The 61,373-nt window shown below is 41.5% G+C and overlaps 1 protein-coding gene across 1 annotated transcript; it reads left to right on the forward strand.

The window, feature by feature from the left end:
• The first annotated feature begins 24,169 nt into the window (after window positions 1-24,169).
• Window positions 24,170-52,728, forward strand: MMP2 (matrix metallopeptidase 2). Its single transcript, XM_063410753.1, has 13 exons — window positions 24,170-24,493; window positions 27,937-28,163; window positions 29,586-29,734; window positions 31,869-31,997; window positions 32,742-32,915; window positions 37,717-37,890; window positions 39,742-39,915; window positions 40,990-41,145; window positions 42,890-43,037; window positions 46,914-47,050; window positions 48,069-48,228; window positions 50,862-50,971; window positions 51,717-52,728. Exons 1-13 carry the CDS (start codon window positions 24,350-24,352, stop codon window positions 51,818-51,820), a joined length of 1,986 nt encoding a protein of 661 aa, XP_063266823.1. The 5' UTR covers window positions 24,170-24,349; the 3' UTR covers window positions 51,821-52,728.
• The last annotated feature ends 8,645 nt before the right edge of the window (window positions 52,729-61,373 follow it).

Below are 61,373 nucleotides of genomic sequence, written 5' to 3' on the forward strand. Positions count from 1 at the left end.
ATTGCAAATGTAATAGTAACACAATAGTTTTCAATAGTATTTTAAGACAATGCCAGTAGTACTCTCAAGACCTTCTTGTCTGCCAGCTGAGCTGGCACAAAATACTAATTTCAGCTCCACAACTATAGATATAAAGTTACTGACAATGGGTTAGGCAAAGTTGGCTTCACATGTGAGCCTGTCTTCCCATATGTGTACACAGTAAAACTGAAAATAGAGGCAGAAATTCTCTTTGTTTTGCTTACCCAGCAATGTCCGGTTAGTTTTGGGAAGTTAGTCCCTTACAGTTATGGACAAAAACACATTGCATTTATGCTTCCCAAAATTCTGAAGTGATTTATTATCTTTTCTCAACAGAAATCTGAGTCTGGAAAGACAAACTGGCTCATAAAGACACAACAGGCTGAAGACAGAGGAGTCTATATTAAGGCTTGAAGCAGTTAGAAAAATAAATTTTAAAAGCCCTTGATCATGGTATCTTTTTTATTGTCCACATAACCAGCCTAGCACAGATACTCTTCATAATTCAGCAACCCAAATAAACCACTTAGAGAAAATGAGGAATTGTTGCTAATCAAAACACATGGGCTGCTTTGACTAAAGTCTGAACTTCTTTATGTTGAGATTACATCAATCCCCACTACAAGATACCTTGCTTAAATGGGAACAAAATACTGGAGACATTGTATTTTATTAGGAAACATTCCATCCCACATATTTGTTTTCTTTTCTTCTCGAATGTTGAGAAGGCCAGATACACTGTCTGCAGTACCCCCAGGGTCTCCTGGCAAAACTACAATACCTAAGAATAATAATCAGCCCAGGCTCAATTATAAGTGCATTAAAAAAATGCCACGATCATGATTTATCCTTATCCAGACATACACACCTCAAAAGACTCAATTAACCTAATGAAAAAGACCTGCACATTTTCAAGTTGCCGTGTCAGAAGTTTAGCTTTATTTTCTGAAGTTGGTTTAAGGCCACTCAATTGTCAGATTAGTTTATCACCAAGACATCCCAAAAGTACATAGGCCCAGAATTGCATAGTTAATCCTCTCTTCTCTTCTATTTCAGCTTTATCTATGATAAAAAAATGGTACAAAACACACACAATCCCGACCCAGAAAATACTTGCTGCTTTTTGAGAGAAACAGAAAATTGCTATCAAGTTCCCTTGAGTTTGTTATTCAATAGCCTGAAAGTATTAACTGTATTATTGGACTATAAAACTTATCACATCCAATTTAATGAAAGATCTCTAGTTACCTAATTTCTGTGCTTCCTACACATTAGTTAAAACTTTTAAGTAATATAAACTGGTACAGGGCTTTTGATTTCAATGAAGATATGTTAGGGAGCTTCATTTTCAAAACAGTATTCATTAAGTGATACGGACAAGAATTATTCCCAAATATAAACAAACCTTTATTCAATAAGCAACTAAACAGGCATAACTAGATATTAAAAGCAGAAAATGAGAATATTTCTATTTAAAATTAAATTTTATACTAATTGTAAGAGTGTTTTGTTTGTGCTGACTGGTGGATGCAGGAAAGGCTGTGGATGTTGTCTATTTGGACTTCAGCAAGGCCTTTGACCCTGTCTCCCTCAGCACACTCCTGGAAAAGCTGGCACGGCTTGGACAGGAGCACACTTTGCTGGGTCAGGAACTGCTGCATGGCTTGGTCAAAATAATGGAGGTGAACATTGCTGCATCCAGCTGGGGGCCAGTGACCAGTGGTGTTCCTCAGGGGTCTGTGCTGCGGCCAGTTTTGTTCAGTACTTTTAGGGATGACATGGATGAGGATATTGAATCTTTCATCAGTAACTCTGCAGAATTCCTAAGCTGGGAGTGTGTGTTGATCTGTTGGAAGGTGGGAGGGCTCTGCAGGGAGACCTGGAATGTTTGAATGGATGGGCAGACTCCAATAGGATTATGTTTAATAAGTCCAAGTGCCCAGTCCTGCATTTTGGCCACAATAACCCCCTGCAATGCTACAGGCTGGGGATGGTGTGGCTGGACAGTGCCCAGGCAGAAAGGGACCTGGGGGTACTTGTGATGGCAGCTGAACATGAGCCAGCAGGGTTCCCTGGTGGCCAAGGAGCCCAAGGAGCTGGGGTTGTTTAGCCTGGAGAAAAGGAGGCTCAAGGATGACCTCATCACTCTCTACAACTTCTGAAAGGTGGCTGTGGTCAGGTGGGGTTGGTCTCTTTCTCCAGGCAGCAGCTGACAGAATGAGAGGACAGACCTTCAAGCTGCACCAAGGGAAATATGGGCTGGATATTAGGATAAAGCTTTTTACAGAAGGTGTAATAAAGTGCTGGAATGGTCTGCCTGGGGAGGTGGTGGAGTCACCATCCCTGGATGTGTTTAAGAAAAGACTGGATGTGGTATTTGGTGCCCTTGGTTTAGTTGAGGTTAGGGTTGGCTTCCAGATGATCCTGGAGGTCTCTTCCAACCTAGTGATTCTGTGATTCTGTTTTCTAGTGGAAGAAAGTAAAGAGAGTAAAGTCCCTCTGAAAAATTCTACATCACTCATATACTCCTTGAAACACACGGGAAAACACCTATTATTGAGTAGAACTTACTTTGTAGCTGACAATGCCTTAAACAAAGATGCAGATGCACTCAAGCACTCATAAAGACTAATTTCTAAGTGAAAGCAACCTTCAGGGAGTGAGGGAAAAGAAACCTTTGATCCCTTTGAAATACACATTACCACTTAGATTTTCAGCTGCTGCAAATCTAGGTGGCACAAGTGATTTCAATTCCCACTGACTTTAAAGAGTTCATTTGAATGACACCAGCTGAAGACATTCCTGTAGATATATTTACTTATGGAGACCTCATGCAGCAATTAATTTAGGGAACGATGGGCCTGCCTGAGAGACTGCACAGCTGAAAGTCAGAAGCCTCTCAGGCACCATAGGGAAGGCCAGGAACTGGAGTAATTCGTGCAGTTCAGTTCCTGGTCACATTTGCTTTGCACATGCCTTGCTTGCTTCAAATCAGTGCTTTGGTGCATTGTAAAAGAATTGTTCCATTTCTCCTGAGAACTACATGAAGCAAAAGAAGGCATGGAAATTTTAAGTACGTCTCAGCCCCCACACTGAAGGCCAAGGGTGCATTGCAGACACCACAACAGAATGTTCTAGGAGATAGGAAGCCTCTGCATTTCCTCTGGGAGGTTGCCTGGTCCGGTTTCATGCACTTTGCCAAAATTCATTGCTAGGAATGCAGCTGCTCTAGGCTTTCTATGACAGAAGTGACTCCAAAAGTGTTTGGTTTGCTCCATCAGATAGCCCTGCTATCCCTTACTCTGAAAATAATTTTCTTGTTTTCTTAACTGACTTCAGTGAAGCTCAAAACACCTCGATGGTTTTAATGCTTATATGAAACCGTACAAATCAAACTAACACAAAAGATGCTTTGTTACAGTTCAATAAACAAGACATCTGAGGCTGAGTGATCCCTTCTGCCTGCAATTAACCTGATTTAAATGAAGGAGCTGGGGTATTTGTATGACACGACTAAACGTTAGCCTTGATCTGATCAGAGGTAACTGAAAACAGAATTTGGCCTACAGCTACAAAGTGTTCCAGTTTAAAACCCTAGCTTTATCCTCCCAGGCAGTCTGCACTGCACAAATGCAGTAACATGTACATTTGGCAAACTGTGTACTGCTGGAGAGGGAAACGTCCCAGAGCAGCCTGCAATAACAAATTGTCACTGTTCAGGCTAATAAGAACGAGCACTTAACAAAGTTGACATGGAGAACTAGACTGATCTTTACATGGTAGCAGGTGACAGCAGCGACAGAGACATTTATGGAATTTGGAACAGAACATGGAACAAGGGGACCGCTGTTCCTCCCTCTGTGAGAGTGCCTTAGGCTGTACACAGAAGCATCAGGCTTTAATCTCCTCCACATTGCTCAGAACCGAGACCATAATCAGTATTAGATGAAGAGGTATTTTCATATTTATTTATATTCTGGATGGCAGAGAAAAACATGCCATCATCTGAAGCCTAAGAAATCAGATGTACTGGGGGTTTTGTGCATGTGTCACCAAGCATTAAAGAAAAATATCTCTCACTAATTTGCTAAAAGCTATGCTAGGCAGTTATAAAACAACTTTATAATCACCTGTTTGTGGTGACTGCTCCTTTTCTCTTTGATGCTGCATCCCTGACAGCACCTAGTGGGATGATCCTTCTGCTGTGTACCAGAGTTCATCTGCTTGTTTTTCTCTCACAAAGCAGCAAGCCAAGCCTTTGTTTTGCTCGTTTCTTACCCACGTTATCCCTTAATTTCACTATCTTTATAGAATAGAAGAGCAGAATAGAGGAGTCAGAACCTTTATTACTGCAGAAGACCTGAAAAAACCATCACTCCTTAATGTCTGAATGAGAAGTAGAAAAAGGATAAGGATGAGAATGAGGAATGGGGGAGGAATGTTTTGTTCATGGTTAAACAAGCACAAATGGAATGGCTAGAGGTTATAAATGTTTGCATTTCTTAACAGGGTGTTTAAAGGCATTTTGAAGATAAATGCAGACATAAAACACTTGCTTTGAGGAGATCAAAATCCAAATATTCTATTTTGGACAACTGTTCAGGATGATGCTGGACCGGTCTTTGCATTTCCCTAGAATAAAAAGATCTCTCTTACCAATTGTCCAGAGTGTCTGTATGTCCAGAAACTCAGAGTTGATCTCTCGTGCTGCCCCCCTGACCCGGGGCAGTGAATGCAGCAGAGCTGGATACAGGTGGTGTACAAGGCTCTCCGTCAGCGTGTCTGAGGAAGGCACACAGGCAGGAAATCTCAGAGTGCCCTCTGAAGGGCTGACCCTGTGAGCCAGCCTGAAGGGGCCTGAAGTGCAGAACGCTTCTCTTGCACCAGTATGGTATGGGATACCTGTCCCTTCAGGTCTGCTTCCAATTTACTGATTCCTACAACTGCAAATGATCTGGATCTAAAAAGACCGGTGTGGTGGCTTCTGCGAAGTCTGAGGAACTGAATCTCTCTCGAGTGGTGTCACTCCCAATCACATTCTCTGGGACACACAAAAAGTTCCTAAATTTATGGCAACAGGCATTTCTTGTTTCTCAACCCTGGTATTCACATTTCTCCTTGGACCAAAAGTGAAGTGTAGAGGGTGCCTTTAGCTTAAAAACATAAGAAAAGCCATAATAAATCAAAGAAAATGCCTCTGTTGGGGCTGTCCCTGTGGGTCAGGAATGCATGTCTAGAGAAGAACATGAGGCAATAAGCCCATATTATGTCTTTACTATGTATAAATTGTACAAGCTTCTAAGAGTCAGTGGTTCAGGGGCCATCAGAGCTGGAGGATGCCTTTAGACCACTTTGATAGAAATGGATTGATCTCTGAACACAGTAAGTGTAGCATGAACAGGCTCAGTACCAGAGTTAGAAAGAGATCTGGCATCATTCACTGTGACTGTATGCATATTAATTGACATTAACACTTTCTACCTAATCTGTGGGCTGCAAACACCAACTGCAGAGGTTGCATTTCATTGCTTAGTGCAAGTGAACAACAGATGGTTACAAAGCCCACCTTGACATTGTTATCTGGAGGTTGTTCATAATCTTTCTTTCTCAAGAGTTCACAGTTCTGTAGCAGAAGAGTTTAATCACCACATGCTCTTGGCCAGCAACTCCAGCACCTGAGGAAACAGAGCCAACTTGGCAGTTCTAGAGAGCCCTGACTCAGATCTTCTCGTGGTTCAGTGACGTGGTATAGAGCACACTCGGAGGAGGCACAGCACCAGCACAGCCCTTGGGTCACGAGAGAGCCTCCAAAACTGAGGGACAGCACTAGCTGCCCTCCAGATGTGTTTCCTTCGCTGTGTACAGCATCTGTATGGATTCCCATAAGTACTTCTGCTGTCAGTTTGAGGGGTGTAAAGGTCATGTTTGCCTCGGATTAATTTGAAGCATGGAACAAGGAGAACAAATCACAATCTCCTCCTTTCACGCTATTTCCCTCTGTCACGATCCCATGCACTCTTACCAAGTCTGACCACACTTAGCATGGTTCCTCTCTCCCAACACCTCAGCAAGGGAACTTTTCAGAGAAAGCCTGGCACAGGTACCTCGGGAGGGGAAGCATTCCTGCTGTTCACTCACACACTGTCCAGGTGGTGTCTTCTGCACCAGTGCCTGAAAGTCACTCACAGCCGGCTGTAGCAACCTTTGATAGCTCTCAGAGCTCTTCAGACATTTGTGCTGCCTTCATTAGCACTCACTGCCCATAGAACAAAAACTGCTTGGCACTGGTTGATACAGAAGACCAAAACAGATGACAGTGCCAAATCTTTAAAATGTCTCTATATCTGTTGTTAGTTTAGATGATCTCTGAGTAAATACAAGCCTGGAAAATGTATATTAACTGTAACTTCATCAAATTCTGTTGTCAGATAACAGAGATAACCCTCTTTATTTGCTAACTTCACACATGTATTGAAAGTATTTAGATGAATTTAACATTCTTGAATTATTTGGGCTCCTCTTTCTTACAAATATTTATACTCAGCATGAATCCAAGAGAGTGTCTCCATCTAAAAATAGCATTCTGATTTGTGGCTTTGCTAATATGAGATGGGAAGTCAGCATCACAAACTAAATACAGCAATTGTGTGTAATTATCCTCATTAAAACACTTTGAGTGGAAATTTTTCATTACTCTGGGATTTAAGAGAAAGCAGGACAGACATCCCCTGGATCCTGGTTGCAAGACTCTTTTATGAAGCCCATGTAATACCATATTTGTAGTAATTTGCTCAGACTTTCGGGGACCTGCTTCCAGCCCTGAAGCTACAGCCTGTCCGTGCAGAGCTGAGGCAGATGCATGGCCACTTCCTGAGCAAATCCCTGGAAAATTACCCCAAAGGTTTCTTGGAGGCTAGTGGGGAAACTCTGGTCTGGACTTCCAAGTGTCAGAGTTGGAATTTGAAAAATCCTGTGCTAAAGCTCTAAGCAAGATAGTTAAAGCTCTGGTGTTTTCCTACTTCATTGTTTTAAAAGTAATTAGCTTGATTACAAACTGAATATATATTGCTTCCACTCAATGGATTCTGCCTACAAGTGGGATCTGGAAGCAGATATATAAATGAAAACATCGCTATCCCATAATTGCAATCTGTCTGTTCGTAGCTGCCTTCAGGAGAATGGACATTTTACTCTCATTCTCCCACCATCCAGTTCAGTTTTAAAGCACAAATCCTCAGCACATATTTTCTCTCCTACCCATTTAGGCTCTTTCCTTTTCCCCTCCAAACACTTTCCCAATGCCTCCCAGTGAACCCAGGATGTTTCTGCCCTACTGAATGAGGGACCACAGTCCTTCACCCCTGCTCTGAATGAAAGCACAGCAGCAAGAACTCCTCTGGTAATGTTTATGTAGCTGTGAGAGTCTTCTAGCAGGAGCAGCAGAACTGAGTCATTTCATCACTATACCGAAAGAATGTGTCCCCTGCTACCAGAATAGAGCTGATCCTGCAATGCAAAAAACTCCAAACTCATGCTCGTTTGAAGAATGCAAAATAAAATACAGATTAAAAAAAAAAATAGAAGTTGTGCATCATATCTTGTAGTGGTGCATGTTTTGTTTAGTTGCCTTTTATGTATGTTTATTGTTCAAATGGTTTATTCTGTGTACCCCCTGCCTCACTCCCTTGGCGGTTTGCTCCTATAAACCCCCTAGGTCACAGTTAGCTGTCAATCCTTTCCCCTCCTTCTCTGAGGCCTGTCTGTCACCTCGGGGCCCCGCCTCAGCACTGGAAAGTTCTGTGAGGGGCGGCGAGTGATAGGCTGGGCCCAGAGGAGGCTCCTCCCTCCCTCCTGTGATTGGTTCCTGCAAGTGTCAGTCACCTGTCTAACCCCTCCCAGGCTGAACCCGATTGGTTGATCCCTTCTCACCACCCACTGTACCACCCCCTTATAAAAGAATATAAAAGAATATATAAAAGAACACCCCTTATAAAAAAAAATTGGCTCTGAGAGCCAATTTCAGCTCAGCCAGAGCAGTCCTTGGATAGTGAGGAGGCTTCTCTTGGTTCTCCAATAAACTTCATGGATTTTCTCTGCTGACTCCTCCCTTCATTCCTCTGCTGCTGTCTGCACCTGTCATTCCTGCCTTCAGCAACATCTTGTAGGAGCCCAGACCCACAGGGTCGGCTTGGCCTGCGTGTCTCGCCAGCCGTACCTACAGCTTGCTGCGGTGTCTGAGCTAGCCCGGGCAGGCTTGAGACTTTGTCCTGAGAGACACCGACAAATTCTTCTTACTAGGCATTGAATGCTTTGTTAAGCTTCTGATTCTTGTCCTTTTCCAATCCATGTTGAATGGAAATGTACTCAGTTTGTCTTTCCTCTTGATAAGGTGACTGTGCAATGGACACTCTGGAGTACAGATACTTAAGGAATTACTCAGGATAATTAAGTAACTGCAATTTAACAGCTTTAATCCTCTAATACACTTCCTCTCAAAGTACTCACTTACAAACCTAATTTTCTTGGTAAACTACTCCCTTCAATTTTCAGGAAGTCAGAGCAGAGTTTAACAGTTGTACTCATTCCATTGGCACGTACGTGTATCCACAGGAAGCAAGGCACACACAGCGGAGCAATCACAATCCTGCACGTGTTTACTGCAGCGCTTCTGCTGCACCTCAGCTCCTTGGCCTGGAGCAGAGGCAGAGATAAAAGATGGCAGATAAGGAATCCAACCCACCATGCCAACCACAATGCCCCTTGCCTAACATTTTCTCATGTCCTCACCCACTCTCCACACATGCATGACAGTAATGCAAAGGAGGGAGCACTCACTGACTGCTCAGCCTTTGAAAGTGCTACTGCTCCTATTACTGGATTGCTAAAACTGCAGTGGAACACTTTTTAACAACCCGTACATTAAATCTTTTTAGTTAATTTCATGTTGGTGTGAAAGTATAAAGTTTAAATTATCTTTTTTTTTTTTAAATTTGAATCTTCATAATAAGAAACATCACTCCATTTTGCATTTGCTGAACCAATTCAAGCTCCAAATGGCTAAAATCTTACAGAGAAAAAAAAATAATTTTTTCCCTTCTGGGCTTCCTCACTGTAGCTGAAACTGAAAACAGAAAGGCCAGAATACCACAATAAAGGGTGCTCTTACTGTATTTTTGAACTGACTAGAAGAGACAGGAAGATGAAGAAATCCTGTGAGAGATAATAAAAAACAGGCCCTTGAAAACTGAATTGTGATGTGGCCACCAGAAATACCACTCTGAGAAACAAAAATACTTGCAAGTGTGTCCTTAGAGAATGGGCTGCCAAGCCTTGGCTCAGCAGCTCTGCTGGATTTTTTAAGACAGATTATGCAAGAATCTTCTGTGAGAACACGGAAGGGAAAAGCAGCAGTGGATTTCGTCAAGCATCAAGCTATCATGAAAATCTAAGAATTCCCATCTCAGATTAGGCTATGCCTCCTATCAAATTCCTCTTAGCAGTCATTAGCCCCAGATGCTCCAGAGGAAACTGAGACAGTCGTAATATATCACTTTCCCCAGGAGACCTTCCAGCCCTGTTTCTCATAGTCAGTGTTTAGATAAAGCACAGAAGTACCAGAGAAGGAGTGCCCCTGTGTGCTCCAAAGAGGAGGAGTGCCCCTGTGTGCTCCAAAGAGAAGGAGTGCCCCGTGTGCTCCAAAGAGAAGGAGTGCCCCTGTGTGCTCCAAAGAGAAGGAGTGCCCCTGTGTGCTCCAAAGAGAAGGAGTGCCCCTGTGTGCTCCAAAGAGAAGGAGTGCCCCTGTGTGCTCCAAAGAGAAGGAGTGCCCCTTTCTGCTCCAGAGAGGGAGTGTCCGTGTGTGCTCCAAAGAGAAGGAGTGCCCCTGTGTGCTCCAAAGAGGAGTGCCCCTGTGTGCTCCAAAGAGAAAAAGTGCCCCTGTGTGCTCCAAAGAGAAGGAGTGCCTCCGTGTGCTCCAAAGAGCTCCAAGGAAACACACGGAACTTGGCCCTAACTGGGGCAGGTCTCTGGATCTTTTCAGAGTAATCCAGGGTAAGCTCTAGTCCAAAGAACATTTCATTCATAAATGTTTTCAGTAAAGCAGTGGAAGTCACCCACATCCTGCTGGGACAGTATGGGTTTGTGTTTCTGAGCTCTTGAACCATTTCAGAAAAAAAGATTATGCACACCAGAGTACTTTTAAAAGTCTTATCGGGCAGTAAGTGATATTTGGCACAGTGAACTAAATAATTTTGAATGAAAAGGAGTTATCCAACTTTTTATATGAACACACAACAGTAGACCCAATTCAAATGTTTATGCAACATGAGTACACAGCCCAATTTTTCCCCACTACCTTTTGAGAGGCAGCAAGACAGCCTGAGGCAGGCCTCTGTCTCCTTGGGAACATCACTAGGAGCTGCACCACTCCAGACTCCTTCAACAGGAAAGCATTTCAAAAGCAACCACACACTTGAATTACTGGCAATTAGAAATTCCTGCGTTTGTGTGTTTACAGCTGAAAAATGTTAATGTGTGCCAGTTGTGTCAGAAAGTTTGATTAAGCTCTTTAAACTGAATTTGAAAAACTTAAAACACTCCAAAGACTCTGATCAGAGTGTCTTGGGGGGCTTTCCAAAGTGACACATGGAAGTCAGGACTGCTTTAATAATCTCCTCACTGGTCCCAGTGGACCAGAGCTTGCCTTGCAAATACACTTGTGAAATACAAAGTTGTGTTTCGTGTCAGGGAATAAAAAGAATCTGTGTAATTGTAATTGTAATTGTAGAACACGGCCATGGGACAGTTATAAAGATGAGTTCTAATAAACAACCAAGGAAAGCATGGAAGAAGAGTTTTGAACAAACTTTGTTTGCAATTACCTGTTATAAATCTCAATCAATTCTGTAATAAGTGTCTATGAATTATAACTTTAGAAGCTTGTTTTGTGTTAAAGAATTTTAAACTGTAGTTTTAGAATGTAAAAAAGCTTTCTCACAGACTGGTAAAAAAAAACAAAACATCCTGGATATGGAAGAAAATACTTCAGCTCGCTGATTTATGGTTCCCAAAAAAGGAAAACTAAACATCACTATTAAAGACTGATAGACCTGGAAAATAGCAGCTGAACCCCACATCTGGAAGCTGGACCCCACCACCTGGGAAACATATCCTGGATGTACATCCTGGAATATTGAAATATCAAAATAGATCACAATAGCCTATAGAATTATACAGGACCAACTATGGATTTATGACTGTTGAGTATTGAATTATGACGTTAAAACTAGAAATGGAAACTGCTGAGAAAGCTTATGAATATGTATGAATATAGCCAATAAAACCCCAGCAAGTCCAGTAATTGGTGTGCAGTCGGAAGGGAAAATCCTTCCACTGTACCCAGCGCGCTGTCTTTGCTCACACTTTACCATGCTAATTAATTAATTATTAAATTGAATTGCTGCTTGATATATTGGTCGTGTCAAGTGTCTCATTTCTAACACACTCACCCAGCATAGTTGGCAGGAGAGATTTCCACCTGGCACTTTCACAAAGACTAAGCAGCATCTCGATCTTATCTAGGATCACCGTCTGAATGGCAAACTGGAGTTACAACTGAGTGACTATCCTGAGGTGAGTGGGGCTCCAGGTTGCTTTTTCCTGAGATTCTCCTCAGGGTTGCTGTTCCCCAAGGCAATAAGGTTTTCAGGACTCTCTCCCTCTCAGGGTTGCTGTTCCCTGAGATTCTCCTCGGGGTTGCAATAAGGCTTTCGAGCTTCTCTTGCCCAAAAGGTCTCACGCTGGAGCCAGAGAAGACAAGCTGAGTTCGCCAGTTCATGTTTCCAAGGTTGTTTATTCTTCATTATCTCTCAATCCTTTCTCAGCTCTGCCAGGCATCCCTGGCAGGGTACCTTATCTCAGTTCTTTCTCAGCTCTGCAAGGTAACTCCAGCGGAGCAGGACATGCGATGGACTGGGGCGGATCAGAGAGTCCCGGACCTTTTGTACCATTTCTCTGACCCAACCACCATCCACAATGCACTTTTTATTTACAGAATTTTACCAATACCTACTACCTATGTTAACATGTCATTTCTACTCTAAACCAATCCATAAAATCCAACTCAGCAAAAGATGGGGGATGAGAGCAAAAGAAGGAGGACAGGACCACTCCCCAATTCCTCCATCTTGTGTCTTCAGACCCATATACTAAAAATCCTAGATTCTACATTTACACTCTGTGATAAACTAACTACTGCTTATTTTGAATTCTCTCAGCTTGTGATTCTTCATACAATGTGGGCATTCACTCCCGTTGACAGGGATCAGAGGCAGTGTCCTCCTGGGCTCTGTGTGAGGCTGGCTGACCCCCTGTACAGATCCCAGACCCCCTGTCCGGTCTCCAAACCCTCCAGGGTGGCCAGAGGGATGTTCTAGACTCCGACAAGGGTGGCTCGTAGAAGCAGCTGTGAGAAGAGATAAAGGTGAGCAAACCCCGGCACTCCGCTGTCCAGCGCTGCTTTATCAGCTCACAGCAGAGCTGTGTCCGTGGTTTTCTTAGAAACTGAAAGGCTGCAAGGAACACCAACAGGACAGTGATGCTAGACCAGGTTTATAGGTGAAATACAAAGAGAACAAAAGGTGCTTTTTCCTGGCCTAACAGAGTTGATATTTCCATTGACGTGTAAAGCTGCTGATGAATGCTTGCCACAGAGCTCTCCGTGTGTCATAAAATATGAGCAATAAAATAAAGTCAAGGAATTGAAGAGACAAATGACGAGTCTCTGTGCGTCATTAATAAATGATGAGGGCAGAAAGGCAGAAGAAAATCCTCCATGCATATAATAATGATGTCTTTGACTGGTGGTGCCTCTCTATGCCTGCACGTTTAATAAGATGTGTTCAAATTAAAAATTTAAAAATCGAGTCCACGTCATAAAATATGAAGAAAGAAGCAACTCTAGCCTAAGTTAAGGTCTCAGCAGTGTACATGCTATTGAAGAAGGAGCTGTGCTGATTGATGCAAATACTCCAAAATGAAGCACAATGGGATTCTAATTGTGAGAACAAACCCGGTCACACATCGGCGATCTCACGTCTCACCAAAGGAAGGATTTGGACAATTAGCACAGAGTTGGATTCCACAGGAATGGATCTGTTATTGTATGGAGAGACCTCGCTTCGGCTGCTCTGTGCCTGAAGTCTCCGCAGAGCCAGGCAGAGCAGGGAGCTCTGGGTTCTCCCTGAATGGCGTCAGTGAGATCCTGATCAGCGCTAGGGAGGGGAACAGGGCTTCACCTGTGGATGGTGCCATGGACTGCCTGTGGGACAGGCACGGCACACACTGCAGGGACGGAGAGCGGCCGCCACTGCTTCCGGCCAGATCAAACCGCTTCCGAACAGCTCAAACAGGTTCCGACCGGTTAAAACCTGTTCTGACCAGTTGGAACCGGTTTAAACGGGACTGAATTGGTTGGAACCGGTTTGAACCGGTCGGAACCGGTCTGAACCGGTCTGAACTGTCGTAACCAGTTTGAACCGGTTTAAACCGGTCTGAACCGATCAGAACCGGTCCAAACAGGTTGAAACAAGGTTTAAACCGGTCCGAACCGGTTTAAACCAGTTTGAACAGGTTGGAACAGGTTTCAACTGGTCGGAACAGGTTGGCACCTGTTTGAACCAGTCTGAACCGGTTGGAACTGGTTTGAACTGGCCGGAACCGGTCTGAACCATTTTAAACGGGTCAGAACCTGTTTGAACTAGTCTGAACCGGTTTGAACCATTTGGAACCAGTTTGAACCGGTCAGAACCAGTCATTACCGGTTTTCAGTTGTGGTGAATTTGCTACATCTACAAGAATCTGATGCACCAACGTCTCTGACCGTTTCTGCTGCTCCTGTTTTACTCATCAGTAGTAGTTTCATTTCTTATGTAATCAGGAGATTGACCTGGGACAGAAGGAGTTTCTGCAGCCTAGGAGCCACAACTCCTGAATTCCTCTGGAGTGAATCCGTGCGTATTTCATCGATTCTGATCTGAATGTTCACCTTTATGACAACCTGCTGTAAATCCCTTCTCGTGCCATCTGCAATAAACCAGAACCTAACACAAACTGAGATCACCTAAAGTGGTTTTCTGAGAAGGTGCATTAGGTCAGAGACTCATTGCGAGAGGGCTAAAGTTTGTCATCCACAACTCTACAGATTATTAGGGTTTCATCTGACTGCAAAGGCAGAAGATTCTCTTCCCTCCTGCAGGTGGCATCAGAGAGGTTCCTGGAAAGACCTTGCCAGCTTTATGGTACAGACACACCTGATGAACTTCAATGAAACAAACGAAAGTGGGAGTTTCTATGCAAAGGAGCTGATGTACCTGTGAAACAGCCTGGCACACAGTAAGGCTGAATTCGTGAGCAACGTACCTGTAAATATTGATTGAAATGGTGAATTCTGAGAGGCAAATCTAAGGGTCTCTGTCTGGAGTGGAAATCTGGGAGAGCTGATGTACAAAAACCTCCACTGGATGTATAATGCAAAACCTAATAAAGCTGAGACACGTGAAGAGTCCTCCTTCCCTGAAACTTAGGTATTATTAAGGTAAGCAAAAATTTAATTCTGCCAAGATGAAAGGTATTGGATCTGTTCTTGTAGGAATTTAGTTCAGATTAACTCGCAGTTGGCAGCTGCAAATGCTGAGTTACTATGCTCAGAGAGGGGTGCTGGAGAGGTAAGACTGCATCTCAGACCAAGAGTGTGCAGAGGCTTCTTAATTTATGAGATCTGTGAATTAAAAAAATGATAAATCACATATTTAATTCCCTAAAGAAGGCTGAATATCATACCTCCCCCTGGAGAACTCAGAGAGTTGGTTAAGGTTACAGATTTCTGCACTGTGAATTACCCAAGGAAGATTTGTAGACCGCAGGTAGAAGCATCAGAGGAGTGGACAAGAGCTCAGTAAAAGCAGCATCCAGAATGAAACCACTGTCCTGGGTAAAACATCATCTCAGGTAACAGGTGGAATGACATTCCCAATGCTACTGAGGAGATCAAGCAGGAAAAAATAATTAGCTACAACTGTTGAGGCTGTGAGGTTCCAAAAGCTCACAACGTGAAGAGCTGAAAGCAAGACAACGTGATGCATTTTAGAGTCTATCTCTTCCTGGAATAGGAAGATGACTCCATCACAGATGGTAATGTTAAAAAAAAAATACAAAAAGGTAAACTTAGTAATGCTGTAGAGGTGCTGCAGCTCCACAGAAGATGCCACGTTTTCAGTAATGCCTGTTAATCCATCATTTTACACGGAAGTTCCCCCTGCTTATCTTGCTATCATCAGAAAAACATCTATTGATCTGCTTATGATCATAATTCCCAATTCAAATCTTTGTCTATTACATCACAGTAGACTGGGGAGGGAGGGAGCCCAGGAAATACAGGGATAAAACCAAAATAAATATTCATTTAAATTTCAGACTAAAACGTTAAGCACTTTATTCTTTGAAACGGAGAAAAAAAAAGCATGATCCAGATTTTGTGTGCAGCAGCACTCATATTTTTTAATATCATCTTGAAATCAGGACTAAAACCCAGTATAAACTTGTGCAAATGGCCCTAGAATCAGTCTTCCTGACAGGAAAATGCAGACCTACTGTATGGTCCATCAAGCTGCCTCTGGAAGTAGTTTAGCCATTTATTTGCCCTGTATTAATAATGGTCAAGTAGGAAAGAAATTAATGGCTCATAAAAAGCATAGGAAGAGTCATAAAAACATTGAAAGACAAAAAAGCTGGAATTTAATCCCTTCAGAGAAACATTCTCCCTGCCCATTAAAATGCTGCCTTTATTCAGCTGTTCCCATTAACAAGAAACTCAGGCTGCTGGAGGACGGGCAGGTGGTGCCTCCCCTTCGCTTTCCAGCTAATGGAAGTTTCCCTTTGAACTCGACACCACCACAGGAGCTCTGTGGGCCTGCAGGATTTCCTCACTTCTCCCCAGTGGGATTCCCTCAGCTTTTCTCCTTTTTGGCATCTTGGAGGTTGTGATTCTTTTCCTGCGATCTCCGTGATGAAATGATGGCCTGGTGTGACTCGTTAAAGGAGAAGAAGTGACCTCGATGCATCATTCCAGCAGCAGGGCAGTCACGGGTGTGATTCCCGAGCAGCCCTGCCCCAGCAGCTCCTGCCCCATGAGCAGCGCCAGGAACGGGCTGGTCGGGCCTGGTGCAGACCCTGAGCACCCCTCTGCTGCTGCAGATGGAAAATCAGACACAGCTTTTCCACTGGGATGCCACAGAATCCTGCCCAGCCAGAGAACAGCCTGCAGTTCTGTGACATTCACTTTGCTTTAGCATTCTGAGAGCTGAGCCTCCACTGCCCCAATGATGGTTATATGTGCACAGGCAGCCCAGTGCTACTGAGAGTCACATACAAATATATCTGCCAGGCAAACAGCCTTAAATAATCCAATTAGAGCAACAATTTGCTCTAGCAAATCGACAATAAAAACAAAAGAAAAAATAAAAATCCCCCATGATTGTGCCCAGGAATTAGATTTTAACAGTTCACAAATTGTTGTTTTAGCAGTTGGATGAAGTACCACATGAAAAGTTAGTAATATAAAACAAATGAACTTTTTGCAACATTACCAAGAGCAACCACTGAGGAAATCCTTTCCTCCTTTCCAGGAAAGTTATTTTCTATTTATAAGATATATTCCTATTTTTATGTTTATAAATAAGAAATTATTGGTGCTGTAAAGATGGTAACTATAGATGGCTGAATGGTGTTCAATATTTAGCAAAGATATTTTTGAATCATATTTTTCTACTGTAAACCATTTATATAGCTACTAAATAAGACATTTTTAATCCTCTACCACCTTGCAGTGATTAATTTATTCAAATGCAATTTTTTTTTCATTATTCATCACCTTCCCATGGCAATTTTTTTTTCAATATCTTGATGTTACTTCTTGACCAGTTTCCCTTAGCTCTATTAAATTGTATATTTTGTTTCATTTATTAATTTTTGTATATGTAGCAGATAGTTATTCTTGTTAATTGGTTTTGTTGGTTGGTTTCTGATGGTAGGGTCATAGATTTGCCTTCTTACACACAGGATGGGACAACCTCAATGAACTAATCCCACAGAAAAGAAGACCCATCCCTTAGTAGACCAAATGAGGTGATAAAATTTAAAATACAACTCACAGATGTAAAATCAAAGCCACGAATATCTTCTAAATATTTACTCTCAGTAGGCAGAGTGACCAGCAAGACTATGAAATCCATTCAAAGAACTCAACACAGCAGTAGTGGGATAGCAGTATAAGTCTCCCAAATAAAAACTGCATTTTGTAAGGAAGTTAGGTGCATCCAGTTAGACAGTAAGGCCAAATAAATGAAATAAATTCAACTGTCATAAGAAAACCACGGTCCCTGGCACAACAGATTTAATCTGCAGCAATAATTCTGCTACATATTTGCTTAAGTCCAGTTATCCCAACATAGGCCAGAACGACTTGTACTCGATCTGTGTACCAGGCTAAACTCTTCAAAATTCCATGAACTTCTCCTGCCTTGTTGAAGAGAAAGCACTGCCTCAGTTTCCCTTTATGTCAAATAAGAATTCTCTTGCTGTTTTGACAAGAGTCCTGAACCATGCACAGCACTTTTACACACCATCTCTACAAATAATAAGTGAGAATATAAGCATCACACAGAATTGTGTTCATTTTTTTTTCCTTACCAATACAAATATTTAAAATACATGAGGATTCCAGAGGAGGAGATGGGGGTAGGAAAGGGGAATCAAATGACTGCAGCTCTCTTGACCTTACCATTTTTCCAGTCTATAACAACAGGGACCTCTCCTCTAAAAAAAAAAAAAAAAAAAAAAAAAAAAAAAAAAAAAAGCCCATTCTGTCATTCTGTTCTGAATCTGCTGTGATGAAATGGAATTTGCATTCAGCATCCATCATCAGTGGTCAGAGGGAATCACTGTCTCCATCAAAGATTGTGCACTTTAAATCCTCTGCTAATTCAACTGCTATATATTTGATTTTAATTAAAGTTCTGTCATGAATTATAAAAGACCTCATCTTCAAAGTCATTAATTAAGGCCCCTCGGTGTCTGAATACCAACGCTCTGATGACAAGTGAGGTGTACAGTGACTAGCAACAAGCAGCTGCCCAGCAGCAGCACCAAAGCAAGCAGAACTATTATTCTGACATGTCCAGGATTGCACTTGTCCACTGTTACAGCAAAGAGATCTCCCATGAATACAGACAGAACAGCAGTGGGGAGTAGCCAGGGTTGGTGTGGCACTGTTTGTGAGTAAAGTGCCTCTCCCCAGGGTTTGGGAGATGTGCAGCACTCCTTGAGGTCTGTCTCTGAAACCTGAACAGCAGAAGTGCCACAGCTCTGCACTATGGGCTGAGGAGCTGATCATGCAATCACATCCATTTAGCCCTTGCTTTTACTGTGGGGGTTTGGGGTGGCTACCTGGCTACCAAAGGGCTTCATCCCATCCTCTCTACTCGGATTTTCCACTGCAAGGTGCCTCATGGAGCTCCACAGGCCCAGTGATAACATACGGCACAAGGCAGCAGCAGTGTGGATGGCAGGCTCCGCTCCCAGGGCTACTGAGGTTCATGCTGAGTTTGCCAAGTTCAGCATCATCAGGATGACTTCTGAACCTCCAGCATGTGGAAGCACCAGTAGAGAACCACCTGTATGTTTGAAGACAAATTAGTTCTGCACATTGTATCCACAAAATTCAGTTCATTATCAAATTTTAAAAACCCATTCCTAATTTAGTAGCAAGCTAACAAATTATATCCACGTGTCAGCGGAACTCCACATCCTTAGGACTTAACTTACTAAAACAGAAAGGATAACAAAAACAAAAGGAAAAATATAATTGCAACCTTAAATGCTGAAAATCACATCTGGTACCAAGGGCTGACCCTTTGTACACTGTTCCACTCTCACCCCTCCATGCTCACACACACACTGATTTCCAGCAGTTTAAAGACTCCCTCCTGTGGTGGTCAGATATGGTGAACTGGATCACAAGCCTGAGCCAGCTGCTGAGCAGACAGAGAGCACATCCAGATAATAAATGATGTGGATGTTTAAAGCTTACATTCTGTTAGGATCAACCCTTCAACATACAGGGCTTAGATGAGCTCACTTGTCTGCATTACAAATGGGTTCTTGCTGAAGTTATTAATCCCTTTAAACTCAGTGGGGACTGCTGTGGCTAACCATTGCTTCCTAGAGAAAACCTTACTAAAACAGGTAAACTGCTGATGTCACAGCTCCCTCTGCTCCTAGGGGCACACATCCCCTGCAGCAGGCACCCACTGTATCTGTTAGAGGCATGGAAAGGAGTGCTTGGAGCTCAGTGCCTTGCCAGTGTCAAACCCCAGAAAAGAGCGTAGTCCCTTGGTGTGTCACTGCTATCATTTGTAGAGATGGCTCACCGTCAGGACAGGTACCACTCAGAAAGGGCAGCGAGTAGATGCATGATTGCTACACAGCCCAGGCTCAGCCTGGCACCACACTCCTGGCCCTGCTACTCCTACCACAGTGCCCTACAAGTCAGACATGTGGTAAAAGGCGTCAAAATCCCTTTTTTAGCATAGTCCAGTCCCACGCTTGCTTCTGTAAGCTCTTTGCTTTCTTGGTACTTATAAACTTTTCTTCCCCAGACAAGCAGAAAGAAGGCTCTGGAATGCTGATCCAGGAGAAATTGCAAAATGGGATCTCTGAAAAGAGAATGAGTCACAAGGCAACCCTGGAAAACCAAAAAAGTAGCCAAAGGTCTGGCTAAACGGGATTTTGGGATATTTTCATTGGCACCTTTCCTGAAATTCAAGCAAACTTTTCCATCACCTGAGCTTTGGGTTTTCCAGTTCCTTTGAAGTTCTGATTGAAACACTCTGAGAACAATACAGTAGCTGTGACAACTTTAATGAGTTATTTCTTTTCCACAAATCCTAAAATCAATGCAAGTCTATCTACATTAATAAACTGTTATGCTTCCTAAACTAGAAGCTCTAAACTGACAGCACATGACCTAGAAAACACATGAGAAGAGGTTATATACAAATACTGCAACAGTTTACTGCAGACACATATCCCACTGCACCCAGTTAGAACCAGCTGAGTTGGTAATCACAGGATCAGCTGTTTTCTTAAGACCTTAATTGTCCTGATGATTATTTATTTCTTCAGCCTAGCAACAGGTTTCAATCTAAAACACGAAACCCCACCAGGAATAAATCCATCATCCTCTCATGGCCTCTGCTCATGATATTCTGCCTAACATACTCTTCTGGAACCACATGGAAGTCATCAGCTTTTGATAAAATTTTGGAATTAGTGACAGTAGGAATTGCTGCAGTGTGTTTTTTGAGGGATGACTGCTCTGTGAGCAAATTATCTAGGACACCATCTGAAGTCTAATCTTGAAGCTGCTGGGTGCTTCAGAATCATTTCAGAAATCATTTTCTGAAACAGAAAAATCCTTTGATAAAACAGCATGTTAATGCATGCTCATGTTTCTCTTATCACAGTCTGATCTACCTAGATATGTGGCTTACAGCTCCAAAGACATCATGATTCCCTTTTTTCTGTTATTATTGAAGTATGTCCTCAAAAGAGGTATTTGCCTTCTCAGACTGTGAGGTGTCTGCCATACAGTAGCTATTAATGTACAAAAGTGGACATTTAAAAAGTAAATTTGGCAGCATACTCACAAAGTAGATGGTTTAAAATTTTCAGTATGGAGCAGTTCTTACTTGAAGCAAACTCAGTATCTATAGAGGAGCATTTATGACTCAGGAGAGATGCATCAATGTGTGTATCAGATAAATATCTAATATAGACATTATATGCAACAGAGAAAATATTTTTTTCCACAAACACATAAAGGAAAATAGTAGGAGATACAACTCTGTTCATTTTCTGTAGCTATTCTAGAGGTAGCATCTGTTTACATAGACCAAATATCTTACAGAGGATTAAGGTAAGAGAAAGGAGATTGATTATTGCTTCAGCTCTTCCAAAAAGTTGGTAGATGGCCTCAGGTTCTCTTCTCAATGGATCTTTTTCTTCTTTCCCTGTCTTCTGTATTGCCTCTTTCCTTAAAGTTCAACTTTTAGGAAGTCTACCCAGAAGCCACTAATTACTGTCAGAGGTAATCTCTTCAGAGAAGGGAGGGCTGAGGAATGTCTGTGCACCAAACACTAACAGCAGTTAACCCATCAATCTGCCGATGTCAGAATACATCACTTCACATCCTTCAGAGTCTGTCTTCCTGATTTTGAGCTTATCTAGTCTGAGATAAGAAAACACGTCCTTCCATGTCTTCAAATTCAGCAAGAGTGGTAGGGTGATGGGCGGATTTGGGCTGTAACAAACCTCAGGAGTCATTTAGCCCAGTCTCTGACTCAAAGCAGAGGCCAGCAGCAGCAGAATGTCCCTGCTGCCAGGACTGAGCACCACTGCATCCCCAGCCTGGAAAAGCAGCACCTCTGCAGCACACTAAGAACAGGATGATGGCATAGAGCTGAAAGACAAATGCAAGGAGATAAGGAGCATTTTACCCCAAATACAGTCTCCCAAATACAATAGGACTTCTACTCTAACAAAGTGTTGAATTTATTTTGCTTTGCCAATGTGAAAGAGGGCAGTTCGGCCAGTATCTCTGATGTCATGTGCCAATGAAAGGGAATGTTTTCACTGACTGCTCAGAAACTCCATCTATTGGTTCACCCAATACCCACAAATCCAATATTCCCTCATGTATTATGTTTCCTAATTGAACATAATTTGCTTAACTGCTCACACACTGAAGTAGTACCAGTAAAGCAATATACCAGCAAAAATGCAAAGGTGAGAAAAAATGCTTCACTGCAGGTCTGCATGGTTTCTGTTTCTTTGCCAATTTCTTTTACAAAGTGTATTTAAAAGGTGACCTCAACTTACTCTCACTGCCAGCAAAGATAAGAAACAAAATACAGTGAGATTTTCAAAGTGCATGGACCTCACAGTCTATTCAAAAGTTTCCTCATCCATTTCTGATCCGATATTCATTAGGACAGACAGAGAACAGAGCATTCATTAGTTTTCAATGAGGCTTATGAGTGTAACTGGAATGTGCCAGGGCACATTTGGTTTTAAACAGCTTCACCACTGTCCCCTTCTAAATGAAAGCTGCTAAGCTGTCATAAATTACATTAAAATTCTTATGAAAATGACGTGGTTCTCATGCCTTAAGATTTACATCAGTCCTTGACCTAACACAGAGCACAGAGATAACTGCAGAATTCGCAATATGATACATAATAGTTTTACTTGCTTAATTAAGGAGACCTGAGAGTAACTTGGCACACATAGTGAAGGCTTCCTTGGCCTTTGTTCTCTTACAGTGTCACATGGCCAGATACAAACATGAGCTGTCATCACAAAGCAGAGGAGTCATTCCCTACAACCCAGTACTAGGCTCTGGAAAAACTGGATCACATTTTCAGAACTGCTGTTTATTAAGGCAATGCTTTAAATGACCATGGATTTTTGCTGATGGGGAAAAGCTAAATAAGAATGTGTCATTTCAAATCTGAACCATTAGGGGAAAGTTGTTCACTGTAACTCAAGCCATGTCAGATTCTCTCCTGAAAGGATGAGTGGGGGTAAATAAAAAGCCACTTGCTGACAAAGACAGCTCCATTCATGCACAAAGTTCCTGTAACTCCTCTTTCTCTCCTGAGCTGTAAGTGTCGTTTGCCATGGCTGATTCACCCTGCAGCCCTGCACACAGCTGCTGTGTTGGGCTCCCAGTGTAGGGCAGCAAAAGCCCCTGCATGTGCTTCTCCCTGAGCCCCTCAGTCGCCCCTAGGAACCCTTGCCTTCATGTAAGACTATTCACTTCATTGACAATGGGGTGCTGTTAGCAAAGTAGTTTGATGTTAGCATAAATTAAATAACTGCCAATATTAGCAATTTGCAATCAATTTTCAAATATCATCAGTAAACACCAAACACCTGCAAAGTATTTTCATTGACAGCCCTATTTGTTCAGAGAGGTCATATCTGGAAAACTTTAATTTAGCACTCATTGGAAAGCTGTGGCAATCTGTATGGTGACATACAGGTCAGAGGAACTTGCATACCTGGATTTGTGTTCAGTAAAAACTGTAGACCCTTGGCTAGCCAGAACAGTTTGCAATCATGCAGAATTGCCAACCTCCCATCTTGAAAAATCACGAGCCAAACCTCTAGATTAGGGATATTCAGCTAGAATAATATTCCACTTGTAATAGCACCTCAAAGCCAGCAATATTATGAATGACACAGTAAATGGACTGTCCATGACAATGGCCATATTCACACTAAAATTTCAGTTGCCCCAGGCAACCAAACTGCCATGACAAGCAAACACTGATTTTTGTACAATTTCCCTGACGTCCTTTATTGAAGTTCATTTCTATTGCTGAATCTGCCTAATTATCTTTTACCCTGTAGGGGTAAGGTGATACTCTGTGTCTGTTGGTGGCAAAGCATCAAGCTGGTTCTGAACCCAACAAGCCACAAAGACCTTCCTGAGAGCTCTGCAGGGAGGGAGCGAGGTGAGCACGGTGAGCCCTGAGTACAGACCCACACTCTGTGCAGCCTCAGCAGGAGGGGGACAAGGAGCCTTGCTCAGCTGCCCTGCCCTGTGTAGGGTCTGTCTCAAAATCCATTATCCAAATGTGTGCTGCAAGGCACTGTGTGGGAGCATAATCACAAATCACTACAGCATATCATCATATCTGTGACATAAAAGTAGGCTGAAAAATAGTAAAAATGCTTAGCCAGGAAAATAATGTTTAGTAATTCCTTTTTTTTTTTTTTTTTTTTTTTTTTTTTTTTTTTTTTTTTTTTTAATATATGTGAGATAGTTTATCATCAAGATTAAGTCAGGTTTTGTTTTTTCCTCTTCTCTGGCATAAATAAATGCTTTCCTATATGCAAATGAGGAGAAAATGTGGCCTCTTTCAGCAACAGTAACTATCTGCCTGTTGCTACCTTAAAATCACAGCGATCACATCTGGTAACTGCCCTTTTCTCATGTTTCCACTAGTTTTCAGACTTCCTCTTGTGGTAGCTTGAGACTGCGCATCTGGATGTTTTAAACATACAAAGGAATTGCTAGAGCAAGCAAAAGGGAAATCGGTGCTGAGAGCTAAGATGTGCAGATAAGCAACTGGTGCACTTTGCAGCTAAAGTACCGGAGCGACAGCGGGGAAAAGCTTTTCCTAAAGAGGAGAGCACGAGTTTAGGCAGAATGAAGACTCACACTGGCTGTGGCTTCGTTTTTAAAGTACTGTTCATCCAAGTATATCTTTTGAACAAAACTTTAGCAGCACCATCACCAATCATTAAGTTTCCTGGAGACAGCACTCCCAAAACAGACAAAGAACTAGCAGTGGTAAGTGTTGGTTTCATCTTTGCTTCAGATTTATATTGTTGTTTCATAAGCAGATGTTTCTTTCTTGTTGCAGCTGAGGCTAAGGAATGACTGTAGCATTCTTTCCCTGGAGTCTCTGGAAGTGCTAGCTAGCTAGCAAAGGTATCAGCTTTCAAAAGTTAAAACTGGAGCCAAGTAACGTTTCCTCTCTTAAAACTTTTTAAGCCAGCAAAGAAAGTCAGTTTTTGGGGATTTTTTTCCCTGAAGTCTCAAGATACAGAATATTTTCATTAAATCATCATGACTATAATCAAAAAATTGCTATATGGTAAGAGGGGAGGAGGGCAAACGAGACATTTTTTTACTTAAATCAAGTAGAAATGAGGGCAGTCAAGGCTCCCTTAATGCATGTATCACAGCTTTCAAAAGTGTTTTCCAGATTGTTTACCGGGAGTTGCATAAACACAACTTTAAGGGACACTACAACTGAAAGCCAGCTCAAATTTCAGAAACCATTGTGACTAGTTTTGACTTTGGAAAACAATCTCACAGAGGTTTAAAGAATTCCTTTTCCCAAATCCAATCTGGAACAAAAAAAAAGGAGTTTGGATTTCTGTGATGTTAGCAAATTATAGCTATAACTCTACAGCATTTCATTCCAACCTTTTTTTAGCTCTGTGGATGTTCATAAAAGTGACATTATGGGGAAATCCATTTAAAGGGAGATTGAGATGGATTATCCTTGTTTTAACATGTAAATTATAGACTAACTTATAGTCTAAATTATTTCTCTTCTTCAGCAGCAAATCCATTTTAAGGAGGATTGAGATAAATTATTCTTATTTTAGGACATGGAGATTTGAAAGTTAGTCACTTTTCTTCAAGAGTTTGTGTGCATCTTGCCAGCTTGCCAGGTTAAAGAAGGTCTGGGGGAGGGTAGAGAAAGAATTCCCAGTTGGGAGCTGTGTCGGAAAGTTTAGGACAAACAGACAAACTGACCCAAATAGGGAATTCCTCAGTTGTTAACAAAACAAATTCATCCAAGGTTTTGCCTTAGCAGCACAGTAGCCAAGAGCTGGGGGTGGGGGCAGTTCATTTGGGAGAGGAGAGTGGGGTCTCATGTGTCTAAGAGCAATTCAACCACTCTAAGAGAATCTATTTTCTTAGACACAGCCAGGCATTTATTCCATATTCCACATCTCCCTCTCTGTTTCTTTCAAACAACCTATTTATTATGTGTACTCAGAGGAAAATTACAAGCTGGTTTAACACTGCAGCTCTTCTTTGTCTTTCCTGGGGTATTCTTGGGCAATGCTAACTGGCTGCCTTTCCTCACACCCTCCATCAGAACAGCCCCAGCACTCAGCATCAGCACACAAATTGCTATGTTGCAGCTGGACCCTGTTTCATTAATGGGCTGGATCAAAATTCCAGATCACCACAGCTCCCTGCTGACTCTGGGGAAACTGCATTTCACAGCCTAGGCCAAGATGTGGTTTGCATAGACATTACATTTTCTTCAAGATTCTCTCCTTATAGAACAGCTGATCATGGTCATTTCTCATCTTCAGTAAAATCTCCATTTTAGGAAAAACTGAAAGGGGTTAGCTTTTTATTTAGAATCCTGGCAAGTAAAATTCTTTACCATGCCTCAGTTTATGTTTTTGATTGTGTAGCTTGCTTCCAAACCTAAAATGGCAAGAGCAGCAGCCTGGTTCTCCAGTAAAGGTCAGTCCTGATGTACAATCTGTATTACACCATGGTACATTATTGGGGGATGCAGGCAGAAGCATAAGAGAATCCATCAAACTAGATGAAATGAAAACTAGGATAAGAACCAAACTGCTTGTTTGATTATGTTCCTAATGCACTTCACATAATTTCCAGGCCTCGTTAACTACGTGTGGAGACAGCTCAGTGGAAGCAAAGATGAAACCACTCTGCATCCTTTATTTGCTAATGCCCCAGACCCCACTGGAGAAATACCACATCAGAAGTTACAAAAGTCACAAAAACTAGCCATAGTCTGTGCTTAATCATGATGGATGGAGGACCTTCTGAAGGAAATGGTGTAACATCTGATTAAATCCTTTTCTGAGTAATCCTTGAACCATTTCCTATGCTGGGCAGATGAGGTTAGCCTGGACTTTGTGAGGAAGATGGTGAAAGCTAGGCTTGACCAACTGCAGTTATCAAATATCCTCTGCTTTATTTTGGCGGTGTTGTGGTTTTATGCCAGTCTCCTGGGTGAACTTTAGCAATTAATTACATACATGAAACAAGGTTTCTCTTGGGAATACTTGCTGGCACAAGAACTTAAACATGCAGTCATTTTGTCAGGCTTCTTGTAGTCCTCAGTTTGAAATAGTTCTCCCTGATATTCCTCATCTATTTTTTGCAAACATACCTTTATCTTATTCAGGTGTTTTGCTCCCTTGGACTCACAGTTGGGCTACAGTACCTGAAAGGTGTTTCTTCCTCAGCTGCAGACTGTTTTTTATGGAAAGATCTGTATCTTGCAACCTTCCTGTCCCACAGCACCACTGGCAAGGGCTTCTCTCCTCTCTGTGCAGTGCCAAGCACCCATTTGGGTGCAGTTTGGGAATACCTGCCATTTCACATGGCTGGAGCTCCTCTTGCACAGAGGGGCGTAAAACACTGTCAACGCATCCTAAAGGGGAGGAGACTTTTGTAGGTATTATTTTAGGAGATGAAAATAATGTGGTGTGTGATGCCTTTTGGGTCCCTTAGACCACTCTTTTTTAATAAGAAAGAACTTTGTGAACTGCCACCATGGCTGTATCAGAAACATCAGTCTGGCCATAATGTGCTGGAGCATTCAATGGAGTTTTAAGTATGCAAATATTGATTGGCTGCAGTGTCCAAGCAACTAAGATGTTACCAAATACTTTCTTCCTCAGGTCTTTGCAATGTTTGACTCAAAAGCAAACACATCCAACATTCAAACAACTCTGTCTGGTTTGAATAAAGTATGGGGTTTTTCTTTGCAATCACTGTGCTCTCATTTGTGGGGTTGCTCTGATTTCTTCAGAAGTTTCTCAATAATGCAGATTCTTCCAAAAAATCATTGCACAAAATCTAAAACTGCAAGCAGATTTATACATCGTAAAGAAACAAAAAAAAGACAAACCCATTTTTACTTTGTAGTTCTACATTAAAGCTCTATGCTCTAATAACTAAAAGCAATTCATTAAGTAAAGGTGATAGCTAATAGTGGAAATGATTGTTTAATTAGCAACATCATGTGATCAAGGATGTTTTCTGTCAATTAACGAGCTTCTGCTGGTCCCTCACATACTAGTAATTGTAATTTTGAAAAGAAAACTTGCAAATTACAGGTGAAAAGCTAACATGGAATTATGGCATTTGTTTATTTATTTACAATGATTAACTATTTATTTTATGAATTTTAAAGTCTTTGTTCTGTGCTTCTTTTCTCCAAGCAATACCTGAACAAATACTATGGCTGCCCAAAAGACAGTTGCAATTTATTTGTCCTGAAGGATACTCTGAAGAAAATGCAGAAATTTTTTGGGCTGCCTGAAACAGGAGATCTGGATCAAAACACTATTGAGACAATGAAGAAACCTCGCTGTGGTAACCCTGATGTAGCAAATTACAACTTCTTTGCAAGAAAGCCCAAATGGGAAAAGAATCATATAACATACAGGTACAGACTGATAATGGTGGGTTCTGTTCACATAAACCCATGGCACTTCCAAGAACTACAGAAGGCACTCAGAAATGCGGGAGCTGTTTAGAGGGCTAGACAAGATTCCTTGAATTAGAATCTCCTGGTGTTTGGATAACTACCAAATGCTTTAACAAATACCTCTGTCATTTCAAATTGTAATGGATCGGGAAGAATCATCTCAACATCACCTTTCTGGTTCTGGTTGAAACTAAAGAGATTTGGGGTTTACTCTTTGCTCTGCAGCAAGCATCCTAAGGGAGCTGGAGCAGGGGTATCTCACCTGCCCATCTGCTCCAGGAGGAGCAAAGTACTTACTGATTGCAGAGGCCAAACTCCTCTTCATTCCGCAGTCCTAAAAAGGAGATGATTAAATACATTTTAAAATCAAACAACTGTATTTCAGATACATACAAACATGAGTTACAAGCCTATTTCAGTAAGTTTGGCTTGTTCTAAATTCATCTTCTTCTGAAGAGTTAGGGACCAATACAGCTCTCATTGTGGTAAAAAAACTCATTACCTTAGGTGGTCCATGAACAAATATTTACCACCAATGAGAGAAAACAGCAGATTTGTCTTAGCTGCTTGATTTAGTCTGCTGTTCCCTCACAAGTTTGGACTCAAAACATCCCTTGGGCTGCAACTAACCTAATAAAGACTGCAAAAGCCTGTTGCAGCTCTCACAACTCCTGTTTGCTTCCTCTGAATTTTCCTCATCCTCCTTAGGCACAAAGAAATTTCCCTCACTATGCACAGCCCCAGCAGCAAGGAATTTAAATGGATTATAGCAGGCTATAATATAAGGCACTAAGAAGTCCAATTCAAATATATGAAGAAGAAAGCAACACACTTAAGAGTTTGTCCCTTTCTCAAGTCAGGCCTACAGGTTTATCTTATGTGCTTTTTCCTCCTATTTCCTCATGTATTGCCAATGTATCCCACACACAGCTAAAGGATTAGCATTCCACAGGGATTAAACAATATACAGATGGCAACAGAGGTGAGGGAGAAGGACTGCTTTTCTGTTCTTATTAAAGAGCAAAACAATCCACACTTGAAATTTTCAGAATGTTACTGAGCTCCTTTTCTGGTCTCAATGCTGATGCAAAACCCAGAATATTTTGTGCAAGGCCCACTGCCATCCAGGGTTTACAGCCTCTGGATTTATAATTTTCTTCTTGCTGCTTGTGGCAGTGTGAGTCAATTCCAAAAGAAAATAGACAGTAAGTGCCACATCTGAACATTTCTCTGAATCAAAGGGAGCTGTTTAGACCTCAGGTGCAGCTGTGTTATCTCTGAGCTGATATCACTGCTGAGCCTACTCAGTGTGTTCAGCAGTAAACAACTAATACAGGGAGGATGTTTGTGTGTTACTTAACTGTTGCTTTTATCCTCAAGGATTATAGGCTATACCCCGGATTTGGATCCTGAGACAGTAGATGATGCCTTTGCTCGAGCCTTTCAAGTCTGGAGTGATGTCACACCGCTGAGATTTAACCGAATAAATGATGGAGAAGCAGACATTATGATTAATTTTGGCCGATGGGGTATATTTTTCTATTTTTACTTATGTTTTTGGGTTTGTTCCTTTCATTAATCTCAGTTTAGAATGATCCACCCTCAATAAGCACCCATGAGCCTTTCTAGCAAACCTTGTCCTAGTTCACACTTGGCTCATACAAGCTAAGATCTAATTTCACTAAGACTTTTTCTTGTCATGAGAGAGAGAGAGAGAGAAGTATTTATACAATATCTTCAGACTATGTTCATTTTTTCAAAAGAAAATTGCTAGGGGCAACATTTTATTTTTAAATTTACAAATCAGAAATAGAACTGAAACATATTGGTACAGATTTTTAGATAGTGTGAGTTGGCTTCCTGCCACAGAGGAGAATGGAATGCCATCATACTGTTTACATATATATAGCTCTGTATGCTGTTTTTCAGTGATAGTGGTGAGGGTCCTAACATATTAGAGCTTAAAAATGGATTTGTAACTTCCAATTTTGACTCCATAGCTGGTTTCCACTCTTTTAGCATGGCAGAATGCAAGCTTTCAATGCATTCTTTGGTCTTGAAGGATTTAAAAATATGGATCATAAGCTGAACTATGGTTTGAGTACAGCTGATGATGGGTGACTTGATTCATTTTCATTGTGCACGTCTTCTCAATTGATTTCGGTTTCCTCTGAAAGAATGTTTATGGCTTTTCAGTGTAAACATGGGGCATGTAAAAAGTCACAGAATTTTTAATGCTAATGAAGATACTTGTGCAGCCAATTACTTGGGGAGGTAGACTTTGGAAGTTAAGCGAACAGCTCAAAGAATAACTGGACTCTTTGTCAAAGCCTTCCTTCATTTCAAGCTGGTTTTCCTTGCTTTAGCTGCTGACGAGTTGACCTCAAAAGCTGCAGAGATTCTGTACACTCAGGACTTCAGATCCTCATCCAGACTGGCTCAGTTTGCAAAAAAAAAAAAAAAAAAAGTCTTACAAAAGCAGAAGTGTTTCTGCTGGTTTTAGTCCTTGCTGGCTACAGCCAGCTAAGAAACTGCAGGCAAAGAGCTCCTGCCACATTTAGTCATTCCTATCACTTCACTGCATGTCAGATTCACAGAGGCTGAGACATCCACGAGGTTTCTTCATTTTTATCTTTTCTCTTAAGTGAAGGGTCTACTTTGAAATAAATGGGATTACAGCACCTAATATATGTCCGAACCTTGTCCTTCACAACTGCCACTCCAGTCTTCTGAAGGGAATTAACTGAACTAGTATTAGCAGTGACACCAGCCTGAAATCAGTGTAGCAGAGGAGAGAATCAGGCCTGTGTATTTAGGGCTTCTGCTCAATGCCAAGACATCAGCCCAAAAGACCAGAAACGATGCAAGTGGAGATGCTGGCAGGCAGCTTTGATGCACAGGTCAGTGTGGTGGGAGAGCTATGAATACCAGGGCTGTGCCCGTGCCAGCCGGCCTTACCCACAAGTGGTGTACTTCCAAGAAAAGCCTGCCGTGTAAGAACAGGAGAGCTGCTTAACCTGCTCTGCTCTGGGAGCAGCCTGAGCCTTGGAGTGCTTGAAGTGAAGGAGGAATGGGCTCCCTCAGGGCTTAGAGCAGCGAGAGCAAGCTGGTTTTCCAGGGCTCACTGCTGAGACACCCAGCTGGGCCTTCCTGCTGGGGTAGAGAGTATCCTGCACAAAGGAAGGAGCACAGCAATCTGAGGTGCAGCAGAAAAGAACAGCCTGCAAAGTCAAATCTGCCTTTACTTTCCAACCTCTGTGTTGGAGAGTGATACAAACTAGCTGAAAATATCCCTCATCTACAATATTTCAGTTACAGCTACCTATCAGCCTCCACTGAGAAACAGCTCTGTGGATGCTGTCATACATCTCACGTACAATAATTCACTGTTCTTGACAATTTCTGGTTTCTTTCCACCATACTTATGAGATAGAAAATACCATGCTGTGACAACTCTAGTACTGGCACTTCATGTTCTTTGTCAGAACTGGCTGCTTCTCTTCTGGATCAGTCTTGCTAGCACAACCCAAACCAGTAAATTCACTCACTAAAGTGTTCTGGTGCTGTCTTGGATGGGAAAGTCCACATGATAATCATGATTCCTGTATAGACTCTGCCTGAGGTCATTAGAAATTGCTCTTTTGTGTGTCTTTGCTCCTGCAGAACATGGTGATGGCTATCCCTTTGATGGCAAGGATGGGCTCCTGGCTCACGCCTTTGCACCAGGGCCAGGAATTGGAGGAGACTCCCACTTTGATGATGATGAACTGTGGACTCTTGGGGAAGGACAAGGTACCAGACTTTTTCATGTGTCATGTTTCACAACATATGGCCTGCTGGCTGCTCTATTTTAAAGCTACATTAAATGCTTTCATTGTCAGTAAATATTAGGAGGTGAAAATTCATTTATACCATTTAAAATTTATGCCATTAAAAAATGCTATGGATAAGTGACTTATCTATGCATTAGTATATATTCCAGGCCAAATACTGTATTCATAAGACTACTGTAATAAACTGAAACGTGACAAACTGAAATAAACCCCTGGATCTGGGTGTTTCTGTGTTTCCACCCTGTCTCCCCATGCTACAACAAATGTCATGCAAGGCCCATTGGAAATACTAAAGTGGTTTATGAGGCCCAAAGCATGTTCAGCTCATGTACAGCTGCTGCCTGGAACCTTTGAAACTATACTGAACATTTAAGACCACATTACTTAAGAAACTAAATTACTAAATGTATTAACAGCACGTTTTTAACTTTGCCTTGCCATAGTAACAACATATATATTTTTCTGGGCTCATTCTAACACTTGACTATGAGTAATATCCATGTAATTATTTTAAAATTACCAGTTTATATTTCAGCTATGATCATCTTGCCAGTAGAGAGATCAGCAGCATATTGAATTTCAAAGTGGAAATTCAGGCTGCGTTTCTAAATCAGTATCTTCCAGGAAAAGAAGATGTCCAGAAACTCTTATTTTCTGTATCAACTGGTAGCGAATTTCACCACTGTATTTGTTCTCCTTACAGTGGTCAGAGTGAAGTACGGAAATGCAGATGGTGAATATTGCAAATTTCCCTTCTGGTTCAATGGCAAGGAGTACAACAGCTGCACAGACGCAGGACGCAGCGATGGCTTCCTCTGGTGTTCCACAACCAAAGACTTCGATGCGGATGGGAAATACGGATTTTGTCCCCATGAGTGTAAGCAGACAAATATTTCTACCGGCTTTTTCCTTGCAGACTGTTCCCTTCTTTGCTCATCCACTTCTTCTTGTGCTTTTCCCACTTCCTTCCCTTTCAGATAAAGGAATGAATGTCTTTCAGAAATCATAACAACATATCAGTATCTGTACAAAATTATTAGAAGTCTATGAAAGCTTCTAATAATATGAAAGCTTCTGCACTTAATTTCTACCTTCTTTCATATCTGGAAACATCCATTTCCAGATTAGACAAAGTGTATAATGTCTTCATGTAGCCAAAACTTTTTTAAATTATACACAAGATTATCATTATTATCTTTCAAATGTATTTATGACACTATGTTTCCTGTTAAAACAAGAAGAAAACATATTTCTGTGCTTGAAAATCTTGATGAGTCGTTACAGCTTGAGGATTTAACATTTCAGACAATTTATTGGTATGAGTGTTAACTTCATCTCCTGTACATCACATGGCAGGAGACCTTTAGAGAAGCAATTAAGTATAATTGGCTGTAGCCTCCTCAGGTAATTTCTCAGCAGTGGGAAGAGCAGAGAAGGTAAGGTGCTTTCAGGCACTCGTTCCACCTCCTGTTTGCTGGTTCCTGGCATATATTAACAGCCGTTCCCAGTACTGCAGTTTCCCACATTCATTTTTTTCCCTTTGTACAGAATTGATTATTAGATTTGGGGAGTTTCATCACTCTTTTTACCTTTCATATCAAGCCCTGGGTCACTAAAACTCCTGCCTACTAATCTTGGGTCATAACAAATAATAAGAGAGTTTCGAAAGAGAACAAATCAGAAAGCAATGGCGCTTTTTTCAGATTCATGCCAATCCTGCTTGAAACAATAGTACTAAACTTATTTATAGTATTATTGCCGAAAGAAAATTAGTGATGCTTAAGCCTCAATCTAACAAAACATGTTTAGGGATTTTCTAGCCCAAGAGTGCTCAAGTAGAGCCCAACATGTCCCAACACACAAGCACTGTCACACATGTACATGCATTAATATGTACATATCTGAAAAGAAATGCATTTTTCAAAAGTTTGCAGGTATGTGTACAAAGAAAATGTTCAAAACAGGATTCTCTGGAGTGCTGTTGTAGACAAACACTAAATGGATGCCTGCTTGACAAATTTCTTGGGCTTTTTCAAGCGAGACCATCCAGTTTCAAATCCAAGATTACATATTTTCTGCATCAGGATGGTGGTGGTTTCCAAAGGCAATCTGTTGTAGTACATATCAGTCTTCTACCCTAATGTGGTAAAAAGTTATTCTTTAATTTCCAACCCCCCAATTGCCTGTTATAGATCACGTTTAGAGCTGGGATCTACCCTTGTGACTATTTATACAGCTATAGAGGATGAACAAGCAGGAGCATGAACTTTACACAGACCACAATTAATTTTTAAAAAAGTTATTGTTAGTGGTATGACTTTCAGAATATTTTCTGCAGCAGGCTATAAATGTGCACATGCACATAACTGCACAGTATTTTTTTCTTTGTGAAACTTTGTGATCTCCTTCATTTCCCACCTTTCCCTCAATCTCCTCTTCCTCAGATCAATTCATTGAGACAGAAAAGAGAAAAAAAATGGCTCATTTCTTTAAAATACTGCAAGCACTCATGCAGTCAGAAGGAAGCACAGATTATAGGCAGCTAGAGAAACGGAGATCCACATACCCTGACTGAAACATCTTTGTAACATCCTAAAGTCATGCAAGGCTGGAAATATAAGCAGTAAAGCCCTGTCAGGGAGAGCTGGTTCTGAAAGTGAAGTTCCTGGAAATGCCAGTGTCAAGGTCTCTGCAATGGAACAGAAGGGTTTCAGCCTTTTGTTTCTGATGTAATTGTTTTGCAAGATCCATGCACAGTTATGCACAGATGTTTCTTATTAAATGTAGAGTGGCATTGTTCACTCATTATTCCAAGGCACCATTTGCTAAATCCCAGCTAATAAATTCAGATAGGGGAGGATTTACATCAGACAGGCTGTGTTGGGGGCAGCATTCCTGGTTGTTGGCCTTTGTTTCCTCTCATGTTTAACTCACTGAGGTTAGTTTCAATTCTTGTTATAGAGCCACAGTGCATATATGGAATCATCTTTAATGCTATGGTGCTGCACCAGGCTTTTCTGAAGTTAATCCCAGATCTGTATCCCAATTTTGTAAACTGGTTGAACTATAGTTTGTCAAAGCAGAAGGTAAAGCAGGAAGTTATTTACCTACTACACAAATCTTACAGAGGTGTGCTCAACTTCTTTTTTGCCATATGGGATCAAGGGGTCTTGCTATCTCTCATTTCCAAACTCCACTGACGCTACAGGCAGTTTAGGCTCCTATTCTTGGTCCTGCAACATCCAACAATCTCTTCTCTGCCTTACCTCCCTCACACTCATCCCAGTTCCTGCAGGCTGCTGCCCAACTGCTCTCCCAGGCAGAGCCCTGCTGCAGCTGCCTCCAGCTGGGATCTGTGCCATAGGGCTTTAGCAGCCTTCCAGCCTGAGGTTTCCTGACATCACAACTGGTAGTTTTTTCTAGGAAGAGCTAAAAGTGAAGTCCACATATTAGCAATGTCCAGTCTGAATCTGCTCTCACCTCAGTGTATCTTCGAGCCAGTTTTTAAACTGCTGAGCTTACCCCGATGCAGAACAAGGCCCTTTAAGATCCCCTTACAAGTAAATTGGGATTTTGTTTTGGGGAAACTGCCCCAGCCTCCAACTTTCATTTACATTAAAGCAATCTTATACTAAACTGGGGGGGGGATTGGAAACTTAATAAACCATTGTTCTTACCATCACATGATGTAGCCTCAAGCAAAATGAAAAACTGCATTCTGACTGTGACTCAGAAAGGCTCCATGCAAAGTCAGAGACTGGCTTTCCATATGGTTTTTGCAACTTAGCCACATGTAAACCAATATAAAAAAGGCTATTAAAATGCAGAGTTTGCCAGACCTAGAGCTGGAAGCAGCTCGTGGTAAGTGAGTCATCTAAACAACTCAGTCTAACTTTGCTCTCCAAGTCTATCACTGCTTTTTTAAAAAAATAAAGTTCTTCTACAATTACAATAGCCATAGTCCTAGTTAATGCACCTTTCCTATCTTAGTAAGCTTCTGAGACAAAACCCAACATTTGCAGCTTGCTCTTTTGGGGAGGCACAGTGTGTGTTGCAGACAGGACCTTATCCATGCGAGGATGCAGAGAATAGAATCACTCTGCAGGCAGAGCAGAAGCTCAGCACACTTGTGTGTGTGAGCCAGGCCTGCAAAGCTCCAAGTCCTGTCATTAGAGGGGCTGGAACTCCTATAACTTACTGGTTCATGTCCCTGATGCTGTGGCCAAGTACTGGTTTAAGTGTAAAAGGCAAAATGGACCATCTGTGTCACAACAGCCCATTATCTGGAACCCTTTCCCAATCACCCCTAAGCAGGAGAGGTCTGGGGGGTTATTAATGCTACCCTAAAGAAGTACAGACATAAACAATGCCTCTTCCCATGGCTGTATCAGAATAAGCAAAGGCAAACCCCCTCAGATCCTGTAATGGCTGTTCAGTCATCAAAAACAGCAGCAAAGTTAGAAATAACCTGCCAAGCCCTTCCACATACACATTAGGGTTTTAACTGCAGTTTTAAACTGGATGAGAGAGAGGGGAAAAGGTGCCCTTGGACCTTAAAAAGGCCAAATCATGCATGCTTTACACTCGGATTTTGCATAGATAAGTCAGTCTGCAGTTTTTAAAACTCCAGGGGAACTAGCATATGAACGCATGAAGGATTTTTTTATCTCTGTTCAGGGCAAGGCCCAGAGCAGTTTGCTGCTTTCACAGTTTCCTCTTAGAAGCACGTGGCACAGCACATTGTCCTGCCACAGAGGATTCCCACTGACAGAGCAGCCAGGAGAAGACACAGTCGGATTCACAAGATGTGATACTCCAAGCCACCTGCATTTTCATGGAACTCAATTTGAACACACAATTTTTAAATATCAGCATGCGAGATTGTATCTGTCTTCTTCTAGATATTCCAGAAAGTTTTGTAAAATCCTAAAACCAGTGCCAGAACTCAAGTCATTTTAAACTGAATCACTTTAATCCCTCATCCATGAGAAAGATTTCTGGTTCTCAGGGTTGAGCCATGGGGCCTTGTTTGTGCATATGGACAGACCATAAACACTCCATCCCCTCCCCCAGATGACCAATACAAAACCTTCAGGAACACTGACCAAGAAAAGGACAGGAGAAGCCTCCAGTGTTCAGCTTTCTTGGACCAGTCATACTTGTCCTCTCCTGCTTTTCTATTGAGTGGCTGAGCAGGGATTCTCAGAAGTGAGAAGCAAACATAGAGGAAGAACCTGCAGGTTGTTATTCAATTTTACTGTACACCAGCATTTTAGAGAAACTCTGCCCAAAGTCTGCCATTCTAGCTAACATCTCTGACAGAAGACAAATGAATCAGCACAGAGCTAAGGAACATGAGTGATTTGCTTAGAACCTTTGTTCTAAATGCTCTTTTAAGGAATATCAAGTTGTGTTACGGGTTTGTGTTAAGATCAGTCAACCATTCCCTTCTACACACTTGTGAGACTGTAACTGCCCTGGTCCCTCTTGCCAAGGCATTTCAGTGCTGGTGTAAAACCAGAGGTTTTATACTCAGAGGTTCTGAACATGAAGTGCGGCACACCTGATGGGTGTCCAATGTCTGTCCAGACCCAGGCACATTCCCACAGGCACACTGTGATTCCCTGTGGATACTGAGCTTTGTGTACTGACATTTTCCTCTCCCGTTCTCCCTACAGCACTTTTCACAATGGGTGGCAATGGTGATGGGCAGCCATGCAAATTTCCCTTCAAATTCCAAGGCCAGTCCTATGACCAGTGCACGACAGAGGGCAGGACAGATGGATACCGATGGTGTGGAACCACTGAAGACTACGACAGAGATAAGAAATATGGGTTCTGTCCCGAGACTGGTAAGAGGAAATCTGCTTGCATAACACCCTCTAACTGGTCACTGTTTTAACAAGTCTGCTTTGGCACACTTTCACCAGGGCACACAAAAGTTGATGAGTTAGACACAATTTCAGCAGAGGTGGCCAAGGATGTAACTGCAACAGGAGCAATCTGTTGGTGTGTCACCGCAGAGGTTTGGCAGGAATACACAAATGGCATTGAACCTACAAATGCATGGCTACCACTGCAGGATAATTACACACAGACTACAATTTGTTAATAGCCCTGGACAGGAAGTCTCAGGAGACAGAAGAAAGTGTGAATAATATTTTAGCTTAATACTTACCATGTACAGTTGTAAAAAGAAATCTTGTTTAGTATGTTACGTTTGTGTTAATAGATCTTTTCAGCAATCCAAAAGAACTAAGTGAAATGGTTTAGCCATGAAAAGAAATTTTTTCTTCACACTTTTTGATACTTTCTAACTTGAGTTTTACTACATAAAGGAACAAAAAATAATTTATAGTATTGAATAGTTTGGCAGGTGTTCATTTTTAGGTGTTCATTTTGTGATACTAGAGCCATAAGCACAGAGACGAAGTGAACCATGGCAGTTCTAAAATCTGGCTTTTAAAAGAGCCAGGGGGAAGCTATTCAAACCTACATGCATCCTGATTTTTTATTTTTTGGGGTCTCTTGAAAATGATCTAACCATTTGCAATACAGTTTTAATGTACTGATATTTCTGTTACTTTTGATAACCAGGTATAACCCTTCCATTTTATACTGCAGATGTTAAAAAAAAAGGAAAATAAAAAAAAAAGGCTCAAATTCATTATAAAATGCTACAAGGTTAGGAAGAGAAAATTCTAAAGGATCATTCAACAGACAAAAAACCCAGTATATCTAGAATCAATGTATTCAAAGTTCTAGGTAACACAGCCGTTAACACTGGAACCAGTATGCTTAGTTTAAGCTTCTTTTTCAGCATAAAAGGCTATTAATAAATAATAATTAATGAGAAATAAATACTAATAAATAATTAGGGACACAACCAGCTTTGCCTCTGTATTGCTGTCATGTACTTTCCCAGAAGACACACCATACTTTGAAAGGAACTGTAATTGCCAGGTAGCAGTGTAAATGAATTTAAATGAGTTTTATACTCTTTTCATATTCTGTTCATGATACCTACTTAAACTGTTATTTTAAATGCAGTTACATCCTCTTTCCTCTAGAAATACTTGTACCTGCACATACAAATGTTATTTCTTACACAATACTGCCATGTACTACACAGATGAGAACACAGGGAAAAAAAATCTTCATTTTTTTTTTCAAAAAATACCGGTTAAAAAAGAGTTATCCGCAATCAATATATCGTTTTCTTTGGAAAATGCTTAAAATCAGATGATTTTAAACTTTACCCTGCTGCCAGGGTATATAAAGCTTATTCTTCAGTGGGACACCCACCAGCCAAGTGGATATTCAACAGCTCTTTAACCTTTCTGATACTAATCCTGCCTTCCATGTAAACACTTTAAAATAACACCAGAAATGAGCATTAAGAGATACTTGCTGGGCAATCACCTTCCACAAAACCCTGTTAAACTGCTGCTTTCCCAGAGCTGTGAACACGAGTCCACGACTCCTTCTCACCACACCAAAACGATTGGCAAGTACATCGCAATGGCAATGTGTAGACTTTTTCCTTTTTAATCCTGTCAGACAATTTCCAAATATTACTTTTAATCTTACTCTTCATATTCCTAGAAGAATTGCAGTATTTCTGCTTCCTTTCTGCTTTTAGTGTAGCTAAAAGATGCCAAAGGGATCCCCTTCTCACCGTGTTTTCCTGTCATTTTCCACAGCCATGTCAACAGTTGGTGGAAATTCCGAGGGAGCTCCTTGCGTGTTCCCCTTCATCTTCCTTGGGAACAAATACGAGTCGTGCACGAGCGCGGGGCGCAACGACGGCAAGCTCTGGTGCGCCTCCACCAGCAGCTTCGACGACGACCGCAAGTGGGGCTTCTGTCCCGACCAAGGTGACGCCTCTTGTCAGGGCAGTACAGGGGGGACTGAGGGGTGCCCACACCCTCGGCAGCAATCTGCAAGGATTTCACACTCACACTGATCGCTCCTGTTGGTTACAGCACTTCTCCCCAGCCTGAAATCTGAGCAAAATCCCTGAAGAGTGAGACTAAAGCTAGAGAGTCACACCCAGAACTCGTCTGAAATACTCAGATTTTCTAAAGCTGTAGTGATGCAGGATCGTTCCAAAATACAAAATCATGAAGCGAATTAATAAATCAATAGATGTTTTTCTCCCCACCACCTTTTCTTTCCAAGGCTAAAAGCCACAAGTACTCTTGTATCTCACTAGTAGGCAATAAATTACACATTGATACAACTTAGGAACAAACACTAAATGTAAAAAAATTGTCACATTTGTGACTGATATTGCAAAGGATGAAAAACATGTTTAAAAGGTGAGCGAGACAGTATAAACTTTATGTGGTGAATATTGCTATTTAAAATTACTTTGCTTAATATTTTGCCATATTTTAACAAAAGCTTTTTTACATACTTACAAATAAATGTGAGATTTGGGGGTTATTCTAGGAAAAAAGAAACCTGCCAAATTTCCAAGACTGTTTGGGAATAATTGATAAAATGTCATCCTATGATAAAAGGTTATTTCTAACCTAACCACATTTGGTACACCAGTACTGATTCAGAGTCTGTTCTCAGAGACACATATTTGCAGACCTGTTTATCACTTACAAGCCATTTCACGGGGAAAAAGTACATTTGATATCTAGATTGCAAGTTCAATTCTTCTGGACCTAAAAGGGATTTCCAGTGTTATTTTCTACGCTTCCTTTTCTCATACAAGTATTAAGACTGTGCTCAGAGTCACTTGCATGGAAGAGAGCAGCAAAGATCACCTGCAAACGAAGGGTTTAGAATCACTCCAGTGAAATGTCATTATTGGCAATTGGTGAGATGTTCACCATGGGAGGCTGTAAATATTAATAATTATTATTTATAATTATAACCTGTGTGGCACAATTCTATTTAAATGCAAGCAGCTAACACTGTCTTACTGTGTTGTTCAGGATACAGTCTCTTCTTGGTTGCTGCCCATGAGTTTGGCCATGCCATGGGATTAGAGCACTCGGAGGACCCTGGAGCTCTCATGGCCCCTATCTACACCTACACCAAGAACTTCCGACTTTCTCAGGATGACATTAAAGGCATCCAGGAGCTATATGGTAAAGTCCTTCCCCGTCAGCAGAACTCATCAGAAAGTAAGGCAGCACAGGCTGAAACCTGGGACTCAGCATTTGCGTTAAATCACAAACGGCACAATCCCACCAATGCCAGAAACATCCTCTGCTCCTTTCCCCCTGCTTTCTTCATATTAACAGGCCTACTATTTCAACCAAATATCACAGCTTAAGGATGATGGGTCACTAAATTTACTGAATGAGAAGGAGCATCAAAACACCCCATAAACAAAATTTTAGATGAAAATTCCTAGTGCCTTTACTGGGACAATGAAATGTCTCTAGCTTGGAATACCCGATGTGGGTGGGTTTGGATGTTACTTTCTGCAACACTCTGAGCTTCCCAGATTGTGATCCTGTGCAAGAGGGGAAGGACATTTCTTGCCGTGTCCCAGCTTGGAAAACAGCTCACATTGCCTTCCCATAATTCAAGCTGTACCATCACAGTAACATTTGCAGAAAGTGTTTGGGAGCTGAAACTTTAAAATAAGTGTATTAGGCAGTCTCCTAGAGAAAAAGTGGATTTAAGTATTTTTATGTAGCTTCATCTTTAACATTTGTTATTTTCTCCACAGATAGTCTCAGTAAAATGCATAAGTTGTATGTATCATGATTAAGATTTCTTTTATGCATGCATTTTCTACCTTGCAGAGGCACCACTATACTACAGTTAATTAAGCAGTCATTCCCATATTCCATTACTCTTTCTGTGCTTTTCACTTTTCTACTGAGAGATCTTTTCAACTGTGACTATATTCTACAGTATCCCACACCTCAGAAATTGTAATAAGAATATGCCAAAAATATTATCACATGGGACAAAAGTCTGATGTGAATCTTCATTATTCCTTGTTCTTAGCTGCTTTAATTAAGAATGGGAATAGAGACATGGTCAAGATTAAGTGAGTTTTCTGAGCCCATACTGTGTATCTTTGATAAGAGTTCAGAACTTAACCCAATTGTCTTAAAGCATGCTTCAAGATCCAAGACAAAACGATCTTTCTTCCTCTTTTTAACTGATATAACCCTTTACAAACTGCTGTCTATGTAAAACAAGTATTCAAAAAAACCTTCTTTTCTTGCTTTATTATTCTCATAAATCAGTTACACTCCATTTTTTCTCATACTGTAAATTAACCCAGTGTCTGAGAAAAAGAGGTAAATGCCTCAAGACAAGCAGCAGCCTAATACCAAATAAAACAAACCAGATGTCAAAATGCATTTTCTGAAAAGCACATTTTCATTCTTGGTGAGGGCAGAAAGATCATACAAATGGCTCAAAATGCATTTTTGTAACTTGCCAAATATTGGCACTTGTTTAAAAAAGAGAAATCCACTTTGATGTCTTTCTCAGCAAAGCTGCACATAATTCTCAATACAAGGACTTTGAAATCTTTATCTTCTTTTTAGAAGCCAGCAAAATAGATATTGTAATGTTCTGAACACAGCACAGTCACTTCTATACTAAACAGGCAGCTCAGCCCAGACAGACGCACACGGGCACCATGTCTCGAATGAGGCCACACAGATTATTAAGGCAGGAGGGAAGTCAAGGCTTCCTCACCTGTGCTCAGCCACCTTTCTTCTGAAAAGATTTTATTTTAGTTTTTCCCTCCAAGAACTCACTCCAAACAATTCCCTGTTAGAAGCCGTGTCAGCTCTTGCTCTCCATGTAACCGGTGCAGGCTTCATTTCAGTGTAACAGGAGTATCTCTGTTCTCCATCACAGAGGTGTCCCCTGACGTCGGGCCAGGGCCAGGGCCAGGACCAGGCCCACAGCCAACCCTTGGACCTGTCACTCCAGAGCTCTGCAAGCACGACATTGTATTTGATGGAGTCGCACAAATTAGAGGGGAAACGTTTTTCTTCAAAGATAGGTAAGTGAGATAAATCGCTTACCAAGAAAACCTCAGGTGAAGGCATCTGTGAGACCTGTTCACCAAAAGCTAGAAATTTATTATCAGGCACAACATCCTTCCTTTGTTTTGTGTGTTCAGAGATGGGAAAGTGTCTTAATCAACTCCTAAGGGAAATGGAAATGGTTTCGTTCTGGTTGAGTCCAATGTCATTAAATAATAGCATTATGTGACTCGTGGCTGCTGTAATAACACATCAAGGACACTGGTGAGTGGGATAGGCTACAAGTGTGCAAAAGCCTCCAAGACAGAAGGCACCAAAGGCATTTTTAATGCAAAAGCTGAGACATTCCTCATAAAATGAGGTGGCTGCTCAGCTGTGGCTGCCACTGCCTTTGCCAGGGCCTGTATTACCCAGCTGCTCAGCAATGCAGAGCAGCTCCTGAGGAGGATGGGACTTGGCAGCACCACTGTGAGAGACACTAAAGCTCCTTTCTTCCCTGTCATAAATCAATGCAAATTTTGGAATCTTTTATCCTCAGCTACCCTGAAAATTCTCCTAACACCACTGAAGATCTGGGTTCACTCACATTCAATGAGTGTGCCTAAATCAAACAGTGTCTCCTATCATATAAAAACATATCCAAGTATCTCAAGCTAAGGGAAGTATTGCAACCCACCTGTTCATTGCTTCTTGCCAGTTGTCAGTTAAAATTTACAAAGAAACAGGAACTAACAAGTTCCCCTCACAAAATAGTAATTTAAAAATTATTTGTACCTCCTGGTGATATATATACCTGAGTCCAGCCATCTACTCCAGATTCAAATTTTCAGCTAGATATATGAAGCATTTGTTACCATGCTGCATGGTTTAACTCTACTCACCAGCTTTAGTAACAAAAAAACATGGTTAGTTGATTTTTAAGGGTGAATACAATGATTCTATGTATTTCCTCCTAGATCTGATCTAGATATCTAATGATGCCCAGAATAATGGTGCTTTAGATTTGAAGTCAAATTTAATCTTTATCACAGGCTTTGTGTTTTAGCAATGCAGAACAGAATTTAAACCTGCTGCTTGTAAGAAGCTTTGATCTGGTCTGTGGGGATCACGCTGATACCTTTTGCATTCTTTCTCTTGGCCCTGTCAGCAGCAAGCTAAGATTCCAGTGGTCCCTACTGGCAAGGAACATTCTTTCCTTGGCCCCCAAATGGCCCCTTGGTACTGACAGAGCAGCCTCACACAAAGCCTCACAAGGCTGGCCCCACCACCCCACACCAAGTTTGCCAAAAACGGTGCCCATTTTGCTAATTCAGACATCAGAGTGCTGAACTATTCACCCGGGCTCAGCACCCTCAAAGGAAAAACATCCTCACAGCAGTGAAACCCCTACCAAGCTCCACACCACACCCAGCTATGCTCCTCTTCTGCTCACTCATGGCCCTTGGTGTTCAGCCAGACCTCCCCACCTTGCCTCTGCTCCTGCACACCGGTAGTCACACAAAGGAATGCGGTAAAATCTACACCTAAACCAGCAGAGTGATCCAGGATTCAACATAATCCAAATAAAATAGAAGTATTTTGCATTTAGATGCAGTTGGTCTAAGAGCTATGGAAATACAAAACAATCTGTTCAGACTGGCTCAGTCTTTATCCAGTGTGCAGCAAAAGCAGGAAAGTCCTGAATTGTTTTGCTCTAGAGTGGCTTTGCCTGTCAGTCTTGCAGCTTTCCAAGTCTCAGGCAAACAGCATTGTGACTCACTTCTGGAGTTCAAGAAACAACTGCCTATCATGTGTCGTGTGACTTTTATGATTCACGAAAACTACCATAGAATCCAATTGTCACATGGCAAAGAGAGTAAATAGCAAAAAGAAGGTCAGATATTATTAATGCTTTCCAAAAAAAAAAAAGTATTTTCCCTCCCCACCTCAAATCAAGGAAAGAAAATTACCAGGAAAGGGAAATTACTGAAGGTGCTGTTAGAGAGCACCATAAAGAAAAGTTGAGCTTTTCTATTGGGCACAGAATGCCCAAGAATAGCATTTCCACAGATGGTTTTATTCTGAGTGAACAAAAGTTCACACTTTGAAATTCATCAGGACACTAAAAAAGACCTATTTTCAATAACTGCATTTAAAAATAATCATAATCATTGCAAATATAGATTATGTTAAAATATGATGTAAAATACCTAATGTAACTAAGTTATTAAATCTATAAATGTGATATTAAAATTTAATATGGATGAGTTAAAACATTTTACTGTGTTCAAACTGAAATGAGAAAGCCAAATAATTAATTTCACCATTTCCTCAGTAGGATGTGTAGAAACAGAAATACCTTCTACCCAATTCAAAAACAAAATAAAATTCAGCTTTGACAAAGTTTCCCTTTCCAAAAGAAAACCTCACCAATTTAACAAGTCCCTTGAAATGTGTGGTTTATTAAAAACCTGGTGTTAAGTCTCCATTGGCCCTGGAAAGTTTGAAATTCATGCAGATAGCAATTACTGGAGCTGATTCAGCCATAAATCAGGTCCAAAATTGACTGAGAATTCTGTAACTTGGATTTTTAAGGGAACTACTTATATGAATGTGGTGCTACAAAGATTTTCTATATGAATTTCCATTCCATATGATATTGGATCTGTTTTTCTGTCCAAAAAGAGAAGCATGAAATGGGTGGTACCACCTATTACAGCATGTCAGATGTGTTTTAACACTTTCAAGAGGAATAATTAGCCAAATGGCTTATTTTATGCCTCTTTTTGTAAATTAAAGAGTCATGCTCAGAGATATTTTTGTACATGTTAAAAATACATCTATGTATACAAAACAAGGATAGGATAGCATATTACTATCTTCATTATTTATAAAAATATAGACATTTTTAAAATTAATTTAGCACTGCTCCTCCAAATTTTAGGAAAAAAAACGTAGTTTAACATCCTGGGCTTCTCAAAGGTATAATAATTCTAGGCAGGAATGGATAATGACAGTTTATACTCTGCAAAAAAATAAAATGCCAGTAGTACCTTGAGCTTTAGAAACATACTAATGGTAAAAGCAGCTTGACCTCAGAATTTAATGACTGTAGCTTGGTATAAGATCAATTCCACCAGCCTGCTGATTTTTCGTTTTATGACCATGTCAAAACTTTTGTTCTGTTGGGGAAAAAAGTTCTTCATTCTATGGAGGATGAAATAGCAGTGCAATTTTCAATACCAAAAGCCCTCAGCACAAAGCTCTGCCATTTAAAGATAATTAGAGCTTTTTAAAGCTTAAATCAAATTATCATCCTACTTATACATAAAATAGCCTATAAATTACCCTTTGCATTTCTCTAATGAAGGCTTTTAGTGTTAGCAGTTTCTTTTACAGCCAAACTCACTTCCAAGCACTATGATATACTGCTATTAAATTTGAACTTTTAGTCACTACAATAGTAATTGCAAGAGAAGTTCATGGAATACAAAGCTCTGCTTTTGTCAAACGCTCATCCATCTGCTCCATACACAGCAGCAGGAGGGCTCTAACAGTTTAAATGGTGTGTAAATGACTTTATTTGTATGCTCAAAGTATTTTATTTGTATACTCAAAGCATGGGATAAATTTTGCCCTGATGCAAAAAAGCAACAGGAAGCCATGAGTACAGCAATTTCACCTGCAGCCCAGCATGCAGCTCATGGTGCAGCTCCTCTAGCAGCAAATGAGGCTCCAAACAAACGAGCTGGCTTTCCAGTCAGTGCAGAGAGGAGTTCCAGTGAGTGCTGTAACGCGTGTGTGCGCATGTGTGTGTGTGTGTGCTCACGTGGCCTGTGCCAGCAGTGATGGGAAACAGATGTGCTGCTGAATTAGCTCATTGTAAACCTCGTACAATTTTCTGTTCTGCTCAGATTCATGTGGAGGACTATAAACCCCCGAGGAAAACCCACAGGTCCTCTTCTTGTTGCTACGTTCTGGCCTGATCTGCCAGAGAAAATTGATGCTGTCTATGAGGCCCCTCAGGACGAGAAGGCTGTATTTTTCTCAGGTATTGGTTTTAAAGGCTATTTTTGTTTTACAGGCATTTGCCTTAGGTTTCAAAATGTTACTAGCCATTTGCATAATGTTGCATTCAGGCTCACTTTCCTCCAAGCTATACCTGGGACAGGAACAGTCTAAGGGCCAGCAGAGCCGACAGGTGGGGTGACAGATCTCCCTATTTCCAGGCAGAGGATTTTAGGACAAAGGCTGGATCTGAAAGACTCAAAAAGCATTCAGCCTCCTGTACAACAAAAGGAGAACTATCAGCACCTAGAAATAGACATTCAACAATAAGCAAAACCAAACAGGAATAATTATTTAAAATGCAACACAACAACAGTGGGAGCTCTCTTTCCTCAGTCACTGCTATTTTTTCTGTTTCTCACTATTTTAGGCCTTTGTCTCAGCACATGTTGCTAGAGAAGACTATATTTTGGTTTTTCTCCCCGTGCTTCTCCTTGTTTCCTTCTCTTTTGCCAAAGACCTACTTCCACTTTGGCTTCCAAGCATCTTCCTTGGTGGCTCCTCAGGCAGAGGATACGGGTGCCCGTGCCAGCTGCCTCCAGGGGAGAGGAGGAGGACGGGAAGCTCTGCTCTGTCTGTCCCATGTGGATCAGCTGCAGTGGCCAAATGAGCAGAGTGGGAGACTGTTCTCAACATGAAGAACTGAGCCAGCAAAACCTAAGCTCCAGTATCTACTAAAAACATGACTAAACATCTCCAGTCATGTAAAAGCCATGTGGCAAAAGCTGCTGTGCATTTTCTGTACAGGAGAGAAAAAAGTTATGATAATCTATTCCAAATGGTTCAGAGGCCATTTGCTTTACATGGATGGGGGGGAACTAAAAGAAGTCAGACAAAGAAAACCACTTTAAATATTACATATATTATATATAATCCTGTCACATCTAAACTTCTCATTTTCTTTATAAATTCCAGGAAAAGATAGCAAAAAAAAAAAAAAATACCCTTTTGTTAGTGATTCATAAACAGTTTTTGTTTGCTTTTTTTTCTTCCCTACTTAGGAAACGAGTACTGGGTTTATTCAGCCAGCAACTTGGACAGGGGCTATCCAAAGAAACTCAGCAGCCTGGGACTGCCCCCTGATGTGCAGCGTGTGGATGCAGCTTTTAACTGGGGCAGAAACAAGAGGACATACATTTTTGCTGGAGACAGATACTGGAAGTAAGATGCATTGAGTGGTTGTAGGATGCTGTTAGCCAAGCTGTCTCTAGGGCTGAATGCACCTTGAGCTTCAGGAGGCAGGGACCAAACACAGGGCACATCCTCTGGGAATACAAAACAGGGGCTGCCAGCACAGTGCTGACAGCAGGAAAGGGCTTCAGTACAGCAACAGGAAACAGGCATGTATTTGAGAAAAAAACAACCTCAAAAACAGCAATGGAAGAGGGAATCTGGGAGTGTCTGTCAGGCTGGCCACCACTGTCAACTCATCCCTGTGCCCACATCCATTCCTGGCTCTTAAGAGGGGCGAGTTGTCCTTACTGTCAGCTCACATATGCTGGGAGAAAACTCTCCAAGGAATTCCTTAAGAATACACTGGGCTCCAATCACTTGAATCCAGAGACTGACTAAATTGCCTAAGAAATTCTTCCACTGAGCCATCATTTAGAGGCACTGGATTTAAAGGAAACAGCAGTGTGACTACCAAAACATGCTGGGGATGACTGTAAATCCTTTCAGCAGCTGCTCTACCATCACTTACACTTTTGCTCCACTAATATGGTTGGCACTGAGGAAATCTGAACAAACCACAAGTGTATCTGTAAGTAGTCTGAGAATAATCTTAGCTTCAATTCATTTTGACAGTCTCTCAATCCTTTTCATGTTTCCAGTGAAACACAGGTGACCTGCTACAATGCTTTTAACATCTTAGATTAAGAAAGAATGTCCTTAAAATTTCTCAAGGCTATTACTGCGGTAGAAATACATATCCTACATTACACCTGAAGAGTCTACTAATTATATAATTGTATTTAATAGATTTTCATTACCATAATTGCCAGGGAGATCTGGCCCAAAAGACCATCTTAAAAAGCAGAGGAGGAACTTTGTGAGTTACTCATGTGCTATCAAAATGGCATCAGAACAAAACAGAGGCCCTGACTCCTGCAGTCACTGTCAGAGGCCTGTTCCAGGACCAGGACATCAGAAATTAGACATTCCACAACAGGCTGAAAGTGGAGCCATTCATTAACTGACAATTTAAAAGAAAGCGAAATGTCAGAAATAACCACCAGAAATCTAAAAGATTCTCCAGCCTTTAAGGGTTCATTCTGAGAGTTGTTCTATATAAGATATCAAAGGAAGTCTCAGTATAATTGAATCCATTTTATGTGAACAATAATTTCATGTTATTATTAAACCGAATGACTTTCTTTATTTTATCGTAATGGCTGTGGATTCCTGTAAGTAAATAAAATACTCTTTCCATACAATTGCCACTTGATCATAATTTTCAATTACTTTAAGGACAGTAATCTCCATTATCTGAAGAAAAAAAACCTAAAAACTTAAAGAATGTTATTCATTCTTTAATGTCATATTGTAGAGACCATTTTAACACTTACAAGTAGTTCTATTACAGCCATTTGAAACACTTCAGACTCCTACTAAAACTTACAGACTATGAGTTAAAAAGCTGCTGGTCTCCTCTGTACCAACTATTGTTTTGATTAACTGTACTGCAGGGCCTCCAAGTAATTCATCACTCCAATCACAGACAGTATTTCTATCGAAGCACCTTATCAAGTGCAGTCACTGCAGAATGCATAATTTATTGTTAAGGAAACAAAATAGGATTAAGTGATTTCTTTCTGTGTAAAGAAGAAAGCAAGCAGTTGAAAAATATTTCAGAAAAAAAAATGCATCTGTGTTGAACAGACACTATAACCCTGAAGTATGTGGCTGTTACATTTTATACAAGGACTCTGTCAATGGAATCAAAATAGTTACATACCATAGTCCTTCCTGGGTCATTATCACACTTACTTTAAATGGATTTTTTGGAAGCCTTCTCTCTCCTTCATTCCAGCCACAAGCTATTTTAGTGTTATTATAACAAGACTGTTGAGCATAGCAAAGTTTTGTGAGGGAGGGGAAAAGGAGCTGGCTCAGATTCCACAGCTGAAGTTTTAAAGCTACCCACCAAGGTATTAGATTTTCTTTAAATAACCCAGAAAAAAAAAAGAGTAAGGAATTTAAATAAATCATTTAAATTGATTTTGACCAACCTACTGCTTGTTAGTACTGGTGTAATTTTGGATATAATCCAAGTAGTTCCATAGAGCAATGAGGTAAAAGTAACCTGAGATACCTACAGACATGGATAACCAGAAATTGGGAGCATAAATGGTTTTCACATTCCAGTACTGTCAAAGACAACCTCTCTGAAATCTCCTGCTCCTGAAGAGGTGCTTGAGCACAGAGGGGTCATTGAGGTCTCACATGCTGTACTTGAAGCCAGGTTCAAAACCTACTGCATGTCACTGTGCTCAGGACACCTCCATGCCTCCTGCTCAGCACTGATTCCCATCCAAATCTCATTTCTGGAAACAGCTTTCCTTAGAAAGTGTATTTTCAATTCAGCATTGCATTTTTGAAGGAAAGATGTAAAAATTCACAGGGTTTTAAAGGAATCAGCAATAATTCTAATGAAATAGAAACCATGCTACAATCTCCGTTATTATATTTCTGTTTGTTTTGTATAGTCACATTTGCTGACAACAGCCTGATAAATTATATTAAAATTTAACATTAAATGCAGATTTGTAATGTAGAGATACAATTTCCTTCAGGTACAATGAAGAAAAGAAGAAAATGGAGCTTGCATCCCCTAAATTCATTGCTGACTCTTGGAATGGTGTTCCAGATAATCTCGATGCTGTCCTGGGCCTTGCAGACAGTGGTAAGATGTAATTCTGACTTAAGTCACTAACAAACTCTCTTATTTGTTTGCTGCAAAACTTATTGGATACTTTAATTTCTTGTGGTCCATGAGTAGGAGCCAAATGGAGCCACCCAATGCCTGATGCACAGGATGTCCTAACTCCAGGATTCATGACTAAGCCAGTCCCTGTGGCTTGGACATGTCCCAGCTCCTTGATACTGCCCAGGTTCCTCCACACCAGCACAGTCCCAGCACCAGTTCAGCACATCCTGCCCTAGCACAGCCAGAACTCAAGGATGACAATCGCCCTGATTACAGCCATGAAAGGGTTTTACATTTTACGTTGCAATTTTTCTTAATTTCCTGTGCACTCCAGCTGAGATCCTGGCCCGTGGTTTTAAGGGGCCTTAAATTTTGCACAGATATGCACTAAAGTCTGAAAGCAACACTGGTGTCACATGAGTCTTGACTCAGTCACATTTTCAATATCTATTTTGCCAGCAAACATTTCATCCCAGAAAATTCTGGCTCAAAAAATAGTGACCTTATAAAAGCTCCATTTAACAAGACCTCTCTTCTACAGGATGGCAATTTTAATGTAATTTTAAAATATATATCTTTTTTACAATACAAATACATATGAATATTTTAGGAAATAAGTCATTCAGTTCATTAAGCTTCATGAAATCACAAAGACAAAAAATCTTTGATCAAGAATTATGTGTTCCACAATCTGATCATGTTTATTTATTTATTTTAACAGGATATACCTACTTTTTCAAAGATCAGTACTATCTACAAATGGAAGACAAGAGTTTGAAGATTGTTAAAATTGGCAAGATAAGCTCTGACTGGTTGGGTTGCTGAACCATATGAGATATCAATAACCAAATATTTACTTTTTTGTTATATGCCTTATCTGTAATTAGAAATAGATCTGAATGCTAATTACTGGACCAGTCTGGTACTGGCACCAAAGCACTAAGTACCAGTACTGTACACATCAGATAATTTAAGAGTGTTTTCCTCCTCAGTATCCAAAAGATGTTTACGTATCTATTCTGGTACAATTTTTCCATTGTCATGCTAGTCAGAGTAGTGCTATGAACAGAACTGCCATCATTCTTTATTCCCTCGGTGCTTAAACAAAGCCTCAGAACCTTTGGAGACTGGATCATGCCCCTCTGCTATCCACATACCAGATAGGCTCAAATGAGATGTACCAGCAGTGCACTTTGATTTTTATTTTTTTTAAATACAACTCTGTTATAAATGGATGGTTTGTCTTGATGTTTTTCACCCTCTTATGAGTTTGATCATTACTTCCATTTATTTACATAATAATACAGAAAGACTGTCAAAGGCACAGGTTGCCTCAGGATCTGCTTTGTGTTGATGCATGATAGAATCATGGCAAAAAACTGTGTTAAAGTATTGTTTTAAAGTACTTTTTATTTTAATACCTTAGTTAAATACAGCAATTTGCTTCATGCACTTTGTTACTACTATATAACTTGTTTATATGGATGGAAACGATTCAGATTTTTGAAGACGATGAGTTATACATAAAAGTCAAGTATTGTTTAACATGCTTTATTTTTCTGTTCTTTATAATATTGGGGGGTTTGTTCAATTAAGCTTATGCATTTGGCAACAGAAAATGTTCTTTTCACAATCTGATAGAATGTTTCTCATTAAAAAATAAACCAGAAAATAATGTCCCACACATGAAGTGCCAACAATACCAATAAAATCAAATTACACTGTCAACACTACTCATGGCCAGGCTCCCTTGTATCACTTGAAATTATAAATTCAGTAGCAAGTTTCAGTGCATTACCTGTCACAAGCAAAAACATTACCCCAGTATATAAACACATGGGGGGTTTATTTAGAAACGCAGGTTATTTTCTCTGTTGGTTCCAAGGTGGAACTGCAGCAATTTCATTAAAGAGATGATAGGGCCCCAGGTCTGTGCAAAGCCCGCTGCTCTCCCCGAGCAGTTCACCCTCCTGTCTGCCATCCATGCTCTATCACAGCCCAGACAGGAGGAGAGGGTGTGTGCACCCTAAGGGATGTCAGCCTGAGAAACAGAGACGTGAACCCTTATTCTGCCCGTGAGATCAGACACCATCTGGCCAAGGATCTGATCCAGCTCCATGCACATGAAACACTTCAAAATCCTCTATGGACCGCATCAGGCAAGGGGTAAACCCAAGTCCTTCTAAAAACAGCTCTCACTTTGAGTCCACGATTCACAGAACTGACCAGTAACTCATATCTGAGCCCCTGATCCATTGGTTTCTTCTCATGTCCTCTACAGCTTCATGGTTTTTTACACTCAGTGCTTTCCTGTTCTAACTAGAGGGTTTTTTACTATGATATTCTGAAAAGATACTTCTAAAATTCTGCATTTGCCAAACCATCTTTTAATTGCACCCATCCAGATACAACTCCACTTTAAGAAGCTGTCAATTACTGTAGACAATCCTCACCTGCATGAGCCAGCACTATTTTTACTTACACCAAAAGAAAAGATGCCTTATCTACTCCTCAGAATACTCATTCTTGTTAGAAATCATTCATCACTTTCATAATTAGTCTTGCACCAGAGCCAACAAAATAAAGCACAAAACAAAGTGTCTCTAATTGCAAAATGTTAGTGTTTGTAAAAACACTTGGTAACTGCAGGATCTATTTCAGAGATGTTTGATCTGTCCTGATCATAAACATCTTCCTGCACTAGTGCTGAAAATATTCTCTAGCTTTAATGACTGCCAGGCATTCGTTTTGAGCTCTGCAATAATTTAAGCTCTGTTTTAAGAATCCTCAGTAACCATCCCTTAAAGATTTTTATGTTCTTATGTCTATACTGCCCCAATGTGCCTACTCTAGCATCTGTATTTAATATGGAAGGGGTTTCAAACATAGATAGAGTAGCCCATATTTGCAATGGGCCTTCCAGCTCTGAACTTGCTAAATCACATTTCTAGTGATTACTGAAAGAGTTTCCTTTCCGTCTACAGCTTACACATGTTTTGCAACATTGGCAAATCTACCATCTTACGTTCTGTAATAATAGTACCATAATCCCACAAAACTCTGCACATCTGGTGGGTGTAGGGAGTTCTGCTCAGCCTCTCCTTTTGTTCTTGCCTACGCAAACCCACTCACCAATGACTAAATCACTGGAGAAAAACAGAAATAAATTTTCTGTCCTTAACCCATTGCACACATCTTTGGGTTCAGTTTCAGGCTGGCGACTCTCAGATTAACACAGGTCATTTATAAACACATCTGTTTCTGTTCATAAACTGTAACATTTGCCAGGTTTTCACTGACGTATGTCAGACAAGCTGGGGCAGTGTACTGACCTTCTCATTAGCCCTTCACATCTGACCTGGGAAACACTAAGTCACAAAATGTGTCCTGAAAAAATCTTTAGGTCTAATTCCACTTATTGAGAGCCACTTCTAAAACCTCCCTCTTCTTTCCTGTTTGTAGTGTGTTACCATGATGGAAAGTCCTCACCTGAGAAGCACTGCAGCTCAGCCTGTACCCAGCCATGTCCCATGCAAATCCACCCCATTCACTTGCTTCCCTCTTTAGGTCTGTCCCAACACTGGGGACTTTTCTGATGATCCCATGACCCTTGGCTGAACCAGATCAACCTTCCCAAGCCTTTTTTCATCTCTCTTGTGCACTTTGTGACTGTGCCCTTGTCAAGGAGGACACTGCCCTTGCCTTTCCTGCCCTCAACACATTTTTCCCAAGACATTTTCAGAGCAGAACCAAAAGTTTTTACCTACCTTCTTTAAAGAGGAAGAAACAATGGGAAAAAGCCTTCACCCTATGAAGAAAAAGTGTTTACCTCAAAGCCATACAAAATCCAGCACAAACATTTATCGAACTTGTTCTACTTCTGGAGTTTTATTAAATTGATGTTGGGTTCACTTAGGACTTTTTGGTGTCAGGGTAGAGTTGCACACACGTTGCACCACAGTTTGTTGCAACATGGAGAGAGTTCAGACACTCTTGCTGCTTAAGCTGAAGGAAATCTTCTACCAGCTACGAGCAGGATGGGCTGCAGGTCCCCAGCAGGGCAGCTCCAGACCAGTAGAGCAAAGGGCAGTGGTTTAGCAACTGCTCCATCACAATACACAAAAAGCAGCCAAGGCTATAAGGAAATGCCACAGCTTAAACACTCAATAGACAGAGCAGCCTGAACTGTGAATCATACTTAACAGTTTGTGTCTCACTAACACTTTTCATTTGCTAAAAATATATTTTCTTCCTGCTACTCTGTCTTGATTTTACAAAGCAGCAGTTACCCATAAATTTTAGCAATTGAACATAACTGTGCTGTTCTTAAAATCAGGAGGAAGGAGGCCCTTTGGGTCGATTTTGGACAAACTATTTCTGTTTACAAATTCAGACATGCATGTTTTTAGCAGCAAAGACTTAAGTGCATGAACATACTTCTGCTTTTGGGAGAGCTCAAATCAGCAAACAAGCAGTCATTGGGCTCTGTGGAATCACTGAGATTGATACATGCAAGGGGAAACACTTGTTCCAGACTGGTTATGTAAAACAATCAGAAGTATAAGGTTTCCAGGTAGGAAACTGTAGTAAGAACAAAAACAAAATCAGAAAAAAAACCCTCAAAACAACAACCAAGCCAACAACTATATTTTCAGATCAAGACTCCTTGCCTTTTCAGAGAATATACTTCAGGATGTTTTTTGCCTGGTGTTTTTTGGGAAAACAAATTTCAGGCCTGGATCAAGCAGGGAATGGGTTAAGGGAACCAATAGTCTCTTCTAGTCTTGAACTGCCTTGGGCCACAAAATTAATTTATATAATTTAAGAAGTATATATAATAGCTTTTTCTAAATTACATATTAAATATATGCCTGCATGCATACATGCATGTGCACACACAAAGAAATAGCTCGTGGCTATATTAGAGTACTTTATTTAATATAGATGCCAGAATAGAATATTTGGTTTGAAGAGACCTATGACAATCATCTAGTCCAACTGTCTGAAGGCCAATTGACCTAAACCTGCTTAGCACATAACCCCAGTTTTTCCCTTCTCCAGAAAATGTATTACAGTCTGAGCAAACAACACAGTGAGATAACGTACGAGTGTTCAGCCTGCATGGGTGTTCCTCCCTGGTAGCACTGCTGGAGATAAGAGCCAAGAAATCCAAGATAATCAGTAGTTCATTTGTTTTATTGCTCAAACACTTTCTCCATAGCTGCAGTTGCTGCAGAGGTCACATCAGCACTTGCAGGTTGGTCAGCCTGATCAACGCTGAAAAAGCTGTATCCACACTGCCTGCTTATGTCATCCCTGGATCATTCTTTCACTTCATTTTGTAAATCCTCAAACTCCCAGGATGCTTCTAAAGTGAAGCTTCAGCTAGATTCACCATATTCATGCTCAGAACCTTCCAGACAACCAACACGGCAGCCTGGAAGAGGGGTACAAGAATAGAAGGCCTCATGACACTACAAGTCTGCATTTCCCTTGCAAACCCTGCAGCAGATGCTCTGCACAATGAGCCAGAGGGTGACAAAACAGAATCTGTTGAACTTTCAGCTCTCTTTTACTGCCCAGTCCTTTCCTCTGGGACTTCTCAGAATTACTCCAAAATGACTGACTTGCTTTGCTGTTAAGAATTTGTTAGCGTTGCCAAAATAAACTAAAATTGTAAGAGGATAATTGTTTTAATTTAGATTAGCCTAGAATTTGGCAGTCTTTCTCTGGAATTATGTGGAGGTGGTCTCCACTTTCCAAAAGACAGGAATTCACAATATTAAGCTATCCAAATGGGCTTATTTTCCATGTCTCTTACCACTGCTTCAAACTTGGACTGCTTCATAGCTATATTCTGCCTTGCCTATGCCTCTTGCAGCACAAGGCTGCTGCCAAAAGGGCTGAAGCCCTAAAGCAGCTTCACACTCTGCAGCTGGGTGCCAGGCAATGATGCAGACCCTGCACCTCCACGGCACAAAGTTTCTAATCACCACTAGCCAAGGAGCTGGGAAATTCCACCACAGGGCTCCCATCCAGTGCCACATCATACAGTTACTCCAGCCATGGAGACATTATTTCTGCTGTGGTTGCACCTAAACAATTCTGGCCACGGCCACTCTCCACTGCTCCCCTTTCCAGCTCCCTGAAGGTGACCCATGGAACCCTCCCACAGCAGAGTTCACTGCCTCAGGACAGCAGCAGAGGAGTGAATAAGGCAAACCAAGTCACAGGACTTTACCAGAGAGGCCAGTCCTGCACGCAAAAGGAAGACAAGGGCTCTGCTTCCTCTCTGTGCTCAATGCATTGGCTATTGAACCCAGGCCCCAAAAGAGAGTCACTTCTCACTAGCTGAAGACATGGCAAGGCTCATTAAATTCTAGCATTTTCATGCTTTTCCATTAAGAAATGTACTTTTTAAGGCCACTCACAATTCTATTTGTCAGCAGCTCAAAAGAAGTGTAGGAGGACCTACACTGAAAATCCTTTTTCTGTTGTTTCTAATGTTGTCAAAGGGGCTTCTAAACCCCTCATTTGTAGGGCTTTCATCCATTCTCACATTTAGATGCCTTTCTATGTAGCACTGCATGGGATTGTATTTCCATACAAGATTGTTTGCCAATGCTAAAATTCTTAGGAACTATATTTAAACAATGGAGTATGATCTGAATAACTGTGACATGAGCTATGCTGCTGTAGACACCACATGGCACACTGTGAAAAGGCAAAAGGACTCTGCAAAAATTACGGTGGAAATAATACAACCAAATTTCATGAGCCTTACTTTCTCCTAAGTTTGAAATAAGCTGCATCCTCACTAGCCCGACATACAATCCCAAAGTAGGCTAATTCAGAAGGACGTCTATGAAATGCAGATGTAAACTAGAACCATTCCTGGAGTTCAAGGGGATAAAAACCTCTGCAGAGCCAAGAAGTGGCTTTAAAATAATTGACGGCTTTAAAGCAAACCGAGGGAGAGTTATTGCAGTTGACACAGCATTGCTTCCAGTTTGATTTTCCCTCCAGAGCCAGCAGACGGGCTGTCACAGTCGCACTGAGGAAGGGGAGCTATTCTGAAGTTCCTGCCTGTCGGGTGCGCCCCTCGCTGCTCGGGCTCGGAGCGGCCCCTGCGGGCAGCGCGGCCGCACCGCGCCCGCCCCGCGGAGCGCCGGCACCGGCACCGGGCTCCGAGCCCACCGGCACCGGCACCGGCACCGGGCTCCGAGCCCAGCGACACCGGCACCAGGCTCCGAGCCCGGCGACACCGGCACCGGCACCGGGCTCCGAGCCCAGCGACACCGGCACCGGGCTCCTAAACCCACCGGCACCGGGCTCCTAAACCCACCGGCACCGGGCTCCGAGCCCACCGGCACCGGCACCAGGCTCCTAAACCCACCGGCACCAGGCTCCGAGCCCAGCGACACCGGCACCAGGCTCCTAAACCCACCGGCACCAGGCTCCGAACCCACAGGCACCGGGCTCCTAAACCCACCGGCACCGGGCTCCTAAACCCACCGGCACAAGGCTCCGTGCCCACCGGCACCAGGCTCCCAAACCCACCGGCACCAGGCTCCTCCTGCCCACAGCCCCACAACAACCCCCTGCACCCAGCACAGAAAACAGCTGCGGCCCTGGGAGTCCTCACTGCACTGTAAGAGACTGCCAAGCAGGAGGCTTGAAGGATTTCGCTCTCTTTGGTCCAGTTATCTTGGGGTAGTGCCAAGCTATTTAAAAAGATAAAGAGTGTTTAGACATCAAAAGGAAAGCACATTTTGTTGCGAATAAGTGTGAAAATTCTTTTACAGAAGCAATTCTGTAAAGAGAGGGTGAACAGTTGCATCACGTTCCACAACTCCCATACACACTCTGCCATGTGTACACCCCGTACTCATTTAGCGGAAGCTTTTCCCGGAGTTTGTCTGTCTCTCCTTCCTCATGCTCCTCAGGCTCTCCATTTTAGTCACCGTCCCTTCAAGCCAAATTAGGAAAGTCATCCAAAGCCACACAGCCTTCAGCCAGGACAGACTGGGAAGTGACTGAGCCAGGTTCAAGGAATTTCCTCACTGTAGGAGGTAAGTTCCCCACAGCAATTCCTGCCAGTCTGAAGAGCAAATATTGTCTTTATAGCAGCACAGTGTGCTGCCAGCAGACCTCTGGCCACGTCTCAGCACTATCTCCACCACACACTATGGGTATTCCGACCTATTATCTATATTTTTTCCAGACTTGTTAAAGTCTTTGTTCTTTAAACTGATACCACCTGAATGTAATTTTAACAGGTCACCTTGGTGCAATTCTCTGGTATAATTCAACACCTGAAACTGTTTATTTAACTCTAAAATTTTCTTTTAAAAGTAATTCTTTTTAGATCTTGGCATGTGACTAGTATGTCAACTTCCCCTCTTGGAGAATGGGAAACCATGCAGGCCTTGCCTCTATGGATAAAAGGTCTGGTGCCACAGTGAAAATACAGCCTGAAATATCTTGATGTGCTTGAGAACACAGGAGATGGAGTGAGAAACCTTGCTAATTAAGAGTGATGACTGCTGAACACTCACACCCCCAAACACACAACTTTGGGAGAAAAACTAAGGAGGATGGGCAGTGCCACCCAGTCTCAGATTAACAGTGCAAATACAGAGTTACCAGGCAGTAACTCCACAGGATAACCCAAAATATGAGAATGGCCACAGCAGAAGAGCAAGGGAAGAGGTAAATGAGTAGCTAAGTAGCCACACAGTTCATCTTCACAGAGATGAAGGCTCTGTTTCACCCTTGGGAAACCAGCACTGGCCTCACCTCCCCTTGGCCATCCCACCTGAACACCACTCAGCACTCAGTGTTGGGGGGCAGCAACACAAAGCTATACTTTGAATTCAAACATTATTCCTCTTGACCAGAGAGCTGTTACAGCTGCTACTGCTCTTAGGCAGATACCAAAACTTCAGGCATCATGGAAATACTAACAAAGTATTGACAGGATAAAATAAATATGCAAGCAGCTCAAAACTGAGATGAACTGACTTTGTCATTAGAGGAGCAAAGCAGAGGTCTTCCTTCTGCTGTTATTTACAGGGGGAAGGGGAGGAATCACCAGAAGAGGAATAATCATAAGCAAGGTAACAGATAAATTATTATTAGAGACAGAACTACTGAGGTCCACTCCAGCACCTGGGCATGTTTCACACAACTATGGAGAGTTATCAGGAAATAAAATCAACTCAAAACATAGACCATGCTCTGTACTGCAGCAGATGTCTGCCAAAAAACAGAAATCTAACCATGCCTCGATGGTATTTCATTATTTGGAGCAGAAGAATAGTACTAAATACTTCATATTTCTATAGATTAATCTATTCTCACTTACTGCCTAATATCCATCACAATCTAATCTATGTTGGCAAGACCTCTCCATTTCCCTGATGGGATGGGTGTGCACCATTAACATGAACAGGTTTTATCTGTATCACCACAGTACTGGTGGCTATTCATAAAAACACTTTCAGTTTATCAAAATGCAAGATGATGATATTATTACCATTATTTAAAAAAAACACATTGGCTTGGAGTTAAACACAACAGCATTGCACTGTGGATAAAGGCTCTTCTCTTCCTATTTGCAAGGCACTTTAAAACAGCTCAGCATTCATGCTGAGTTTATGGAAGGGGAGGGTTAAAGTGAAGGCCCCTCCTCCCCTCTCAGAGCACTTTCAGGCAGTACTCATTTCAACAGAAATGTGGTACATAAAATTCTGATTGTGCATATGCTCAGTAGTGCTTTTGTAGCTTTTATTTTTGAAGGAACATTGTGATAATTTAACCTGATCTCCTTAAATGACCCCTCAAATTCAACCACTGATTTATCAATCACTTTTATACTTGATTTAAGGGCTATAAACAATGTAAAATTTACCACATTCAGTGACTGTCTGTGGGAGGTGGGGAAGCCCAAGAGGAGAGTGACACTCTCCCTTGGAGGGAGAGTGTGGTGTAATAATCCCACAAAGCAAGTTTTCCCAGTTACTTCAAAAGTTAGTTGTTCTCCCCTCTCCCATTGGCCAAAAGTTAGGCAGTGTTCCCCCATTGGTCCAAAGTTTCTATCCCCCAGTCATTGGTTCAAAAGTTTCTTCACCCTGTTCTCGGACAGAGATTGGTTCATTCTTGATCCTTCCCCTGATTGGGCCGTTCACAATCCCCTCCGTGATTGGAGAGTTCCCCAACCTCACCCCCTGATTGGTGAACTTTTCAATCCTCTCCCTGATTGGAGGACTTCTCAATCCGCCCTGTGATTGGCCCTAAGGGAAAACCACACCCCTTTCCAACCCCATAAAAACCCAGGGTTTTAAACTCTCGGGGTCTTCGGGCTTCGGATGTCGCC

Source organism: Prinia subflava, chromosome 13, assembly GCF_021018805.1.
Source record: "Prinia subflava isolate CZ2003 ecotype Zambia chromosome 13, Cam_Psub_1.2, whole genome shotgun sequence".
Taxonomy (NCBI): domain Eukaryota; kingdom Metazoa; phylum Chordata; class Aves; order Passeriformes; family Cisticolidae; genus Prinia; species Prinia subflava.

What these genes read in the sequence shown, in the direction of transcription:
- MMP2 (XM_063410753.1), top strand. Translation starts at nt 24,350, where the DNA reads ATGAAGACTCACACTGGCTGTGGCTTCGTTTTTAAAGTACTGTTCATC. An exon ending in GATTAATTTTGGCCGATGGG is followed by an intron (nt 29,735 to 31,868) that starts GTATATTTTTCT and finishes TTGCTCCTGCAG; the next exon opens with AACATGGTGATGGCTATCCC. An exon ending in GGGCTTCTGTCCCGACCAAG is followed by an intron (nt 39,916 to 40,989) that starts GTGACGCCTCTT and finishes TGTGTTGTTCAG; the next exon opens with GATACAGTCTCTTCTTGGTT.